Consider the following 72,089-nt stretch of genomic DNA (forward strand, 5'->3'; position numbering starts at 1 on the left):
AGCTGTGGTCGGAGAGTGATCGAAGCAAGCCCCAGACATAGCATAAAGACTGGTCGACAAGTCCTCGAGCGTGGTTGGGAACGTAAATGTGCTCGGTGGTCGGCACAGTTCTTGAGCACGGCGTAGGGACTGATTGATAAGTCCCCAAGTGTGGTTGGAAACGTAAACGTGCTCGGTGGTCGGCACAGTCTTCAAGCACAACGTAGAGACTAGTCGACAAGTCTCCGAGCGTGGTTGGGAACGTAAACATGCTCGGTGGTCAGAGCAGTCCCTGAGCACAGTGTAGGGAATGATCGACGAGTCCCCGAGCGTAGCTTGTTGACTGGACAAAACTCTTGAAAAATAAATATAGAATAAATATAGAGAATATGTAGTACTTGATGTATAAATAAACTCTAGATAAAAAATAGCACTGAGATAAGTTTTTAGATTTCTTATTTTATTAAAATTAGCACGAGTAGGTAATTCATTCTAGAGCCTGTACCAGCTCTGGTCTGGCCAACAATCTGGAGCATGAGGTGCAGAACCTAGGCACGCGTAGGATTATCAGCCTCGCTAGAGAGCTGCTACCGACCACTCGGAACGTAGAGGGCGAATCTCGTGCACGTGTAGTGAGGAGTCAGAGCCAGTGCCGGCTCTAGAAAACTCGTGTAGGAGAAAAAACTAGTCGGCTAGCCAAAAAGTTGTTTTGAAGGATAATAATGTTAAAAATATTATGCTAAAAATAAATAAAATATTAAAAGTGCACTTATCTTTGGACGAAAGTCTATTCGGTGGCGACAGAATTATCAGGCCTTCAAGCTTTCTGACGTGTTGTCATGAAGGTGGTCGCGGCTGTCGTAGCGCCGTTCTTTGCAGCGCTCATTATTGCGACATGACAGGTGGTTAGAGCAAGTAGACTAAGCAACTTGGTCAATAGCCCGAGCAGATCGGTGTCGCCGATTGTCGATGTTTTGACCCCGGGGGGTGACACCAACGAGTGAATTTGTGTGTGTTCCCTCTCCCATATGGTGATGCAAGAATGACACAGAGATTTATCCTGGTTCGGGCAAGAGAAGGCCCTACGTCCAGCGGGGGAGGAGATCTTCTATTATCTTGCACCTAAGTGCTTGTATAGGGGCGAATACAGGCGGATGTTGCTGAGGGTTGTAAGTCCTAGGCGATGGTGGTGTATGGATTGTTTTCTACGAGTCGTCTACCTTGTGTATCTCTTCCTCAGTGTCCCCTTTTATAGTTCCAAGGGGAAACCTAGGTTACAATGCGTAGGCAATAGAATAAGGTTCGATAGGGGCGTGGCGCGCTGACCTACTCGAGGCCTCAGTACCGGCGTGGCCTCGAGCCGTCTTGTTACTGGGTACTTTGGTGATGATTGCACGTACTTCTGAGTTTGGCTCCAGTACTTTGTCTTGGATGGGCTTAGGCGCGAGCGTGCCTATACGTCATAGCAGTGGTCAAATCCAGAGTGGTTACATTGCCTGTCTCTTCTAACGTGTTCGCTCGAGGCTCGGGCACCGCGAACGGCTTCATTGAGCTGTGCTTTGACTCTGGGTGCCTCGAGGGACGCCGCGACATGACATCTCGACTGCCATACTGTGTCGGGCGGTACTTTTGTTTGTTTTTGGGGGATAAAGCTGTGAAAAGTGGGGATTGGACGGATGCTTGTTCCCTATCACATTTTCCGTGACTGGCGGGTTAGGTGAGAGCATGGCAGGCGCATTAAATGCCCTGGCTCCCGTACCCGCGACAGGCGGCGGACAGCGCCTTTACGCTCGAGGCCTGTCGATTCGCCCGAGCCACTTCCGTATTTGACCGTCGTTGTTTAATCGAGCCTCTGTCGATTCGCACGACCTTATTTCCGTGTTCGAGGCTATGGTCGACATCAAGCTTTGGCGATTACGTGTGTGAGCGGGAGCGTCGAGTTAGAGCCTCGACTTACATGTGGGTCCTTTCGTTACGAACGTCGGTTGGGGTACCATTTACTGACACCCTCGACACCGATCTGCCTCCCTTTGTAGCAGGAAAGCGACAACGCGTTGTCAGCGTGGTCGGAGACGTCGCTGGAGTGGTCGGAGCCGTAGCCAGCGTGATCGAAGCCGTAGCCAATGTTGATGAAGAAGTGATCGATGCAGATTGGATCTGCGCCTCCTCCATGGTCGTGTTGGTGAAGTTATTGAGGCCGGTGGTTCAGATGATCTAGCCGACGGTGAACACGAGTCCGTCCGCCACAACCACAAAGTTGGGGATGATGACCATCTGGCTCGCCTTGGAAGCTGTATGCACACCCCTACCTGGCGCGCCACTATCGACGAAAGCTGGTCCGCAGTCTACCTAGGGGTATGCCCAAGGTAGTAGATTGTTGGTAGACAGGTGCGCAAGCTACGAACTAGATGGTGACGCAAGACACAGACAATGATTTTATCCAGGTTCGGCCGCCGTGAGGGCGTAATACCTACGTCCTACGTCTGATTGTATTGATATGAGATGTAGTGGGATCTCTGACTTGTCCTCTAGGGGACCCCTGCCCCTCCTTATATATCGCGAAGAGACAGAGTTACAAGTAAAGTATCCTATTTGGTACAATATCTTCTTGTAGCCTTGCGGTGCACGACGACCAGCATCGTGCGCCGCCGTCTTCATCTTGTGGACCGGGCCATCTCCGATCGTGCGGCCCATATCGAGCAATGAGGGTATAGGGGTTTATACCCCCATATTTAGTGAAACATATTACTGTCATATATTACTAATAGAAGAGCAGTTGTCACAAAATTTATCACAGTGCACTATGTCTCTTACTATAAGTGGTTAGTGACCCACCTTCTATGAGGATGGCTATTTGTCACCACGGTGACATAAAAGCATTTTCCACCATAATTTGTCTATCATTGAAGGGTCCTTCTCTTGTAGTGATGTTTCATGGCCAAGGTCCCAAAGGTATAATATGAATATATTGATAGTGGGAGTAAAAGTGAGCGTGATCCCTTCAAGAAGGAATTCATTGAGCTATTGCAAGAGACTCAGTCCCTCATGATCAGGAAGAGTATCTTTACATATTTTTTAAATCTATTTTAAATGTATTAAACATGCAAAGACACATATTAAATGGTAACTCATTCCGTTTTATCTCTACTGTATATGCAATTTTTATGATAAACTATCAAGACTACTCTACTATAAAAAGTTTAAAAATTTTATCCAATAGAAACATTCTACACAAAGTTATCAAGATAAAACAAATATTTAAATCAATAGAAAACATAAAGCATTAAACATGTGATTTTCCACCTCTACTTAGTAGATCTACTTACGAGGAGACCAAAAAATTTAGTTTACATTTTTAGGGTTTTTCTTATATGATTTATACAAGTTTTAGCTGATTAAAATGTTTATTCAAAAGGAGAAAGTATATTGCACAAACACTTTGCACAAAGGCCCTCGACATTTCCTCTATTTATCTTGTAGTCTCAGCACTGTTCAGTTGTCTCTGTGTTTTTACATCTAATGCCTTCATTTTGTTCTATTCTAAAGACTTACTTCTCCTTCTAATTCACGGCATAACTACACGCACAAGATGGCTAAATTCAGCCGGTGGACATCCTTTCACAACCTTTTATTAGTGCTTCCAATCTCTCTCGATCAATAAGCTCATCAATACATAATGTGGTCTACTATTCCCACAATCAAAACTTCCTTTCATTGTCATATCACCATCAAACTTTTCCTAACATGACATGATATGAGCTCACTAAGCTTAGGCGACCTATCAATAATTCTACTTCGTCATCATGTTTTCAAACTCCTTGTTTTCTTCGACTACTCCATAAAATAAAGGAACTAACCAATCTTTCTACAGAAAAACGTTGTCTTGAGGGTGGTAGTTGAATGCAGCTATACTACCATATACTTATGCTACCATACCTGCTACAAATACAAGTTCAACACAAACTAAGCACATAATTTAAATGCAACTAGCTGTACATGTATATACCATGGGCAGAGCCTATGCGATATGACCGCAAGAAAGACTAGGATGTATTTATTCTTTGTTCCATTCAGGCCCATACCTAGAATTTTGTGGCCCTGGAGCAAAATATAAAATAGAGCCTCTATATCTCGACAAATAAAATAGCTGAATTAGGTTTCATTATCTAATTTAAAAATTTTCAATAATAAGAATTATAATAAGTACTCACTGGTACAGGACAGGCTTTAGTCCCGGTCGAAAACCACTTGTATTCCCGGGTGGCGAGCCGGGACTAAGGGATCGGGACTAAAAGTCCCACCTTTAGTCCCGGCTCCCAGACCCGGGACTAAATGGGGACCTTTTGTCCCGGTTGGTAACACCAACTGGGACTACAGGGGGCACCAGGCAGTGACGTGGCGCCACCCCTGGCCACCCCTTTTAGTCCCGGTTGGTAAAGGTTTTTTTTGTTTTTCTTTTTTTTATTTTTCCTTTTCATTTCTTTATTGATTTTGGTTTTCAATTGTATATGTTCTCCAATTTAATCATATACGCCGCAATTATCCGTATACGTTGCACCTATACGAGAGCGTCATTATTATTGCAAACAAATAAAGTATGAAACTACATATATATTATCCGTATAATATATATATATATATATCTATATATATTATATAGCTATACACATACGTACATACACATTACATTTACAATAATAATATTATGTACAAGTAATAATCAAGTGTGCTGCCACCGGTTAATGATTACATAATGTTTGCCCGCCCACTCAAAGCTCATACAAGTGTTCGTCCTTGTTTGGAATGGGCTTGAAGCCCTGCGGGTATAAGTGGAACTCGCCGTCTTCCGGAATGACATGATCGTTGATAAATCCGGCGATCGTCTCCTGCACTCCAAGGAGTAATGTGTACTCGAACACTTTATCTTTCATATTCCACTCCTTCCATTTGCATTAGTTAGAAAAGATATTAATATACATAAAATCTATTTAGTTTCAACAAATAAATAAGATATGAATTTACTGTATACACATGCATGTTACTTACTTTTAGAACACTTTGAGCAGGTTTAAATAGGGTGCACCGCATAAATTCACAAACATAGTATCCACATAGATTCGTTCTAAACGGCTGAGTGGGCACCCAAGGGAGTAGAACAGGAGGAGGAAGTGACACATTCAGATCCGTACGATATTTATGTTGTATCCAAGCCCAAGCCCTGCCCAATAAGACGCTCGTTGATTAGGTATAGCTAGCATAATAAAGTAAAGGAGCACGCATCGATATTTAAAGTATGATATATACTTACCTCTGGATCATGTCTATTATGTCTTGATAGAGTGCCAGGTCTTTTTTCATTGAGTCCCACACATGTATTCTTTGTTCCGTGATCTTAATCTCAATGAGAATCCAATGATCTCTGCATTTGTTTAGAGTCAACTTATATATGTATATCTTAATGCCGGATTAACTAAGACATGATATAACACAACACTTACCCCATATTGTAAGAGAAGAGTATCTTCTCCGTATGCCTTTGGTTATAAAAGAACTTCCGGATGTTCTTCTCCATTTCCTTAGGCTTCAGATTCAATGGATCTTTAGTTTTAGTGTCCTTGTACACGACATATGGATCGATGAAACCAATTCGATTGTCTTTTTTCAATCTTTGTTCTCTCATCATGTGTCTGCACATCGTGAGCGTAGTTATTACGAATACATACATATGCTATAATGGGATTAATGATTGAAAGGAAGAATCACTTACAGACAGTAGCAGCTCATGAGAGATTTGTCGAGAGCATTCATATGGAGAAGTTGGTGTACTTCACTAAAATCTATCCATATGACGTCATCTCCACGGAAGTAGTGTCGGTCGCGGACTCGGACGGCAATCAATTCTTCTTGTATATGTTCTGAGCTGACTCTCAAGTAGTACTCGTGCAGCTTGTATATTTGCGTACCAAGTCCTCGTACCTTCTCAGGGTGGCACATACTCCTGCCGTAAATGTACCGACTCTGATATTCATCGACACCTCCGTGGATTGAAGTGCTTCTAGGGGCAGCCCAGTTTCTTCCATCCAATTCCCGAGCTCATCTAAGTCCACATTAGCAGGTATAGTCATTGCCAGCAAGTTGGCATTTGAACCGTACTCATTCGCAACAACTAGTGGCTGAACTGATTGTTGCGCTTGTTCGCCGAGCTGTGCAACTTTTTGCTGGACTTTTCTTTTGTCTGCCTTGATTTTCTTTAGGACAGTACGGTCGTAGTCTGATATTGTTGACCCTGGTTGTTTACTCGCAGCACGGTTTGCGTCTGTCATTTTCTGCACCACTTAACGTAGCTTTGAACGAGGATACATTAGGTATGGCGGCTCTTGCTCTGCTTTTGTGTTAGCTTTGCATTTTTCAAAGAATGCTTTGACTTCCGCTTTGCTTGCAGCAAGCACTTTCTCATCGGTCTTCTCATATGGAAGCTTGGTCGTCTTCGGGATTTTCGTGTTCAAAGCTTTCCTCTTTGCCGCAGGTGGTTGGAGTGATCTCTGTGTCTCGGCGGACGACCTCTTCCTCCTCGATGCAGCACCAGCCGGTACCGATGAGGCGGCGGCCGTTGTCATCGGCATTGGCAGAGGCAGTGGCGCAGGTGGAGCTTGTTGTTGTGGAGGAGATTCGACCGCAGGCGGCGTTGGATTCCTTCGTGGAGGAGATGCGACAACCGGTGGTGGGGATGCGGCCTTCTCTTGTATGTCGTCGTCGTCGTCGTGTCCCACGGCACTATGGTCATGCGGTGAATGGACAGACAGACTTCGGTGGATACAGTATATGTATACATGACTAAATGTAATTGGATACAGTATATAATTATAGAAAAAGCAGTAGCGTCCACAATAATCCGCACCTGCTAGGGTTCGGTTGTGGCGGCGGCACCCCAGGAATAATGATGTACCGTTTCCTCCAACATATGAATGTCTTCTCCGCTTCACCAAGTGTCTTCTCTCCATCACCGCCTTCAATATCGAGAGGCACATTTTCACGGCGTCTGACCACTCTATCCACCGAGACACAAGAATATCCGGCTGGTATTGGGACAGAGTGGATTGTTGGTGTCTTGGTGCGGTCGATAGGAGATACGACACCGGTAGCCACCTTTACTGGGCCATCGCCCTTCGGAATATGGAGCTCACAAGACGTCAACGGAGCGGTGACGTCATCCATCGGGAATCGCAGCCCTACGTCATCAACTTGCCTCGCAGGCGCCTCCGTAGAAGCACAACTGCTCTTTAGATGAGCTGAGCAAGGGCTGATGTTGGCGGCCGGTGGTTGTGATAAGCTTTGGAGGCGGGAAGTTACAGCTTCCTCCACGGCCTTTTGGATTTTCTCATCCATTGTGGCCTTCAGCGCTTGCTCCCGCTCAAGGGCCCGTTGAGCCACTTCTTGGGTCTTTATGAGTCCTTCCTCCAATCTGCGTATCCGTTCCCTGTCCTCTTCCTTCTTTCTTTGGCGGCTTCTATAAGTTTCCCTATCAGCAGGGAAGGCATGTTCCCACGACATGGTGCCATAGCCTCTCGTCCGTCCACCGTGCTCAGGGTTCCCCAGGGCGAATGTCAATTCATCTTTATCTCTATTCGGCTGCCATTCTCCACTTTCAGCGATGGAGCGGGCTTGATGGAATCTTTCCGCAACAGCTTGGATGCGTTTCCCATACACGACCTTTCCGGTCTCAAGGTCCAGTGAGCCTCCGTGAGCGAAAAACCAGTGCTTCGCGCGCTCAGGCCACTCGAGGGATTCGGGCACCAACCCCCTGTCGATTAACTCTTTTTCGGCCTTTTCCCACTTAGGAACTGCGGTTTGGTAGCCACCTGATCCCATCGTGTGGTGGTACGTCTTGCGTCGGGCATTTTCTTGGTTCTTTCTGACCCGTTCCTCAGCCTCTTCGGACATCTTGAACCGTACAAAGTCATCCCAAAACGGCCGTAGCTTCGCATAGTTCGGAGAGTTGAAATCTGGAGTCATGTTTTTCTTGATGTAGTCTTCATATAGACGCTTCTTATAACCCTGGAACATTGGTACCATCTTCTTCATAGACCAGTCTCGGACTCTTTCCTTCAACTGTTCATCGTTTGTCTCCAGTGTAAAATGTTGCAAGACATCACCCCAGAGTAGCTCCTTGTCACGTATAGAGACATAACTGTTTTCTGGGTGTTTCTTGTTCTCCTTCCATTCACGGACACTGATTGGGATCCTATCCCGGACAAGGTAACCTAAGTGGTTCACGAAGGCCCTTGAATGGGGTCCAAGTGGCTTGCCTGTTGCTTCCTCGAATTCTGAGATTACTAACCGGCCCTCCATAGGCTTCTTTGGGCCTCGTACTCTCCGGCTAGTCCCCGTGGTTGTCGTCGATCCAGAGGGCAATGTAGAAAGAAAAAACACAATTTAATACAAGATATTATTTCGAATTATATCTGTAAAAACAAAGGAGACTGCCATATTACAGACCTGCTGGTCAGCATTGTCTTGCTCATTCGGGTCGACCAAATACTGAGAGCAGTCATCGATTCCCTCAGGGTTTTCATCGCCTTCGCGATCATCGTGATAAACTTCTTCAGTAGGACCGCAGATCAGGTTCATCATTTCCTCTTCGTGTTCTCTCGGATCGGCCATTTCTACAGAAATATGTGACACATCACTACTAGCACTACTGTGTATACTTGACAAGAAACAATATATAAAACTAGGGTTTAGGGTTTAGGGTTTAGGGCTTAGGGCTTTGGGCTTAGGGCTTAGAACATCACTAAATACATCATAGAACACTATAGAACATCACTAAATACATCAAATGTATACGTGAAAAAAACTAAATACACCATAGAACATCACTAATTACATTAAAGAACATCGTATATATATTACGTGAAAATAAATAAGAAATTGGTACTATAATATACATGAAAATAATTAATTATATATGAATTTGAGTAGAGGCAATATTCTAGATTTATAAAAAATTGGTGACACATGACTACTAGCACTACTGTGTATACCTGATAAGGAAACAATATATAAAACTAGGGTTTACAACTTAGGTTTCAACTAAGGGTTTGGGGTTTACGGCTTAGCCACTAATTGTACCACTAATTATAGCACTAATAATTGTACCACTAATAAATCCATCTCGACATACCTGTAGTTTGAAGGCGGTGAGACGGCGGAGAGACGGCGGTCGGTGCGGAGACTCGACGGGGACTTCGGTGACGACGGCAGAGAGACGTCGATCTGAAAGAAGGAAGAAATAGGGAACAAATTTTTTGGAACTAAACAAGACCTAATTATTTTTTTGGAACTAAACTTATTGGAATAGTAGCATTTTGGAACTAAACAAGGCCTAATTATGGACTAACTGTGCAATTAGTTGTTATCTATAACTCTTATAAAGCTAAACCCCACTACATCATTCTCCACTAAGTAACCCACTAAATATTTTATCTCTTCATATAAGGTGTCCACATCATTACTCACTAAGTCCATGTCGATCATCCTATATTAATTACAAAAAATGACCATGACATCTATATCATGTGAAATACTTTAAATCTTTAATCTATTAACATACAAGTTATGTACATACAGTATTTGTTTCATCACCAATTAATTCCTCTATAATGTAACCAAATATTAGTTTTTGTTCTATTAGCTTAGAAATTTTTTACTAGATCTAATACAATAAAATATATGCAAGTCAAATTCATATGTATACATACATAATAGACTCAATATCATATAGTAATGATATATATAATGATTTATTTTTAAGAAATTCCCGCGGCAACGCGCGGGGAATTCACCTAGTTTTTATCTATATTTAATACTCCATGCATACGTCTAAAGATTCGATGTGACGGGGAATCTAAAAAATTTTACAAAATTTTTGAGAAACTAAGGCCTTGTTTAGTTCACCCCAAAATCCAAAAAAATTTCAAGATTCTTCGTTACATCGAATCTTACGATACATGTATGAAGCATTAAATATATACGAAAATAAAAACTAATTACACGGTTTGTTTGTAAATTGCGAGACAAAACTTTTGATCCTAGTTAGTTCATGATTAGACAATACTTTTCAAATTAAAACGAAAATGCTACGGTATTGAAATCCGAAATTTTTTCACAACTAAACAAGGCCTAAACAAGGCCCTAAACATGGCTCGGCTCGGGCCCCGGTGGGCGCGCGTGGCCGCGCGGCCGACGGCGTCCTGCCCGCGCCACTGAGGGCGCAGAGGGCGCGACCGCGCGTGGCTGCAGCGCAGGCCGGCCGGCAAGCGCTCTCTGCTCGATCGCGGGGCGGCGGGCGCACGCGAGAGAGAAATAGAGAGAGTGGCGGCGGGGGCGCGGCGTACGACGGAGGGGGCGAGGCGGGGGCGCGGCGTACGACGGAGGGGGCGCTCGGAGCGGCGGCGGCAACGACGGCGTCGTAGACGAAGAGAAGAACGGCGATTAGGGCTCGGGCGCGGTGGGGAAGAAGAAGAAAGGGCTCTGCCCTTTATAGGGCAGGGCACCTTTAGTCTCGGATCGTGCCACCGCCCGGGACTAAAGGGTCTTTAGCCCGGTTCCAGGCTGGAACGGGACTAAAGGTCTCGACCTTTAGTCCCGGCTCGGGGCTAAAGACCCTTTAGTCCCGGACGGTGGCACGACCCGGGACTAAAGGTTTTTTACCAAATTATGGCGCCAGTTCAGGCGCCATAATTTGGTTTTCCCTTTTTTATTTTCACTTTACATTGTTAAATGCATGATAAATTAAATAAATCCGATAAAATTTTTAAAAAATACACATTAATTTTATTCTGCTCTACTCTTGAGTATAAAAATTTTTAACACAATTGCTTTTTAAATATTTCATATTAATCAAAATAAATGTTATTCATAATGAATATTTTGTTAATGCAAAAATATAATGACCAATTAAATTTTAAAAAATTGTTGGATTTAGACAGATACTTTGTTTTTGGGTCATTTGGACGTTAAACTTTTGTTTCTTTAGTAATAATTATACAAATGGGCGACATTGATTGTATAAATTTGAAATTTAAATTTTCAAAAGTTGTAAGATGTATTTGGGAACCCTGGATGGCCTCAAATGGAAAACTCATGAATGCAAAGTTTGTTCCACTCATCAAGACCTACATTTTCTCTGGTGGTCACATTTTTATTTGAAAAAGTTTAGACCACTCAATTTTGAAATTTGAATGAATTCATAGCGAAACGCTAATTTTCAGAACCATGGATGGCCTCAAATGGAAAACTCATGAATACCAATATTGCTCCACTCATCAAGATCTACATTTCATATATAAACCATTTTTGCATTTGACAAAGTGTTGGCAAAGTGTAGTTCAAAATCCACACTTCCCACGTATAGTTTCATAAAGTTTGTGTGAGATTCAAGATTTGCTGAGTATTGTCTACATAAACTTTCCCAAATAGAAAAATGGTCTATATAAAAAGTTTAGATATTGATGAGCTCTAACAACTTGGTATTCAAAAGATTTCCATTCCAAGTCATTTTCTCCGTCGTTTGACCAAGTTTGACCAAAGCCCGTCTTCGAATTTGAAAACACATGCCTCGGACTCGATCAAATTTATCCGGATGAAAATATTATCCATATATGAAATGTAGGTCTTGATGAGACCTAACAACTTGGCATTCAAAAGTTTTCCATTTGAAGTACTCAGGTGGGTCATTTGACCAAGTTTGACCAAAGTCAAAATAGTGGGTTTCACAAACACACACTTTGACCGAGCCCTGGATGGCCTCAAATAGAAAACTCATGAATACAAAGTTTGTTCCACTCATCAAGACCTACATTTTCTCTAGTGGTCACATTTTCATTTGAAAAAGTTTAGACCACTCAATTTTGAAATTTGAATGAATTCATAGCGAAACGCTAATTTTCAGAAAATGTAGGTCTACATTTCAAGATCCACTCATCAAGATTGCTCCACTCATCAAGATCTACATTTCATATATACATTTCATGAATACCAATATTGACCAAGTTTGACCAAACTCATGAATACCAATAGTTCAAAATCCACATCAAGATGTTACAATTATATTACACAAGATTTCAAGTACAAATCACTACCATTATCAAGCTAGCACAGTGGTAAACTTTTTCTTAACATAATGCCCTTGGTTATGATCATTCCGTAACCATGGAGTGTCCTCTGCAGCGAGCATGATGCTTGGGTCTTTGGCCACACAAAAGGGTGGGATCCGTTCATCCTTTTCATAATCCTCTGACACGTCTGACTTGTCTTCAATTCCCACGATGTTTCTTTTCCCTGTAAGAACGATGTGTCGCTTTGGCTCATTGGTGTTTTTCTCGTCTTGTTTCCCTCTCTTAGGTTTTGTAGACATGTCTTTCACATAGAACACCTGATTCACCTTAGTACCGAGGACGAATGGATCGTTTGTATATCCAATATTGTTGAGGTCCACTGTTGTCATTCCGTACTCCTTATCGACTGATACCCCTCCTTTCATCTTCACCCATTGGCATCGGAATAAAGGGACTTTAAAATTATGTGCATAGTCTAGTTCCCAAATCTCCTCTATACGACCATAATATGTGTGCCTGTCCCCATTCGTGTCCGTGGCATCCACACGGACACCACTGTTTTGGTTGGTACTCTTTTTATCTTGTGATACGGTGTAAAATGTATTTCCATTTATCTCGTACCCTTTGTATGTGAGGACGTGCCACGCTGGTTGCCTAGCCAACAAATAAAGTTCATCTCCAATATCTTTATCACCCTGGCATTTTTTCGCAACCAGTCACCGAATGTTTCCATGTGATGATGCGTAACCCAAGTCTCATTCTTTCCAGGATTCTCGGATCGTACAAAATCCATGTGTTCCTCAATATAGGGTTCCACCACAATGGAGTTTCGAAGGACTGTGTAGTGCGCTTTATTGAATAAATCATCACCCTGGCTGATATATGTTTTCTTTCCTAGTGTACCCTTTCCACCGAGTCTCCCCTCATACCTTGATTCAGGAAGACCAATCGGGTCAAGATCAGGAATAAAGTCCACACAGAACTCAATGACCTCCTCTGTCCCGTGTCCCTTGATGATGCTTCCTTCTGGCCGACCCCGCTGGTGAACATATTTTTTCAGTACACCCATAAATCTCTCTAAGGGAAACGTGTTGTGTAGGAAGACAGGACCCAGAATATGAATCTCTTTGACCAGATGAACTAGGAGATGTGTCATGATATCAAAGAAAGATGGAGGAAACACCAACTCAAAGCTGACAAGACATTGAACCACATCGTTCTGTAGAGTAGCTAGATCAAGAGGATTGATTGCCTTCTGAGAAATTGCATTGAGGAATGCACACAACTTCACGGTGGCCAGACGTACATGTGGAGGTAGAATTCCTCTTAAGGCAACCGGAAGCAGTTGTGTCATAATCACGTGGCAGTCGTGCGATTTTAAGTTGACAAATTTTTTCTCTGGCACATTTATTATACGCTTTATGTTGGAGGAGAACCCAGATGGGACCTTGATGCTGCTTAGGCACTCAAACATGATTTCCTTCTCCTCATTGCTAAGAGTGTAGCTAGCAGGTCTTAAATACTGGCGTCCATCATCTGTCTGCTCTGGATGCAGGTTGTCTCGTTCTTTCATGCGCTTTAAGTCCTCTCGAGCCTCAAGGGTATCCTTAGGCTTTCCAAACACACCCATAAACCCTAGGAGATTGACACAAAGATTCTTGGTCAGGTGCATCACGTCGATGGAGTGGCGGACCTCAAGGTGTTTCCAATATGGTAGCTCCCAAAATATTGACTTTTTCTTCCACATTGGGGCACGCCCCGAAGCGTCTTTCGGAACAGGTTCGCTGCCTTCTCCCTTTCCAAACACTACTTTCAAATCTTTGACCATCTCGAATACCTCTGCCCCATCTCGGTTGCCTGGCTTGGACCGGTGTTCTGCCGTACCTTTAAAATGTTTGCCTTTCTTTCTCAACTGGTGGTTCTTAGCAAGAAATCGACGATGGCCAAGGTACACGACCTTTCAGCATTTTTTCAAATAGATAGCTTGAAGGTCACCAAAGCAATGGGTGCAAGCATTATACCCCTTGTTTGTCTGTCCTGAAAGATTGCTTAGAGCTGGCCAATCATTGATTGTCACAAACAACAATGCTCGTAGGTCGAATGCTTCCTGTTTGTACTCATCCCACATACGCACACCTGGTTTGCTCCATAGAAGCTGGAGTTCCTCAACCAATGGCCTCAGGTAAACATCGTTGTCGTTGCCAGGTTGCTTCGGACCTTGGATGAGCACCGGCATCATAATGAACTTCCGCTTCATGCATAACCACGGAGGAAGGTTGTAAATACATAGAGTAACGGGCCAAGTGCTATGACTAGAGCTCTGGTCTCCAAAAGGATTAAATCCATCCGTACTCAATGCGAACCTTAGGTTTCTTGCGTCCTCTGCAAATTCCGGGAATTCTCTATCAATTTCTCTCCACTGAGAACCATCTGCAGGGTGTCTCAACATGTTGTCCACCTTACGGTCTTCTTTGTGCCATCGCAACAACTTTGCATGCTCCTTATTTCTGAATAAACGTTTTAGGCGTGGAATTATTGGAGCATACCACATAACCTTGGCAGGGATTCTCTTTCTCGGACGTTCTTCATCCTCAACATCGCCAGGGTTATCTCGCAAGATCTTGTACCGTGACGCATGGCAAACAGGGCATTCATCTCATTTCTCGTGCTCGCCACGGTACAGGATGCAGTCATTAGGGCATGCATGTATCTTCTCGATTTGTAATCCCAAAGGGCAGACGATCTTTTTTGCTTCGTATGTAGTGGTGGGTAACTCATTAGGCTTCGGAAGCATCTTTTTTTGGATCTTCAGTAATTTTCCAAATGCCTTGTCAGAAATACCATTCTCTGCCTTCCAGTGTAACAACTCCAGTGTCGTTCCTAGCTTTTTCTGTCCCTCTTCGGCCGACAGGTAGAGTAGCTTCTTGTGATCCTCTAGCATTTGGTCAAATTTAGCCTTCTCCTTTTCACTTCGCAATCTCTCTGTACGTCGCGAATGACATCACCAAGAGCATCGTCATCATAAACGATACTGTTTCCTGCATCCCCATCTTCATCACCTTCGTCCTCTACTGCGAAGTCGCAGTATTGAGCAAAAACATCGTCAGGGTACGCTTTCTCTTCTTCACCTTCTTCCATCATAACCCCAGACTCTCCGTGTTTGGTCCAACAAATATAGTTTGGCATGAAACCATTCGTGAACAAGTGCAAGTGAATTTCTCTTGAGTTTGAAAATTTCTTCAAATTCTTACAAACGGCACATGGGCAGCACATAAAACCATCCCGCTTATTTTGCTCCGCCACTCTGCGGAATTCTCGCACGCCCTCAATGAACTCGTTGGAGCGGCGATCAGCATTGTACATCCAATGGCGTGCCATTATCTGCATTATCATGGAATTGTAATTTTTCTATTAAAAGCTATAATTTTATCAGTAAAGAAAATTAATTTCAATAATTTTTAAAGTGAAAAACAATTTATTTAACAATTACAACAAAAATTATATTATTAATATTTTAAAATAAGAACATGAACATATTAAAGTAGAAAATATCCTATAATATCTATAATAGAACTTAACATGATTCGTGTATATATAGTAGTAATGATTTGTGTATACTAGTTTTTAGCGGGCACACACTTAGCATCGTTCAAAAAATTCAAACATGAGAATACGATGATTGGAGAGATGGCAACATGAAATAATCAAAATAGACATATGTCCAATATGAAATTACATATGGCGGTGAGAAACATAGGAGGATGAAGCTAGCAACCTTTCAAACAAATCGACGACGACGTAGAAGCGTTGAAATGGATCGATCGTGGGAGATGAGAGCACTAACAAGCAAGAACATTAGAAGAACAAGCAAGAACAAAGCACCTCGAGCTCGGGCAGGGAGAGGAAGAAGGGAGGAGGGAGATTCAATTTATAGCGGGGAGGGTTTAGTCCCGGTTGGTGATACCAACCGAGAGTAAATACCTACCTTTAGCCCCGGTTAGTGCCAACGACCGGGACAAAAGCTTTAGTCCCGGTTAGTGTCACAAACCGGGGCTAAAGGTTTGTATTTACTCCCGGTTGGTAACCGGGACTAAAGGTCCCTCTCCGACAGCGCCTGACACCAGAGCCGTTGGGGAGGGACCGTTAGTCCCGGTTGGCTTTACCAACCGGGACTAAAGATTTCTTTTGTCCCGGGCGCCAAAAATGCCAGGACTAAAACTCATTTGGCACATCGACGAAAGGTCTGTTCTCTAGCAGTGACTTCAAAGTTCTATGTGTTGTCAGCTAAGATGATCGTGTTTGTTTGTGTATGTCTGTGTTTTTTTTATTGTCACGATATGCAACTTCGCCATAACATTTATATCGCCTCGTTCCATACTGCTAGCTAATAGTAATAGGAACGATGGAATCTCTGTATAAGTGATCTTACACGGATTCTTGCGAGCTGTGTCAAAAAAACAAAATAATCAACTAACACTTAGGCTAACTAAGCTTAAACTAACTAGATTTAATGACTAAATACTGATTAGGAGGCCCTTAATTTTTGAGGGCCTAGTGTGGTCGCGCCACTTGCGTTGCCCAATATACGGGCCTGGTTCCATTGATATGAAATTTAAAAACATTGCAAAAACTCTAGGCGAAGGAGTTCTACTAAAAAATCTACTAAACATGATCAAGAAATATAGAATCAAAGAGGGTATACCTTGCTCGCTCGAGTGTGAGAAGTTTACGAGGCACCTAAATATGGCTAACGGCGGTGAACATGATGAGAAAAGTGAGGAGAGGATCGACATGGTCTTGGGGTTGGGTGGGTTGGGTTGGATTCAATCTAGTTTTTAGCGACGGAGCCAACTCGTCCAGTGTTTGGTTGCATTTCTGATTTTGGGGACGGAGTCAAACCGTTCAGTGTTTGGTTGAAAGAATTGGAAACACGGCTTGGGGACGAGCAGGGTCCGCTGCACCTGCGGTTTGGGGTCCCTGCGCGGGACCCACTCAACCCGGTTGGAGCGGCTCCGTCCGCCAGATTTTGATGGACGAGTCCAACCCGCATCTGAGAGGAATATTTCACCCTGGAGCCAACTCAACCCTCTCATCCTCCAACCAAACAGCTATAGGAACGGGTTTGCTCTAACCCGGCTCGCCCCACTCTCCAACCAAACACACTGTAAAAGCCCCTCCACAATATATGGCTTGGTGAGCCCAAAACATGCCAATTTGGCCTTGTTTAGTTCCAAAATTTTTTAGAAAATCGACACTTTAGCACTTTCGTTTGTATTTGACAAATATTGTCCAATCATAGACTAACTAGACTCAAAAGATTCGTCTCGTCAATTCCGACCAAACTGTGCAATTAGTTTTTATTTTCGTCTATATTTAATACTCCATGCATACGTTTAAAGATTTGATGTGACGAGGAATCTGAAAAATTTTGCAAAATTTATTGGAAACTAAACAAGGCCTAATGGATATGACATGGTGGTGGTGATAGCTTTGCTGTATATTACCATGACCGAGTTGTTTTGTCACTGTAGCCGTATTCACGCAGAAGGGGCAGTAAAAAAAACTAGAAGGGTTTATTATTAAACTATTAATTAATTAATTGAAAAGGTTTTATAAAATTTAAAAAATCTTGAAATTTTGTTTTGAAAAGGTTAAAAAAAATATCATATTACAATTTCCACCCTGCATCTCTACCTCCATCGCCGATTCGGCGGCCGCCGAACTACAGCAGCGCAAGCGACTCGCACCGTCGCAGGTATAGAGCGCTCGCAGGTATACGGCAGCCGACCAACCAACCAACTCGCCGGCAGCCGCAAGCCCTCAGATCCTCCCGTCGCACGGAAAACAACCGTCCCTCTGCTGTCGCTGCTACTCACCCTCTCGGATCCCTTCCCACCCCACCTCCCGGATGCAGCCGGGGACGCCACCGCCGGCGCCTCTGCCACCGAATCCGTTGATCTAGTTGCTGCTATTGCTACCGCTTCTTGATTGGGTTGAGGAGGAGGTGGAAGAGGAGGGAATAGGAGATGATGTTCTGGAAGGACGGCGGCGGGACTGGGGGCGGCAACGGACGGGACCTCAGCGGTGGGCCGCCCTGCGGCCAGGTGCGTGTGCTCGTCGTTGGCGACTCAGGTCAGTCTGCCTCATGGGCTAGATAGTGAGTAGTTTCGGCTTAGTGGGATTTAACTTAGGTGCGGCTAGATTATAGGATCACGGGCCAACTAAGGATCGGCACTCTTATTCAGGGTATCACTTCATCCGATGTCTTGCTTACAATTTAATTCGTGAATTCTCATTTCCACACTAGACGGTCATGTTCCACGGACTATTCTTGTTTATTTACTTTGTGGGCAAAACCTGTAGCCAACTCATGGGAACACCCCGGTTATACTACCTCTATTTCTTTCGTGTATTATGATCTGAGAAAGTTTCTTGAGGTATACTTTCACCACTAATTTCCTATACAATACGTTACCAATTACTGCAAACCAATATCTTACTAAAAAGCATGTGCAATATGAATCTATTAATGTATCTTTTGCGCACTTAACAACATACAAAATTCTAATACACCCTACATTTTGAAATGGAGGAAGTCCTTGAAATACAATTTGCGTCATGCTGTGCTGTGGAAACATACAAAATTCTAATACACCCTACATTTTGAAATGGAGGAAGTACTTGAAATACAATTTGCGTCATGCTGTGCTGTGGAACAGAATAATGTTTGTGTTCAGAGATTATTAGCACGAGATGGCTTTACCAGAAGAACTTGATGAACCTTTGTCATGTAGTAGCTATGAAATGATTTGAGTACCACCAAAATATCTTTTTTAGAACAGCTTGGATCATCTATAGGCTATAAGGCCTCAGATCAGAACATATGAAATTTAGCTGCTACTGCTTTTAGAAAGCTACTAACCTTTCAATGAATTCGACAACCTGATTTCTCAGCAATGCGAGAGTGACATTCTAATGAATTTGAGAACTTGATTTTGTAATGAGTCATTTGAGTAGCTCTTTTTTTCCCCTATCAGTATGGAATGAAATTCTAACTTCACACCACTTGAATGGCAACCTTTTCTTGGACTTTTGTGCCGTTCTTTGTGTGTGCTTTTCAGCCTTGCAGTATCCTTTTAGGGCGCCTCCAACAGCCCTGACCAAATCGCCAGTTGATTTGAAATGGTGTGGAATTGAAAAAGAAGAAAAATTGTAGGTGCATGTATACGCACAGATGTGGGGTAGAGAAGCAGAGACCTTGATTTCTATAGGGAGCCGTGCGAGCATAGCTATTTGGAAGCACTAGCGAGTTCCTTCATGCTGTATAAAAAATCTTTTAGCTAGCGACTTCGACTGTTGTTGGGGACGCCCTTAGGAGTTACCCCTTCCATATACTTGCGTCTAAACTTTGTGAGGCCAAACAAAATTATTTGTCTAGGGGAATTGGAGTCCCATAGATGCTACTTGATTACTGTTTGGAAATACCGATTCTGGCATATATTATGGCTAGATTATAGTTTATAGCTTCATGAGCCAACCAAGAATCAGCACTCTAATTCAGGGGATTTCACTTATGTGTTCTTGCACTCAGTTCTAATAATGTCTGCTACCGTCCAATTTGATTCGTGTATTTTCTCTTCCTTAGCAAAGGGACATGTTCTGCAGATTATTCTGGTTTATTTTTCGAGCAAAGCTTGTAGATCACTCATTGAACTCTCTGGATGTTTGAGCCTCGTTCACCATTCAATTTAAAATGCAATACTTGTAATGTAAGCACTAAGCAGTGTCATGCTTTTCTATGGAACATGATAATGTTTGTCGCCGGAGATTGTAAAATGCGTGATAACTCTACTAGCAGAATTCACAGAACCTTTATCATGTAGCTATGAAATGATATGAGAACTCCCATGATCTCATTTGCTACACAGCTTGCATCATGTGTGGTCTATTAAGTGTAATATATAATATTGGTGTGGTCTATTAAGTGTAATATATAATATTGGCTTGTGTTGAATGTTGCTAATTTAAAAGCTATTAAGATTCCAATGAATTCAAGAAACCAATTTCACAGCGGCCCATTTGATGTCCCATCTTTTTCCTTCCTTTCCTTCGATATGGAACTATAATTTAATCTCACAGAATTTCGATGGCAGCTGTTTCTTAGACTGTTATGCCTTTTTTTTTGTCATCTGTTTGAACCTTATAAAAACTAGATGCTTTAATCATTTAATGTGGCACCCCTTTATGTGAAGCCAAACATAAATTTTTTCCTGCACCTCCCACGAAAATGGTAAATTCTTGATAATGGATTGGGTTTTTTATTCTCCTGTTGACAAATTTCTACACCAAAGTAAGTTAAATTGTCTGGCGAATTGAAGAACCATATATACTACTCCCTCCGTTGCAAATTATAAGTCATTCCAAGAATCTTGGAGAGTCAAAGCATTTTCAAGTTTGACCAAAAATATAGAGAGAAATATAAAGATTTATGTCATAAAATTGGTACACTATGAAAATATAACTAATAAAGAATCTAATGATACTTGGTACCAAAAATGTTATTATTTTGCTATATAAATTTGGTCAAACTTGAAAAACTTTGACTCTCCAAGATTCTTGAAATGACTTATAATTTGGGAGGGAGGGAGTACTTGATTACTGTTTGGAACAAATTACAAATTCTGGCACTATCCTTGTCCTTGACATAATTTCTACACCAAAGTTAAATTGTCTGGGGGAATTGAAGAACTATATATATACAACTTGATTACTGTTTGGAATAAATTATAAATTCTGGCACTATCCTTGTCCTTGACATATATATGAAGATATGATAGCAGTGATTCTCTGCTATCAACAGAACACATCCCACAATGGATGGTTGCGCACCATTTTTTTTTTCTCGAACACGCAGGAGAGCTGCGTATTATTATTGTAATATGGTTGCGCACCATATTACAATTTGCTATATAAGCACATTGCTGGAATGCCATTGAATCACACCTCAAATATATCCTGTGTGCCCTATTAGACCTTGAATTAACTGTTGTGATTATATATTGTTATGAACTACCAAGTTTTCTATGATTCTGGGTATTGGTTGAAATGACAAAGTATTAGACAATACCTGAGTGCCTACTGAATATGTTGTAGACTATACCAGTTCTTTTTAGTTGTGTGGGGAGTATGGCAGATTATCATCGTCCTACATTTTTGACAGGTGTTGGTAAATCTTCATTGGTGCATCTCTTATTGAAAGGTTCTGCAGTGGCTCGACCAGCCCAAACAATTGGGTGTGCAGTTGGTGTTAAAGTAAGTAACCCTGGGCCTAATTTCCTTTGTTTTAATTTTAAAAATATATTCTCACACAAGCATTAATTACCATTCTGCAGCATATTACTTACAGTAGTCCAGGGAGTTCATCTAATAGCATCAAGGGCGATGCTGAAAGGAACTTTTTTGTTGAGCTTTGGGATGTTTCTGGACATGAGCGCTACAAAGACTGTCGTTCACTTTTTTATTCACAAATTAATGGTAGGTATTTTCTGCATCATTTGTCCTGCCAATATAGTAATCCAATGCTGCATCTTTGCAGAAGTCATTTTTTTTTTCTGTGCAGCTAGTTGAACTGTGTAATATTTTCTCACACAAGCATTAATTACCCTTGGAATTATATTTCATCTTCTCAGGTAGCCAACCATACTTGTATGAATAGTATGAATATAGGGAAAGAAAAAAACCATACATTTCTTGCGTTTCTTATATGAACTTTGTTACATTTTGTTAAATCAGCGTGAAACTAGCTGGCATGGTATGTCCACAATCTGAAACCTTAGTGCCAATTTTGCAAGTTCGGTTTGATTTGTGGTTGCATGCTGAAGCCTGAATTGATGTGAATAATCTATAGTTCTCGGCCCTTGGCCCAGAGACATTGTAGGTATGGGGCAGAATGCGGTGATCTATTTATCTGTATGAAATTTTTATGTGTTGCATATTCTTAATATATTGCTACCAAATAATAATAGATAATGCGTTTTAAAGTTTTCTTTTTCAGCAAGAAGATGGTTAAAGATTCTTAACCTTTTCCGAAATTATTTATCAGGTGTCATATTTGTTTATGACCTTTCCCAGAGGAAAACAAAGACAAATTTGAACAAGTGGGCAGTGGAAGTTGCTGAATCTGGGACCTTTTCAGCTCCTCTTGGGTCTGGTGGTCCTGGTGGCCTTCCAGTTCCTTACCTAGTTATTGCCAACAAAGTGGATATTGCTCCAAGAGATGGTAGAAGAGTGAGCAGTGGGAATCTTGTTGATGTTGCTCGCCAATGGGTTGAAAAGCAAGGCCTGCTTCCATCCAGTGAAGAACTTCCACTTGCAGATAGCTTTCCTGGCAATTCTGGTCTGCTCACGGTAAAGCTTCTCTATACCATTATTTGCTGTCCGATGTCTAACTTTAACTGACTTTAGTGTGGCGATCCATAGCTTGTCTGGCTTGTGAAGAAACAATAATTCATGTTTTCTTATTGATTATGTGTGTGCTGTGCTATTTAAATTTTGAAATGACAGGTTTGACCTTTGAATACAGGCTGCCAAAGAGGGAAGATATGATAAAGAAGCTCTAATCAAGTTCTTCCGCATGGTTTGTGCAAAAGAATCCTTGTCATTCGATTAGTGATTAACACTATAATTTTACTAATGGTATTGCTGTACATCATTCAGTTGATAAGGAGGAGGTATTTTTCGAATGAGCTTCCTGCCCCTAGCCCATGGTCACTCACTCCCAGAGAAGATACCATTCTTCCTGTAGAATCTGTGAATGATGATGACATGTTCCAAAGAAAAAGGTGACAATCTATTACTGACAAATGCATGAGGGTTTGATGGAATAAACATTCTCTTTGTGATTTTTTTTTGTCTGGTACTCTTGATGAGAACTGGATATATGCCTGAGACATGATCAATAATTTGGTTACTTTAGCAACATCTTGTTGACACGCTTGTTTCCTAACTTGTAGCTACGGTGGCCAGAGCTACAAATACAATGGGGTGGCCCCACTGCCTGCACAGCGGAACCTAACTCCACCCCCGACACTCTATCCACAGCAGCCAATGTCCTCTTCATCAGAAAACTACAGATACCACAGATTTTCCTCCTCGTCAATACCTGATTCAAGTGGTGGTAGAACAAGCCGAGCAAACCTCAATATATGATGAGATATGTGAGTCTTATCCATTATCACCTGGAATGTGGGGGAAAAAACATGACACCTGGGTTTTTTGAATCCCAGGTTTTTGATCTTTTTGAGTTGTGCACCTGTCTTTGATTTGATATGTGCATGTTGACAGGGCGTTTGAACATTATGTTTGTGGGATCACTAGTGATAAATTCTTTGATTCTTCCCTGTATATCTCCTGATTTTGTGTATGAATTCAGTATAGTTATTTAGGAAGACACATTACATGGTGTACACTGATACTCTGTGCAATGGCAAATCTGAATTGATCGTTTTCCCAAGTCCTTTTCTTTATAATGATTTTACCAAGTCCCTTGAAGTCACTTGGAAGAAATCAAGTCTTGTAGCGTTCTGGGGTGCTGCAACTACATATGTATCAGCATGCAGTCTGATGGGTTTTCATTCTATTTGGTTCCATATGGACAGATTATGATTGCCAAGCACATGTGTTGTTGGCTTGAGAAATGTGTTTGGTACAGGCGAGCATTAGTGGCAGGGCATTTTCGACAAATTTGATTTATAGTTTGAAAAATGAGCACATGGTGTCCGTATTTGTCGTTAGATGCTACTTCCTCTGTTTTAAATTGTAACACCTTTTAAATTTATAGATATAATTGCTTTTATTATGTATTTAGACATAATATATATCTAAATCCATAGCTTATTTACACAGCCAAATGTCTCCTATGTGCTGTTAGAGAAAAAAACTCTTGTCATATGGCACTGTCAATCTAAACGTCGGTTTAGCTTGTTTAGAGATTGTTTACGCCACATTAGGGTACGCCTTTTTCATTTAAACAACCATTTATCGTGTTTAAATGGTTGTTTTGCCCGTTTAAGAGGTTGTTTACAAGTGACCGATTGTTTAACGTTTATGATAGTGATAGTACTGAGTCATGCATAGCTACTTTTTTTTTAATAATATATACACAACATTATAAGAGGCTGCCTTTTGGATTACTTTACTTACTCCATTCAAAATTATAAAAGGTTCTAACCTTTTTAGATACATAGTTTTTTTTATATATTTATATATACACTGTATCGAGTAGTAAAAGCAATGCATTTAAAAAAGCCAAAACAGGACCGAGAGAGTGTAAGCTACTTTTGTTGACCACACTGGCCCGAGTATTACAAATGCTATATAGGAGTATTGTAAATGTGGGGACCACATTTAAATATATAGCATCTGATGATGTTGCTATCAAACGGTGATGAGCGTCAGCTTTATTTATCTAACCGTCTGCGCTTCATGCTAGGTGATGCAGTATGATGCTGAGAAGAGACCACCGGCTCATCATCACAATATGTAGCAAGATGAACAAACCTTTTGTAAGGGGGTATCCGTGATTCCCACACAACCACCTGAAATTCCTTCTTGGGCAGAACAGCTGAGCCCACAATCAGATCTCCCAACAACACCTTTGGTAATCGCCCTTTGGAGGCATCAATTTCTCTTTGAGGGGGCATCAGGCGAAGTATAGGCGATGATGACAACGGTACAAGGCTGGTTATATATATTGGGTGCTCTTTGTCCATTAGATTCTTGGGATGCACACCGAAAATTGACATGTTGTTCTCCACTACTTTCCTGTACTTCTGTAATATGCAGAGCCAGGCGCCAACATTCTGATTCTTCCGTAGCAAATGAGCATACAGGTTCGCCGTGACGAGTGATCCTCTCAAGGCCTCTGCTAGATATTGTGCTACTGATGCTAACTGAGGGTGGTGCTCTTCTGGGTTTGTGCTTCCAAACGCAAGAACCTTGAAGAGGTAGCTGTACTCCTGGTGCGACAAGTTGTTAAGACAGATTGGCTGTACAGTTCCGAGCCTTGATAGCATCCTAACCCTACTGACAATTACGATCTTGCTTCCTCTCCCCATTTGTTTTGCTGCTGATGAGTAAAACTTGAGCCACACCTCATCATCCACATCCGATGCAAAGTGAACCACCAGCAAAGACTTCCCTGCTGGTGCTGGTATAACAGGAGCAGCATCATGCTCCATTGTCCAAATGTTTTCTCCATTCAGGTGCAGGACTGAAGAGAACTGTGACCTGATTTTCTCATTGTTGCACACATGTGCAATCAGAGTTTTCTTACCGACTCTGACACCGCCAATCACCGGGAGCACTGTTGGAGTGAAAAAGGGAGGAGGATTATCTTGCAGTAAGATATTGATAATCTGCTGCTTCTCTACGTGACGACCAAACATGAAGTTGTCTATGTACAGATACGAGTCATAGGGGCCGCGGAACATGCGTTCGCATCCATGGAGAAGAAATACAAACTCTTTCATGTTTGAAAGAAGAGATTCCAAATTATCCAGTGCAGGCTGAAGCTCATGATCCACACAAGTAAAAAGTCGTTTAATATAAGTGGTGACGGACAACTCACTGAAGCTGCTGCTGACCTCGTTTACAGTCGTGTACCTGTTGGTGTCCAGGACAAGGTAGCCTTGGTACATGACCTCCACAAGCTTCTTGAGCTGAAGCAGCATCTTTGAGTTGGTGATGTATCGCGCCTCGGCCTCCTCCACAATCATATGAGCTCTAACAACTAGATCTTGCAGCATTCTCACCTTCTTCTCCAACTGCTCTTCACTTTTGTACTTGTTGAATAAGAAGGACATGAACCGGTTAACAAGTTCACCTACAACTGCGGATACAACCAGCTCCATCTCAATTTTCTTTCTTCGCTAGCTAGCTGTTCCTCTCTCTCTCTCTCTCTCTCTCTCTCTCTCTCTCTCTCTCTCTCTCTCGCAGAGATCTCTGAAAGTTTGAGTGTATCTATCCTTCGAATTGGGTCTTTTTGTGTGGACGAGAGGAAAGCTGAGTTTGGTCAATGAATGCTATCGCTACGCGTTGGAACATCAATTGCAACCTATAACCATGTACGTTTGTTTGGTCTCTTGAGTGGCCAGCGCATAGGGGGGCCAAGTCAAGATAAAATGTGCTCCCTGTTCGGCTTGCTAAAAAAAAGGCTGATGCTGATAAAAAATGTTATTACATAGATGAAAAGTAGTGCTGATAAGTTCAAGCGAACTGATTAGAATCGGTGCAAACATATAAAGTACTAACTTGGATAGAATACTACGAAAAATATTAATAACATATGATATAGTAGCATAGCATGATAGTATATGCTTACACATTATCGATATAAATATTACTCTCATGGTCCTTCATGAAGGCATCGCTTTTGTAGCAGGCCATCTCCCGCTAGTCTCGTTGGAGTTGCTGCTTCTTGTATTGCGCCTTTGTTGTGCTTCAAGCTCGTCTTCCCAACTGTCTGTCCAACGTGTCTGCTGTTGTCATCGATTGGTTCTTTGTTGTGGATACTTCACTATTGTCGCTCCTCTTTCACGAATCGTTGCTACTCAGGCAGATACTTTGCCATTGGTGTTGCCTCCGGTGCCTCCTCATGCAAGCAGTTAAGGGCATGATGGCCCCTCTATTGCGGATACTTTACCATGTTTTCTATGAGGATACTTCGCCACCATAGTCTTATCGCTTCTTGGTGGATGCTTTGCCACCGTGGCTTTATCACATTTGCTAGTAGCCTTGCATTCATGTATTTTTTTTCTAGGTCCCGTTAGTTAGGTTTGTGGTGGAGGGTCTCTCCTTACCGTCTTTCTTTATGTTATGTTGTCGTTTATTCCTAACCACTTTCTCTATGGTTCTGTAACCGACACTATAGGTTCTCCCATAGCTGTGTTGTGTAAGCCGTTCTTTTGGCATTCCTTAATGAAATACGCGTGAAGTCGTGTTCTTAAAATATTGAGCACAGAGGTCACCGCTTGACTGCAATTTGACCACACACAACTTTGAACCAACCACTACTCATAAAATGCAGAGAAAACCTGACAAACCTTACTTGAAGAAAAATGGGGGATGTAAACACAGGAAGAACAAAATTTGATGGCGACCGCTGTGTCGTCAATGAGAAAAGATGTGGTGATGGAAAACTACTTTGAATATTGTACACAACATTACAAGTACTTGTGTCTTGACATGTTAACTTATATAGAGAGCTAAGTTTTGTTGACTAGACTACCATGGTTGGCAGATGCTATATTACAAATTATTGCAATTAGCAATTGTTTTTATCCTTGCCACTACTACACAAATGATTTTAGGTGATGGTGTCCAAATATTTACGGAAGTCGGAACATAATTCAATTGTCTCCTAAAATATTGCCCTATTAATGAAGGCAGTTACTTTTATTTACAGAGGCTATCACGCTTGTCTGCCTCGTAAAATTAATTTATGGAGGCGGTCAAAATCCAACTGCCTCCTAAAATTGATTTTTGAAAGATGGCGCCTTAAGACAACCACCTCCAAAAGTGACATATTTGGAGATGGTAGTCCGTCTTCTAAAATCTATTTTTGGAGGTGGGCACACTATAAGGTCCACCTGAAAAAAGACCGAGGCCCAGCAGGCAAGGCCTGGTAGCCGTATTCCTGTCGCTCTCACAGCATCGGCTCCCTCTCACTAGAGGACCGAACCGAGAGGCGACTGCCGTCGTCCCTCACACCCATGCCCCTCCTTCTCCTCCTCCTCCCTCCTTCTTGCCTCCTTCCCTCTCTCCTGGTGCTACCTCCCTCCCTCCTCTCTCCTGGCGCTCATTCCATTCATCTCTCCCTAACGCTCCTCCGTGGTGGCATGGGCTATGGGGCTGTGTGGCGCAGGACGAAGGGCCGCATGGTGAGGCGTGGTTCGGTGTCTGTAGTGGCGCCATGAGGCTATGTGGTGACTGTGGTGGCAAGCGGTGCAGTGGCCGTGGTGCCGAGTGAGCAGCGGGCTGGATACGTCGACACTGAAGGTAAACATCCCCCTCTCTCTCTCTCACCATCTTCCTCACTCTTCCCTCTCTTCTCCTCTTCATCTTCCTCAGTCTTCCCTCTCTCCTTTTGCAGATCCGGTGGAGGAGAGGCAGTTCTAGCGGCGGGACTGTGGAGCGGGGGTAGATCTGGGCGGCGCCACAGTGGGAGAATGCAGGGCGACCAGCGTGGGCGTGGATCTGGCTCTTGGGTTGGGATTGGGCTCATCGGTGGGCTCAACAACCGCCTCTATTGTTCTTGTATTAATGAAGACCTTTGATTGGAGGCGGTTGCAACGCCTGTCTCCATTAAACTCTGTGTGGTAGTGCAGTCATCCCTTGCCACTGCTTTCAGAACATGGGTATTTGGGAAGTACTTGGCTTGAATCTTAGCACACCGACTCTGGATCTTGGATTAACCTCCAATGCCGTTTAGCTAACATGGCCATGTTGAAAGAGTGAAGGTCCCTAAACCCCAAACTGGGCAGACACAATTTTCTCCCAATTTACCCATTGCATGGTATTTTCTTTGTCTTGGTTATTCCACCAATATTTAGCTATAATAGAGCTTATTTGGTTGCAAAACTCCCCTTTTAGTTGTCTGGCAGAGGAGACAGGAGAGAAAAAGTGGAAGAAAAGTTTTTTTTCACTAACGTGTGGGTCCCACGTATAAAAGCGATGTGGTCTGCTGGAGCATATAGATGTCTTATACTCTAAAATTCAGTTTTCTCAAGAATTTTTAGGGAAAGGAGAAAGTGGATCTGATGGAGATGCGCTTAGAAAATTATTTTTTTAAGCTCCAGTGTGGAAACGCCTATGGCCAAACCTTCTGGGCTCCAGTAAGCCAAACAGGTGCGTCGCAAGGCTAGCCAACTGGGACTAACTTTGTTTGTTTGCAGGAGTCTAGGCTGGCAAAAATTTGAACGATACGTGAGGCAATCGCCAAGTCATCGGGGTGGCACTACTGCAGACAGCGCCTTTGCCGAGCGCCTGGGACGCTCGGCAAAGAGCGATTTGCGCTCGGCAAAGCCTTTGCCGAACGTGGTGCTCGGCAAAGAGGTCCCGGCAAAGAAACGCTCGGCAAAGGCTTCTTTGCCGTGCGTCTTTTATCGGGCGCTCGGCAAAGCCTTTGCCTAGCGCCAAAAAGGCCTTTGGCAAAGAAAAGCGACGGGCATGACCGTTATGTACCGTGACACCTTCTTTGTCGAGCGTCTTCACTCTGCGCTCGGCAAAGAGCAAAATTTTTTTTTTTTGAAAATTCCTTTGCCTAGCGCCTACAAGACAATGCTCGGCAAAGAGGAAACGAATTTTTTTTAAAAAAAATTCTTTGCCGAGCGCCTCCAACAACGCACTCGGCAAAGAGGAAAAATATTGTTTTTTGAAAAAAGTCTTTGCCTACCGCCTCCAACCTGACGCTCGGCAAAGCTGGGTAGGTTGTTGTTTTCCCGCGCCAAATATTCCAGCTTTGCCTAGCGCGGCGCTCGGCAAAGACTCTTTGCCTAGCGCTGCGCTAGGCAAAGCTGGAACCTTTTTTTTTCTTTCTTTCACTGCAAACACAACAAATCATATGTATATATATATATATATCATATTGATATCACCATGAACACAAGTAGCACCATTTATATCACAATTCCATCAATTTTGTCACCACCGGCAAAGGATTTATCACAATAGCACATATATCTCATAATAGCATCACTTATTCGGCGATAAAGTCCATACAACAACTTGATTCTAATGAAGTTCAACACAACAAGTCCAAGTCCATGACATGAAGTTCCACACAACAAGTCCAAGTCCATGACACGAAGAGAAGGAATACATGACAACTTCTTCGACGACGTTACTCATTGAGGCGGCGGTGGAGGTGCGTACTCGGGCCACCCATTTGATGGCGGCGACGGTCTCCCATGCTCGTTCGCCACTTGGTTCGAACCCGCCGACTGAGGCTACACACAAGAGCAGCGATTGCATGAGACAAAGTTAAATAGCTAAATAACATGCATGTGTGATATATATTACTCACCGGAGTAGTGTGGAGAGCAACGAAGGGAGGAACGACGGGAGGAGGCTGAGGTGGACCCATCAAGTTGGGTGGCAAAGTAACACCCAAAGAACTCTGCAGAAACGCCAGCACATCTGACATCCTCTGGTCACTTGCCAGCCGTGCCGCCCACTCTGAAGCCACAACCGCCTCTAGCTCGTCAGCCCTCTTGTTCGAAGTTTCCACCTGGGCCTATACATTGTTGCAAAGGTAATGTTAGTGAAGCGAGAAGAAAATCCTTAATGCATGATGAGTAAACAAAAACTAACCGGTAGTGCCTCGACGCGGGCCTGTGCATAGGTCGGCCGCTCGCGTATCAGCGGGAGTCCGGAGCCGCTCGTGGTCTGTGCTCGGATTTGGGAGAGAGTGGGAGTAGTGGTGCTGTCGATCACGCTGTTCGCCATCCAGTAGCGCCCATGTTGCTTTCCCTTTCCAAGACACATGACGAGGCGTGCATCGATGTTGTCAGTCGTTGGATCATAATCCAACCCATGCATCGCCCTCGCCGCCTCGTGGTACTCGGTGACTTTCTTGTAGGCGCTCTCACTTGTGTACGCCTCGGGCGGGTCCTCCGGGTTGAAGGAGACGTCGGACGTCGCCTTGCCCTTGTGTGACATGGTATATGTCGCGAAGTAGGAGCATTGCTGGCCACCGTGCGCCGCCGACTGCGAGAACGAAAAGAAGTTTGTTAGTAGTCTTTGTTAGCATGGAAACAGTTACAAACATGATGACGTACCCAAGCTCAGGCGAAGCTGCCGACGTTGCGGTTGCCTTGATGGTGAGGCACACCTGGCATGGCCAAACAGTGAGCCCGAAAAGTCGCGTGCTGCTGCTGCCACTCCTCGCTCAACCAACGGTCCACGATTTGCCCCCACGCCTCAGGGGACTTTTCGCACCACCAAGGAATGACCTACATGTCATGAAGTAATCGACATGTTAGGCAGTCAAGTTCATAGCACTTAATGTTGAAAGGAACTTAATTTAAAGTTGCTCAGTTACCTGCATGAACTGCTCTTTGGTCAGAGAGAGAGGCTCCGCTCTCGAATTTGTTTCTTGTTGATGCTCTCGCCAAACTGCTTCCCATAGTAGTCTCTGATGGCCTGGACTCTCGCCTCGTGGTACATGTCCGTGACGCGCTTCCTGCAAGCTTTCCTAGCCACGGCGTCCGCATTGCCCTCGTAGCTCTCGTCGAGCTTGAAGTATGTCTGCATATGAAGACACAATGTATGCATTAGTTATTTCAAGTAGGATCCAATCAATGCGTTGCATTGAGGCATGTAGTGCGAGGAAAGCTTACCCAGAACTCCTGAAGGATGAGCGCTACCATGTTGCCTGCGGTGGCATGGTGGGCGGACTCGTAGTGGGCCCACGTGTAGGCAGGCTCGTCCTTCCCGGCATGCGTTACAATGCTAGGGAAGTAGTGCCTGACCAGGGCACCTAGGACCCCATTCACATGGCGTGAATCCCCTTCCGACACAACCCTCCAGGTCCTGCACAAGTGATAAAGTAGACATATTAGTATATATTTAGATTTTGAACAAAGGATACAAAGTAATAGTGATAACATGTAGAGGTGTCTTACGCTTGCCCCTCTGGGACAATCGAAACGCGTCGCCTCGGTTTGTCAGGGAGAGACGTGGGACCTCAGAAGTAGACACTGCCCGTAGTAGTGGAAGATGATGTCTTAGCAGAGCCCTCAGCCCCGCCACCGCCGAGGTCCCCGTCGTCATCCCCCTCGTCCTCCTCGTCCTGCTGCACCACAACCTGCTGCTCCTCGTCCTCGTCCTGCACCACTTGCTGCTCCTCATCCTCCTCCTGCTGCGGCTGCTCCTCGTCCTCCTCCTCCTGAGGCTTAGGCTGGACCACGTGAGTCATCCTCCTCGTCGGCCTCCTCGCCGTCCTCCTCGCCATCTTGCGGCGTCTCGTCCCCACTGCAGTGGGCTCTGACGTCGTCTGCACCCCCTCTACTACCAGAGCCCTGGTAGAAGTGGCTCAGGCTCCTCTGACGGCCTCCTGGCATTGTTGCTCAATCACCTACAATTAAGAAGGAATATACGTAATTAGAAATAGATATAAAATAAACAAAACTAAATTACAAAATCTGAAAGTATTACATGTATGTTACAAATATTCTTCATGATCGGGATTAGCTAGACCGTAAGTCTCATCATCACTATCAACCAGGTCAAAATAATCAACAACATCTGGCGGAGGAATGTTGTCTTCATCATTATTGCCTAGACGCAACCACTCAAGCATGTGTAAGTCATTTGGATCTCGCACCTGATCTTCGTCATCATCATCAATGACCATTACATTGTGTACATCCATTCCTATCTCACAAGTTAAGTCTATCTCGAACCTCCCTTGTAGCCCATCTTCTTGGTAAAACTCTCCATCATACGTGGTTGGGTTGAAGTGGTAGTCTTCATCATTTGGGAGAGGTGCTCCGCCGTGTGGCGACACCTTGTGCACAACACACCAACCACTGAGATCCAGTCTAGCCTTGCAAGCATACGGCGTATAATAAACTTGTGTGGCCTGTTGTGCCACAATATACACATCATCTCTTGGATAGACAGAATCATGTCGAATTTCAACAAGACCAAGATTCGGGGTCTTCCTTGTTACTTCCGGATCAAACCAATGGCATTTGAATATGACAGGACGAGCTTTGGTGCTACCAGGGAATGTGATTTCGTATATTTCTTCAACTCTTCCATAGTAGTCCTTGCCATCAGTGCCAGGCGTAAAAAACCCGCTATTTGTGGTCTTTCGATTTGGCCGCACACGCTCGTAGCTTGTTGTGTGAAACCGAAATCCATTCACATCGTAAGCGGACAATGACTTGACTCGGCGGTCACACCCATTGGCAACACATCTCAGGTCAGCACCGATAGAAGGATCGGTTCGGGCCTTGGTTGAGAACCAACAAATGAAATCGGGCCTCCCTTGTCCCGCACCATTGGCGAGGAGGGTGTCTTGTTCTGACGGGGTAGGCTCCCTTGGGCGAAGCCAGTATTGACGAATGAATTCTCTGTGACGAGTAACAAGGGGGTTAGATGTAGAAAAGGTGCGGGATTATTGAAACTAGTCTGTTGAGAACTTACACAATGTATGGGTCCACCTCTTCTAGGTTTGTCAATACATACAACATGATTTTACGCCACTCCACATTTGACAAGGGCTTAGTGGTCGACCCACCGGCTCTTCCAAGTTGCCCTTGGAAAAGGCTGAGGGTCCACTCATTTTCATCAGCATTATAGCATGGAAGTGGATTATGCACACTTGGAAGGGTGTCGTCGTAATATGATGTTGTGAAGTTTGACGTCTCCTCTAAAGTGAATGCACTTGCAATTGAAGCCTCGATTTTACCCTTGTTTTTGCACTTTTTTCGAAGAGTCTTTAGGCACCTCTCGATCGGATAGCACCAACGGGCCTGCACGGCCCCCCCCATTCGTGCCTCATACGGGAGGTGTAATATCAGATGTTGCATGGGATTGAAGAAGCCTGGTGGAAAGATTTTCTCCAACTTGCAAAGTAGGACAGGTGCCACTTTTTCCAAGTCTGCAATCATGGATCGAGATAACTCCTTGGCACAGAGTTGGCGGAAGAAGTAGCTCAACTCTGCCAGCACTGTCCATATGGGCTCAGGGACGAAGCCTCGAACCATCGTCGGGAGAAGACGCTCAATCCAAATGTGGTAGTCATGACTCTTCATCCCGTTCACTCGGAGAGTACTTAAGTTCACTCCCCTCCTTAGATTTGCTGCATACCCATTGGGGAACATCAACGTCTTCATCCATTCGAGTACTTCCCTCCTTTGTCTAGGGGGCCAGGACAAAATCTGCCTTAGGCCTTTTCCATGTCCTACCACCACTAGGAGCTTGTATCTCTTGATGTGGTCTATGGCACAACTCTGCAAGGTCCAATCGAGCCTTAGGGTTGTCCTTTGACTTTTCAGTGTTCATGAGCGTTGCCCAGAGTGCCTCCGCGACATTCTTTTTCGTGTGCATGACATCAATGTAATGTGGCATGAGGAGGTCATCAAAATAAGGGAGTCTTGTCAAGCCAGACTTATGAGTCCACATATGTTCCTCGCTATATCCCACGAACCCATCACCTTGTTCATTCTCCACGAGAGCATCAGTCTGAGCATGGACCTCGGCAGGAGTCATCATCTCTGGTGGAGGTTCAGTGACTTCGACACCTTTCGTAAAGCCTATGGTGTCTCGCCTGAATACGTTGTCGAGGGGCAAAAATTGACGATGTTTGTCGAACGACGAATACTTGCCACCCTTCTTGAGCCAGATGAACCTCAGATGAGCCTTGCATAATGGACATGGGGAACTTCCCATGGACACACCAACCAGAGAATATCCCATACGCTAGGAAGTCATGCATGGAGTACTGGTACCAAACATGCATTTTGAAGACAGTCTTTGTTGCTCGATCATATGTCCACACCCCATCCTCCCAAGCACAGACCAGTTCATCAATCAGAGGCTCCATGAAGACACCCATCTTCTTCCCCGGGTGTCCAGGAATAATGAATGACAAGAATACGTTCTGACGTTGAAAGGAGACACCGGGGGGGAGGTTGAGTGGGATGTCGAACACAGGCCAACACGTGTACGGGGCAGCCATCATACCATAAGGATTGAAACCATCTGTTGCCAATGCCATGCGTACATTACGTGCCTCTAACGCTTTCTCATGATGGATGCGATCAAAGTGTTGCCATGCTTCACCATCGGACGGATGCACCATTTTGTCGGGATTGTATCGTTTCCCTAATTTGTGCCATGTCATTTGCTTAGCAGGCTCCTCGCTCATGTATAGCCGTTGGATCCTCGGCAAGAAAGGGAGGTACCGTAGGATTTTCATCGAGACGGTAAGCTGCTCCTTCTGGCCGCCACCAGAGTCTACCTCCAGGTACCGAGAGGCTTTACACTTCGAACAATACTTCTCCTGCTCAAGATCTTTCCTGAACAAGACACACCCGTTCGGACAACAATGTATCTGCTCGTTCAGCATCTTGAGTCCATCAAGGAGTTTCTGGCACTCGTACAGGCTCTTTGGTAGCACGTGGCCCTTCGGAAGCATGCTAGCAATCAAGGCCAGCATGCCATTGAAGTGTTGCCGACTCATGTTGATCTCGGCCTTAAACGCCATCACGCGTCCAACGGCATCGAGCTGACAAACCATCGTGCGATCATGAAGGGGTTTCTGTGCCGTAGCCATCATGTCATAGAATGCCTTTGCGGATGCCTCTGCCTCCTCCGCACGCCCATCGGGGATTTGTGCTTGTGCAAAGTCATCTAACATGTCTACAACCCCACCACCATCATCGACATGCTCGAGGCGAGGCCGCACAACCTCCTCTCTCAACTGATGCGCTTCACCATGGTGTACCCACCGGGTATAGCCCAACACAAAGCCATTCAACTGAAGATGTTTAGCCATGGTCTCCTGGTTCTTCCATTTCCTATTTGCACACTTGCTACAGGGACACTTCGCCAATCGCGCTCTATTCACACCACTGCCAAATGCACGGTCCAAGAAAGCCTCTGTCTTCTGCCCCCATTCAATGCTGAAATCATGCTTGCTTGTGTATCCCGCATACATCCACTCACGGTCATCCATCGTCTAACATGCATATCAAAGATGAACATAAACATCAAGTGCATCTACTTCGTGTTCCTACCATCTAATAGGTAAGGATAGGTCCTAATCCCACCTGTGGATGCGTAGACGAGGTTAGTTTCCATGGGCTACTCCGAGCCGAGACAGAATTTCGGCAGCACCTCCCCGCTGTTCTCCAGATACACGTCCCGTCAGGGAGAGTGTGTATCCGAAGAACAACACGGAGGTGAGGCCGAAACCCTATCTCGGATCAGAGCAGACTATGGAAACTAACCTCGTCTACGCATCCACGGGCTGTCCAAAAAAGTGGACAATCCGAAACAGATACGGTTATACATATGCAAAGCTCGCATACTTCCAACCGTATCCGTTTCGGACGGGAGACGCCTAACTGGGCAACGCGACCTAAGACCATATGTGACGCAAAGAGGGGTCATACCGTAGGTGCCGGTGAAGATAGGCTACCGGGCCAGTGCCGAGTTGTGCTCCTCCGGCTATCCTCCAACGGGAGCCGTCCTGAAAAAAACAATTAGTGAGAACAAAAAATTTCGGCAGCACCTCCCTTGTACGGGGAGGTTACCAAACCTGCAAAAAAAGACGACACAATGGCCGACAACCACAAATACATCACCAACACGATGGCCGACAATCACATACATCACCGGCGCGGGGCGGTGCGCAGCGGACGAGGCGGGCGCGTGCTGCGGTCGACAGTCGGGGCCGAGGTAGGGGCGAGAGCGGCCGGGGCTGGCGCGGGCGCGGTCGGGCAGCAGCGGCAGAGGAGGGCCGGCGCGGGCGCGGCTGAGGCAGGGTCGGGGCGGCGCGTGCGCGGCCGAGGCGGGGCCGGAGCCGGCACGGGCGTGCGCGGCCGGGACGGGGCCGGAGCCGGCGCAGGCGGGCGCGGCCAAGATGGGGCGACGCGGGCGCGGCGGGGTCGGGGCCGGCCGGGCGCGGCCGGGACGGGGCGGCGCCGGCGCGGCCAAGGCGGGGTCGGGGCCGGCCGGGCGCGGCCGAGGCGGGGCGGCGCGGGCGCGGGCGCTGCCGGGACGGGGCCGGCGCGGGGCGGCGCGGCCGGCGCGCGGTCCGCGGCAAGCTCGGCGTGCGGCGGCGCAGGGCGTGGGCGCGTGTGTGGGCAGGACTTGTGTGAGTTTTTTTTTTGCGGTGGCTCTTGTGTGTGTAAATTAGGGCTGGTGGCTCCTTTGCCGAGCGCCCCTGATCTGGCGCTCGGCAAAGGTGGCCTTTGCCAAGCGCCAGATCGGCAACGCTAAGCAAAGGCTTTTTCGACTTTTTAAAAAAATGATTTTTTTTTTCTGTTTGTTTTTTTTGTTGGAATGAAGTTGGCCATTACACAATTTTGCCGAGGGCTGTGGGGGTATAAACCCCTATACCCTTACGGCTGGACTTGGGCCAGGAGGCTTGGCCCATTACGAGACGAGTTCAAAGCTTGATCCGACAACCTGGAGTTCCGCGCAAGGAAACAAGATGTGGAGATCAAGCAGGATTCTAGTCGGTTAGAATAGGAATTGATATCGAATTATCAATGGCAACTGTAACCGACTAGGATTAGTTTCTAGATCTGTAACCCTGCCCTCCAGACTATATAAGGAGGGGCAAGGGACCCCCCTAGGACAGATTATCTCTCGACACAATCCAATACAACCAGACGCAGGACGTAGGTATTACGCCAACTCGGCGGCCGAACCTGGATAAAAAGCTTGTCCGTGTCTTGCGTCACCATCGAGTTCGTAGTTTGCGCACCGTCTACCGATAAACTACTACCGTGGGTATACCCCAAGGTAGACTGCCGACCAGCTTTCGTCGACAGTGGCGCGCCAGGTAGGGGGTGTGCGTGCAACTTTTCCGGCGAACAAGATGGTCACGATCCCAGCTTCCGCGACCGTGCCCGAAGGCCTCACGTTCACCGTCGGCCAGATCACGTGGACGACGTGCAGCGGCGGCTTCGCGACCACGGTTCCGAAAGAGATCCAGATCCAATCTGAGATCACGCCGTCTCCGACCACACGCATGACGGCACCAAGCGCCCGACCACCGTTCCCACTCTACAAGGGAAAGGAGATCGACTGCTCGGACCTCCTCCAAGCGCTCGATCGCGCTGACTCCAAGCTACTCGAAGTCTCCCAACTAATAGATGGAGTCCTGCGCCGGCCCGACCAAGCTGCTCGAGCGGATTTTTCGAAATCCCGCCGGCCAACTCGTGTCGCTACACACGAACGGCTGGGAACGTCCCTGACGATAACCTCAACCCCCTCAGGACGGTCCGTCGAGCTCAAGAAGGAAGACTATCCTTGCGGCCTGAACAACTCGGCCTCTGTTTACTCACAGCATGTCCAACCCGTTTTCAGCAAGGCGGGTTGGTCGCCGACAAGGAACAATCGTCACCATGTCAACATGGTGACAATCCGAGAGCTACGGGACGGCCAGGTTTCCAGCACCAACTCAAGCACCGGCTCCGTCCCCACCGAGGTCATAAACACCGAAGACGAGGGCTACGACCTGGATTTTCCTTCACACCCTCCGGGTTTCGACCGATTTCCGATATTCCCCCCCCCGGCGAGGGGATATTGTGTTTAATGTCAGCGCCGACGAACCGGCCGTTGACGGAGAAACAGATGACCAGAGGCAACTCCGCGAACAGCGTAACGCCGATCGCGCCCGACGACGTGCGGACGAGCAACAACAAATGCCACCAAATAATCTCAACGATGCCTTTGACATGGTCGGGGACCAGCCAGTCTACAAAACGCCAAGCGCCAACGTGGCTGTCGCCATGGCTAACCTGGATCGGCTTCCTGACACCCCCGAATGCCAGGGAGTCCGGACCAGCATCCGAGCACACCTGATCGCCGCAATGGGACAGACAGCCACTCTGCTCAAGAGAGTCCAGGACGTCTCTTATACGGAAGCCGCCTCCGACCAGACTAATCGTAGCCAGGTCTCACCCAGCAGGCGTCACCGCAGCCGCTCCCCCGACAACCGTCGAGGGGACTCGCGGCGCGACGATGGTGGTCGGGACACCGATGGCCGCCGCAAGCAGAACCGCGTACGCGGCCAAGAAGAAGATCAACACAGGGATCTCCGCCACAACATCCCTTCCAAAGATGCCCGGGACCGCATCAACAGGCGCGCCGCAGAGAGAGCAGTCCACGAAAACCTGCGCCGCATCGAGTACGATGCAACCCACGGTCCTCCGGGCCTAAGACAGTTCTCCTCACACCTCCGCCAGGTCGTGTGGCCCCGCAATTTCAAGCTCGAAAAACTTAAAAAATACGACGGCAAGGAAAATCCAGAGAACTGGATCACCCTCTATGAAATCGCCGTCCGATCAGCGGCAGGAGATGAGCACGTCATGGCTAACTACTTCCCCGTAGTCCTCGACCAGGCTGGTCATCAGTGGCTTCTCGGCTTGCCCGAGGACTCCTTCGACTCTTGGGAAGAGCTACGCCAGGCTTTCATCGACAACTTCATCGCCACATGCGAGCAGCCCGGAAACAAGTATGACCTTGAAAGGATAAGGGACAGGAAGAATGAACCTCTGCGCGATTACATCCGACGATTCTCGGATATGCGCCTCAAAATCCCGAAGATTTCTCATGACGAGGCCATCTCAGCCTTCATCAAGGGCTTGCGTTTCCACGAAGCGCTGAGGAACAAGCTGTTGCGTAAGCGCCCATCAACGGTAGCAGAGCTCCTCGCCACGGCCAAAAATTACGCCGATGCCGATGACGCAGAAAAACTAATCCGAGACGATGCGAGAGGCCCCGACCAGCCTCCCCGGCGAGATGACGGTCGTGGTCGCTACGACAACAGAAATCACCGCCGCTCCGACAACCGCGATCACCGAGAGGGTTGGGATCGGCGGCGCGACAGCCGCGACGACTTCAGAGGAAAGCGCCCTCGCGACTACGACCACGAAGTAAATACGGTCAAACGTCCCAATGGGCGACGGGACTACCAAGAAGACTACAACAAAACGTTGAAGGGACCATGCCAGCTACACCCAAAGTCCAATCATACCATGGAAGAGTGCCGCGTCCTCAAAAGTATCTATACACGGCGGGCCGCCCAAGAGGACTCCGCCAAGAAAAATAACAAGCGCGACGGGCACGACCACGAAGATGAGGATGAGGACCAAGATAGGGACCCCCGACACCAATACGTCAGCCCCACTGATGTGGTCCACTCCATTTTCGGGGGCAAGGTCTCCACTGAGTCCAAGCGAGAAAGAAAACTGTTAAAGAGAGCCTGCCTCAACATAGACAGCACGGACGGGCTGATCGCAGATCCGAAATTTCCCACGTGGTCCCACAGGGAGATCTCGTTCAGCAGGAAGGACTAGTGGGCCGCTATCCCAGAGCCGGGTCGTTTCCCACTGATTCTTGATCCCTGCATCAACAGCATCAGATTCGAGCGCGTGCTCGTGGACGGGGGAAGCTCCATCGACATCCTCTTCCGCAACAGCCTGCCCGCCCTCAAGATATCACCGACGCAACTAAAACCTTACGACGCCCAATTCTGGGGGGTTTTGCCAGGTCAAAGTTCAGTGCCCCTCGGACAGATAACATTGCCTGTCCAATTCGGCACACCCGACCACTTCCGGACGGAGTTCATCAACTTCGTAGTCGCGGATTTCGACGGGACCTATCACGCCATACTGGGCCGCCCATCGCTGACAAAGTTCATGGCAGTCCCGCACTACTCATACCTGGTCCTTAAGATGCCCACGGAGAAGGGCGTCCTAACCGTCAGAGGCAACGTCTACACTGCGTACACCTGCGAAGAAGAAAGCTTCAAGATCACCGAGGCAATCGACCTCTCAATCCGCATGGCGGAAACAGCAAACCAAGCCGCACAGCTACCTCCCGACCAGCTCCGATTACCCGAACAGGCGACAGCCAGGAAGAACTCAAAATCCAAGGAGTACAAAGAAGTGCAGCTGGTCGAAGGCAACCCCGAGAAGACAGCCCTCATCGGGGCCAACCTGGGTCCAAAATAGGAAGACGCGCTCGTCAGGTTTCTAAGGGACAACGTGAGCGTTTTCGCATGGAAACCCGCAGACATGCTCGGTGTCCCACGAAACCTGATCGAGCACTCCTTAAATGTCTCGAAGACCGCAAGAGCAATCAAGCAAAAACTGCGACGGTTCGCTCGTGACAAAAAGGAGGCTATTAGGGCAGAAATAACACGGCTTCTAGCAGCCGGATTCATAAAAGAAGTGTATCACCCCGATTGGCTCGCCAATCCGGTTCTTGTACGCAAAAAGAATAATGAATGGAGAATGTGCGTTGATTACACTGATCTTAACAAACACTGTCCTAAAGATCCTTTTGGTCTCCCTCACATCGACGAGGTGGTCGACTCAACGGCCGGATGCGAACTCCTCTCCTTTCTAGACTGCTACTCTGGTTTTCACCAGATCTCGCTAAAGGAAGAAGATCAGATCAAAACATCCTTCATCACACCCTTCGGCGCATACTGCTACACGACCATGTCTTTCGGACTCAAAAACGCCGGGGCCACTTATCAAAGGGCCATCCAGCAATGCCTCCACGACGAGATTCGCGATGACCTCGTCGAGGCCTATGTGGACGACGTGGTCGTAAAAACAAGGGACGCGAGCACCCTAATCGACAACTTAGACCGAACCTTCAAGGCACTCAATAGGTACAAGTGGAAGCTCAACCCCAAGAAATGCATTTTCGGCGTTCCTTCCGGTCTACTGCTCGGCAACGTCGTCAGTCGCGACGGCATACGACCAAACCCTTCAAAAGTCAAAGCCGTACTCGACATGCGACCACCGAAGAACGTCAAGGACATTCAGAAGCTAACCGGATGCATGGCCGCCCTCAGTCGTTTCATCTCAAGGCTGGGAGAAAAAGGCCTCCCTTTCTTCAAACTATTGAAAGCGTCAGAAAAATTTTCTTGGACAGAGGAAGTCGACGCTGCGTTCACTCAGCTTAAGACCTTCCTCACTTCACCACCTGTCCTCACAGCGCCTCAACCCAATGAAGACCTACTTCTTTACATTACTGCGACCGACAGGGTTGTTTCCACGGCAATAGTGGTCGAGCGAGATGAACCAGGTCACGCCTACAAGGTCCAGAGACCCGTTTACTTCATAAGTGAAGTCCTAAACGAGTCCAAGGCCAGGTACCCACAAATACAGAAGCTCATATACGCCATTCTGATAACATCAAGAAAGCTGAAGCACTACTTCGACGGCCATCGGGTCCTGGTGACAACCAGTTTCCCTCTCGGGGACATCCTGCGCAATAAAGACGCCAATGGCAGAATCGTGAAATGGGCGATGGAATTGTGCCCATTTTCGCTGGAGTTCCAGAGCCGAACTACGGTCAAGTCTCAGGCCCTGGTCGATTTCATTGCTGAATGGACGGATCTCAATGAGCCTCCCGTTCCCGATGCCTCAGACCACTGGTCAATGTTCTTTGATGGGTCCTTGAACATCAACGGTGCCGGCGCTGGGGTACTGTTCGTATCACCCAACAAGGACAAACTGCGTTACGTCCTTCGGATCCTTTTTCCGGCGTCAAACAACGTCGCCGAATACGAAGCATGCTTGCATGGCATAAGACTAGCCGTTGAACTGGGGGTCAAGCGCCTCTATGTCTATGGCGACTCCGCTTTGGTCATCAACCAGCTCAACAAGGAGTGGGACGCAACCCACGAGAAGATGGATCTCTACTGCAAAGAAATTCGCAAATGGGAAACCAACTTCTATGGCATAGAATACATCCACGTGGTCCGGGATAAGAACCAAGCAGCAGATGCGTTGTCAAAGTTAGGCTCATCTCGGGCCCAAATCCCGCGGGGTATTTTCGTCCAGGACATCCATGAGCCAAGCGTAGGCTCCTCCCTGGTCGACAAGCAACCCACCGAGGCAATGCTCATAGACGACGCCACTCCGACAACCGGTGGGCGTGACTGGCGTACCCCGTTCATCAAATACATATCAGACGGGACAGGCTTTCAGGACAAAACAGAGAACGAGCGCCTCATCCGACGATCAAAGAACTACATCCTGGTCGACGGAAAACTCATGCGGAAAAACGCAAGCTCCGAAGTTGCTCAAGTGCATACCCCAAGATGATGGTATCAAGCTCTTAGAGGACATACATGCCGGATCCTGCGGCAATCACGCCGCATCTAGAACGTTGGTCGGAAAGGCTTTCCGGGCAGGTTTTTATTGGCCAACCGCGGTCGGCGACGCAGAAAAACTGGTTCGACATTGCGAAGGATGTCAGTTTTTCGCTAAGAGGACCCACGTACCTGCCCATGAAATTCAAACCATCCCGTCGTCTTGGCCCTTTGCTTGCTGGGGGCTTGACATGATCGGACCATTTAAACCAGCCCCAGGCAATTTCAAGTTTGTCTTCGTGTTAATCGACAAGTTCTCCAAGTGGATTGAATACATGCCCATAGTCAAGGCAACCTCCGAGAAGGCTGTGGAGTTCCTCAATCAAATCATACACAGATTCGGCATCCCGAACAGCATAATCACCGACCTGGGCACTCAGTTTACTGGCACCACCTTTTGGGACTTCTGCGATGACAGAGGCATAGTCATAAAATACGTGTCAGTGGCACATCCACGTGCCAACGGTCAAGTTGAACGTGCTAACGGAATGATCGTTGACGCCCTAAAGAAAAGGTTGTACACCGAAAACGACAGAGCACCCGGTCGATGGATGAAAGAATTGCCGGCAGTGGTCTGGGGCCTCCGAACTCAGACCAGTCGAAACACAGGGGTGTCTCCCTACTTCATGGTGTACGGTGCGGAGGCGGTCCTGCCGTCCGACATACACTTCGGATCTCCTAGAATCGAACACTTCGACCAGGCGACCGCCGACAACGCCAGAGAACTCGAAATCAATTGCATGGAGGAAAAGCGTTTAGATTCTTGTCTCCGAACAGCAAAATATCTCGCGGCAGTCAGGCGATACTACAACAGGAACGTCAAAGACCGTTCCTTTGTGGTCGGCGATCTGGTACTTCGATGGAAAACAAGCCAGGAGGGAATGCACAAGCTATCCACTCCCTGGGAAGGACCTTTCGTGGTGACCGAGGTCACACGACCCACGTCCTACAGATTGGCATACCCAGACGGAACACGAGTGCCTAACTCTTGGCACATCGACAAACTGCGACGTTTCTATCCATAAAGTTTTGATAACTTCCCTTTGTAAGTATCTTATAATTTTTTATAATGAAATTCTCTATTTTTTTTGCCTATATCTTGTCGCACACAGCACTCGGCAAAACTCCTGCAATGGATGCTCCTAGCGACTACCGAGACGAATACGGTGACACGTCACTCAGATATTCTTACAGCGCTCAAAACAACAGTCATGACAAAAAACAAACTTTATTACAAACTTTACACACAAAGTTTACAATAAATACCCTGACGGGCAGACACTAGTCTATTCCTACAGACTACTTTATTGGCCTAGCTGCTCGGGCTGATCACCCGCCTGGCCCTGCTGCCCGGACGAAGGGGTCGGGGCCACCGGCGCCTGGCTGGTCGAGACCGCAGGCGTCGACCGCCCATCTCCCGCAACGGACGCGCCCGACAACTCCCTGGCCGACCTATCTGAACTCGGCTGGTCTGGAGGAGTGGCCGTTCCGCACAGATTGATGTCGCCGATCACCGTCGACGACAAGTCCAGCAGACTACCCCGAAGTTCGTCCGCTTCCTGAGGGCTGACTTCCTTCGGGTACCCCTTCTCCAGCCTGCTCAAGTCGACCAGGGGGTAGTGGGCGCGCACCATGCTGAGGACGTGCGCGCCGGCAAACTCCCCAGCGTCCTTCACAAACTGCTGAAGCCAGTCCCACGCCCGTTGCGCCTTCTCGACCGGGGTCAACTGCGGCGCGCGGGGCTGGCTCTCCGGGAGCTCGGGACTGATCAGGTCTAGGACCGGGGACACTCCTTTCCAGATCCTGCAACAGTTGACCTTCCAGGAGTCCCGGTCCTTGATCAGATCATCCAGGTGCTTCTTGGCGTTCACCTTGAGCACTGCAAACGAAACAAGGCGTTATTTTCGGCATACTAAACAAACAAAGGGGCGACAAGCAGCAGCTGACAAGGCGGCACCCATTACCAGATAATTCCGGGTCCTTGCGGCCCAATTCCTCTCCTGCTCGCCGCCCGGACTCCAGCGCACCGGCGAGCTGTTGGCTGAGCTGCTCTTTCTCTTGTCGGAGGCGCGCCACCTCCTCCTCCAAGTCTGTGTGAACCATAAACTGGTCAGTAAAGCAAACTACACAAGTACGCAAAGCTGCTCGGAGCGTGTGACTAACCTTCTCGCTGCCGGTACTGGTCGGCCAAGCGACGAGTGAGGTCGAGACGACGCTCCTCCTGGGCACTCATCTCGGCCACCTTCTCCCCGACCTCCGAACGCAGCCGGTCTACCTCCGCGGAAAGGGCCTTGTTCTCGGCCATGACGCCTTCTATCTGGTCAAAGCACCGTTTCCGGTACTTTGCCGTTTTCATTGCGCCCTACAAAGCGAGTATATAACGACCATGCAAAACACGGCATAGAATGTACAGCAGTACAAAAAGTCGCTTACCTTGACTTCGTCGACGAGGCGTTTGGCCGCGCGCTCCACCCTGGCGGCCTCTTCGGTCTCGGCGAGCTCCTCATGCCCGATAAAGTGATCCCCGCGTTGGCGCCACACATACACGTGTTGGCGGCCATCACGGGGACGACCCTCAATCTCTTCCACCTCATCATCGGAGGCCGCCCGGGTTTCCTCCTCCTGTGCTGCGTCACCCCCGGTGGTGGTCCCAGGTATTACTGGTCCTCGGACCAGACCTGGGGAGCCCGCAGCCGAAGAGGCTCCTGCTCGGGGCGGCGTGGGGACTTCACTCCCCCCGGCAGGAGGAGCGGTCGGAGATCTTCCCTCCTCTGAGGAGCCAGTTGGGGGAGCCTCTCCAGCCCTGGTCGGGCTGCCTGTCGTAGTTGGTGCCGCGGACGGGAGTCCCTCGGTGCTCCCAGGCGCGACTGCAGCTGTTGGCTGCTCTGTGGTCTGGGGGGCCGTATCCTCAGCAGCATGGACTGGCTCGCCCGTCCCCTGGCTGGCAGCCTGGCCGGGGTCGACATCCGACGCCGCACTACAGGAACAAAAGTGTAATTTCAAAAAAAAAAATCAAAGAGGAGTCCAAAATACGTAAGTCGAACACTTACAGGTCTGATCGACGGTGGGTGGCGGTGAACCTCCTCCTCGCCCGGCCGGTCGGCACCTGCGCCCCCGTCTCGACAACTTGCGGTGCAGGGGCGTCGCTGGCCACTCGATCAGTAGCGGCCGGCGCATTATCTGGGCGACCCCGGGGCCGTCGGACCAACGACGGCGCAGCCTCCTCCTCCTCGTCGTCGTCGTCAACGATCCGCACGAGCCGACGATGCTTCGGTGCTTGGCTGCTCTCCGCCGGTAGATCTGCCGGCAGCTCCGGTGTCGGCAAAGGATCTGCCGGCAATGGCCTCTTCCCCGCTACCCTCTCCTCGGAGGTCGGGACGGGGCGGGCTTGGTCCTCTTCACTGCTGGTGTAATGAGTACACCGAGCAGCGTCCTCCTCTGGCGGGTCTTCTCCCGCAGGATTTTCCATCCCCGGTGCCAGTGATACATACACTGTGCACCGGTCGACATCGCCGATCTGCAAAAGCAACAGAGATGAGTCAGCTGCCGACGATATACGAATGCTAAAACAAAATAATCTGCTACATACCTTTGGTGCTGGTCGTCCTAACTTGAAGGCTTGCACCCGATCACTGCCACGGATGAAGCCTCCGTCCGCGAAGTTAAACAGCTCGTTCAACAGCTGTTGTACCTCCGCTTTCTCCAAGATCTCTGGCCGCATCCTGGTCGGGTCCACGCTTCCGGCATACTCGTACGCCGAGTGCACCCTCTTCTGGCAGGGCATCACCCGACGACAAATGAAGTTGCCGACCACGCCAAGCCCGTCCAGGCGCGACCAGTCGATCAGCTTCATGAGATCCGCCACTGGACCGTCGAACTCCGGGCGGTCGGTCCAGCTCATCCTCTTCTCAGGAATGTATCCCACGTCGCAGAATGTGGAGCTGCCCGGTTCCTCCCTGATGTAGAACCACTTCCTGTACCATTCGGTCAAGGAAGTGTTCCATGGACAGTGCAGGTAGCGATTCTTCATTCCATCACGAAGGTTGAAGTATACTCCACCTGCAACCTTGGAGCCTCCAACTGCTCCCTTCTTCCTCAAGCAGAAAAGATACCGAAAAAGATCGAAGTGCGGCTCTATGCCAACATAGGCTTCGCACAGGTGGATAAAAGTGGAAATGAGGAGAATTGAGTTCGGGTGCAGATTGCAAATCCCGATCTCATAGTACAAAAGAAGACCTTGAAGAAAAGGATGAACAGGAACACCAAAGCCCCTCTTAATGAAATCTTCAAATACGACGATCTCACCGGCGCGAGGGTCGGGGTAGCTCTCCCCCTCCGGTGCCCTCCAGCCGCCGAGCTCCGGGCCGTGCAGAAGCCCCATATCGACGAGGTCACCAAGAGATTTCGTGGTGCTGCGAGACTTCTTCCACTCCTTGGCCATCAGTTCGGCCCTCTTCCTGGAGTCGCTCTTCGCCATTAGAGGTGCGAATGTGGGATTGAGTTAGGAAGATGCAGGCGATTGGGGGAGATGAGAGCGGAAGGTTTGAAGGCAATGGCAGGGTAAGCAGTACAGGCGGAACTATCAGGCTCTTATAACCCGCAACTCCACCTCTCCCACTTCCCGAATTCTCGGGAAGTGGGCGGGCCATGCGGCGGATGCGGCGTTTCGGTTTACAATGATTATAGACAATTAATGCGGCGGATTTTTCGTACCAATTGATGGTTTCCTTTTCTCAAACCATGCAAAGGCGGCTGCACAGTTGCCAGGCGCAACTTTTCATGCATCCGACTGACACCCCGTCAGGAGGCCTCGTCACATCAACTTTAACTAGGAAGATCTTTTCAAAAAACAAGAAGACAGATACGCCAGAGAGTCAACAATCCGGGGACTGCACCGACCATCGGGCATTCGACGCTCGGGGACTGGTCGCCCAGTCTATCAGCTCGGAACTTCAAGGACTGCGCCGACCACCGAGCACTCAACGCTCGGGGACTGGTCGTCCAGTCTATCAGCTGGAACTTCAAGGACTGCGCCGACCACCGAGCACTCGACGCTCGGGGACTGGTCGTCCAGTCTATCAGCTGGAACTTCAAGGACTGCGCCGACCACCGAGCACTCGACGCTCGGGGACTGGTCGTCCAGTCTATCAGCTGGAAACTTCAAGGATTGCGCCGACCACCGAGCACTCGACGCTCGGGGACTGGTCATCCAGTCTATCAGCTGGAAGCTTTAAAGGACTGCACCGACCACCGAGCACTCGACGTCCGGGGACTGGTCGCCCAGTCTATCAGCTAGACGCTTTAAAGAACTGCACCGACCACCGAGCACTCGATGCTCGGGGACTGGTCGTACAGTACAGCGACACGGAATTCTAAAAAGCACTTGGTGCTTGGTGACTGGTCGATTAATCTATTCAATTGCAGTCAGACTGGTAAATTCAACTTTTTAGACCTTGCTACAAGGCTCATACTTCGCCTTCCAGCAAGCTCGGGGACTACATCGGTACGATGCATCTGGCGATGCATCTCAGTTACAGAATTTCTTTGAGGACTTTTGTTTTGACCCTGGCACCACGTGCCTGCGTCACCTACTACCAGGCTCGGGGACTAAGTGGGCACACTTCACCTTGCGGTGAATTTGCTTGCTTTTTTGATGTTTATACCTTTCAAAAAAGTAAAGTGGGCACACTTCACCAGGAAAGAAATCTTTTTTAATTTAGAGCACCATGCATTCTTCGAACAACCTGCTTCTTCGATGTCAATGTTGATCAACTGTCTTTTGAGTTGGTCAAAATCCTGTTGCAACTGTTCGGGCAACTTTCCTGAAGACGTCAAGCCTCACTGATCGAAGAAGCTCAAGACGGCGTGTTACACCATAATACATGGTGCTCGGGGACTAGCTGTGGGGGTATAAACCCCTATACCCTTACGGCTGGACTTGGGCCAGGAGGCTTGGCCCATTACGAGACGAGTTCAAAGCTTGATCCGACAACCTGGAGTTCCGCGCAAGGAAACAAGATGTGGAGATCAAGCAGGATTCTAGTCGGTTAGAATAGGAATTGATATCGAATTATCCATGGCAATTGTAACCGACTAGGATTAGTTTCTAGATCTGTAACCCTGCCCTCCAGACTATATAAGGAGGGGCAAGGGACCCCCCTAGGACAGATTATCTCTCGACACAATCCAATACAACCAGACGCAGGACGTAGGTATTACGCCAACTCGGCGGCCGAACCTGGATAAAAAGCTTGTCCGTGTCTTGCGTCACCATCGAGTTCGTAGTTTGCGCACCGTCTACCGATAAACTACTACCGTGGGTATACCCCAAGGTAGACTGCCGACCAGCTTTCGTCGACAAGGGCCCTCTAACAACGCTTGGCAAAGAGGTTAACTTTGCCTAGCGCAACCCTCGGCAAAGCGTCTTTGCCTAGCGCTGACTTTTAGCGCTCGGCAAAGATTTTTTTTTTGATATTTGCTTTCAAACTTTTTTGTTTTGTATTACACATTATTTAATAGTATATGTTAAGGTTTTGTTAGTTTTTAAAATCTTTTTATTATATATCCTTAGTTAATTTGGTTTTTAAAATATACTATTAAATAATGTGTAATATAAAACAAAAAAGTTTGAAAGCAAATATCAAAAAAAAATCTTTGCCGAGCGCCAAAAGTCAGCGCTAGGCAAAGAGATGCCTTTGCCGAGCGCTAAAATTCAGCGCTAGGCAAAGAGATGCCTTTGCCGAGCGCCAAACGTCAGCGCTTGGCAAAGAGATGCCTTTGCCAAGCGCCTAACGGAGGGCGCTCGGCAAAGGGTGACGGCAGGTACCCCATGTTACATGTGTTATCTCTTTGCCGAGTGCAAGCCTTTGCCGAGCGCTTGGCGATTGAGAAAGATGTTCTTTGCCAAGAGCGGGCCTTTGCCGAGCGTCTGGTGCTTGGCAAAGACGTTCTTTGCCGAGCGTCTCCGTTTGCCGAGGGCACTACCCTCGGCAAAGAAATCTTTGCCGAGTGCTGTCGTTGCCGAGGGCCCTGCGTCAGGCAAAGGTGGCCTTTGCCGAGCGCCCGATTAATAGCGCTCGGCAAATAACCAGGCGCTAGGCAAAGGCGCTGTCTGCCGACCGACCCGGTCCATATAACATAGCTTGGACCCTGCTCGTGCTAGCAAAGAGCCCCTGATTCTGCTGCATGCCGCGGTGAAGAGAATCTAAAAACACTCCGGAGCCTTTAGGTGAGATTCTTGGTTATTTTTATAAAATTTCGATTTTAAGCTGAAGGAAACACGTCCATACACTGCATGCATGCTATATAGGTTTTCAAAACAAACTGTGCCTTCAGTGTGATCGAACCACGGGTTGTATATTTAACATCAGCAGCAAATATTTCGCGCTTGAGAATTGAGATATGATTCACTGACAACCGCACATTCCCTTGCAGTCACTGGGGCAGTTATAAGCATAGCAGAAAGCGCAGGGACTAATCAGCTTGGGGTCAGTCGGAAGTCCTGCCGCCGGCGACGATGGTGTAGGCGCCGCCACCGACAGGTTCTGCTGATAGTGAGCACTCTCCTTTGCCACAGCCATCGCAAGCAGCTGTCCGGCAACCAAGCATGCCAGCAGCAGGCAGCAAGTTGTAGCTGCCATCGTGTTCCTCTTCAGCAGCACGCTGCTTTGGGAAGGCATAGCAGTATATTACGTTTGATTTTTCAAATGAAACCAGTATATGGATGCCAAGAAAGAACGTAAATAGTTAAGAGAGTCAGCGCAAAAGAAATAAAGGAAGAAAAAAGAGATAACAGTTGTCAGTGCAAAAGAAACTTATGTGTACAATTAAGTAAACGAGGAAAAAGAACAGGGGGCGCACCGGCCCTGTGCTGCAGCTAGTAGCAGTAGCAACGAGGGTGTCTAATGCACTTGGTAGAAATCACGTGCAGTTCACACTTCACAGCTTCTAATTACTGCTAGTGCCTAGATGCTTGCTGCTGGTTTGCAAGTGTGGACTGCAGCAGGGGCCAGGGGGCCCTATTTATAATTAATGGGAGATCAACCCAAACGAGTGGCGCCAATGGCTGCCGGAGAGGATAGCAACCAAGATAGTGAGGTGGTATCTAAGGGTCTGTTTGAGACAACTCTAGGTGCTCGAGATCTGCTAAAATCAATTCCACATCTGATTATTTTTACCCCAAAACCACTCCTCCCTAGGATCTAAGTCACAGAAAATTAGGATTTAGGACGAGATCTATGGATTCATCGCTACTGGAGACAGGCTCTTTGCCGAGGGCTTCAGGCCTTCGGCAAAGGCTTTGCCGAGAGCCACCCTCGGCAAAGAGCCTTCGGGAAAAATCCCGTCGGCAAAGAGGTCTTTGCCGAGGGTCTTTTATCAGGCACTTGGCAAAGAATTTGCCGAGGGCTAACGCCGGTCCTCGACAAAGAAAAGTAGCCGTTAGGCGCCGGCTGCCCTTGACGACTTCCTTGTCGAGGGCCCAACGGCCAGCCCTCGGCAAAGAATTTTTAATTTTTTTTGAGAATTTCTTTGCCGAGGGTTCAACGGCCAACCCTCGGCAAAGTTTTTTTAAATTTGTTTTTGGGAATTTCTTTGCCGAGGGCTGTCAGGATGGCCCTCGGCAAATATTGTTTTTCTTTTTTTTGGAAATTTCTTTGCCGAGGGCCGTGGGCAAGGCTCTTAGCAAAGCCTATTTTTTATTTTTTTTGGAATTTCTTTGCCGAGGGCTATGGCTCAGGCCCTCGGCAAAGCCTGTTTTTTATTTTTTTTGAATTTCTTTGCCGAGAGCTATGGTCAAAGCCCTCGGCAAAGACCAGGGAAATTTTGAAATATTTTTTCTGTTTCTTTATTTCCATCCAGACAAAAGATATATATATATATATATATATATATATATATATATAAATACTGAATGATACTGAATTTTGCTCAGTATTTTATATATATATATATATATATATATATCACAACCATCACCCACAAGTCCAACCGAAGTTTCAAACCATAGCAACCCACGACGCATACGCAATGGAGGGCCGTGAGAACTCACCAACCTCTCCAACCATCGTGCCTCTACGTCGAGGGTGGTGTGCCGAAGGCTCCATGATCCGGTGACATACGAGGCGGGTTACTAGAACCCGCCGTCGACTGAGGCTGCACAAACAGTTAGATGCTTATGTGAGATTGTAGTAATTATTCTACGACTATAGTTACAAGCAACAAGTTAACTTTGACACTTACAGGAGAACTAAACAATGGCGACAGCGGCGCAGGAGCTGACATCGTCACGTCCACACCGGTCTTCTGCCCTAGAGCTTCTAGGACCCTCATCATCTCTTGCAGCCTATGGTCTTGGGCCTCCCACGCGAGACGCTTAGCCTCTAGCCGAGCAGTGAGGGTCGTGATCTGCTCCGTCTTCTAGGCGTTGTTGGCCTGCAATATTGCACTCCAATGTTTCAGTAATGCAAATGTAGTTCAGTTGCAAGAATATTAATTTACCATGAGTGAAACAAGAATTACATGGAGCGTAGCTAACATGCTCACTGTCGGAGTCGGCCGTGAGCGGATGGGCTGGCTGGAGGATGTGCTCTGCGCTCTGAGCTGACTGAGAGTAGGGGTGTTGTTGGGGTCGACGGTGGCGTTCGTGATCCACGTCCGGCCGTGCTTCCTGCCGCCACCGAGCCTCATGATGACCCTCTTTTTAAACCTTACTGGTTATGCAAGAACTAAAAGGGCTCACAATAACCATTCAAAAACAACATTGCATCAACAAAGATCCAAAAAAGTTATCACAAGCAAGATATAATAGTGAAATAAAGGTGTTTAGCTTACAATCAACCATCACACATAAGTAGTTCTTGTTCACCACACATAGTTCACCACACAGAAAGGTTTAAAAAGACCATCATAACTAACTTATTACATCAAAGATACGCCTAACACTCCCCCTTTGGCAGCAAGTGCCAAAAAGGGTAGGCCGCGAGAAGGAGCTAGATAGACTACTCGTCATCATCATCAAGGTCGTCGTTGTCGTAGTCGATGAGGGTACGCAGCGGCCCCTTGCCATGAGGATCAGTGGAGGTAGACTGCTCATGAGGAGGTGCAGCCAAAGGAGAGGCCCTAGTAACATCATCCGTGGGACCAAAGATGTCCTGATAAGCAAAGCCGGCCTCAGTGTCTTCCATGGAGAAGCCAGCAGGGATCCCACCACCATAGGATGGATCAAAAGCAGAGGGGGTGGAGGATCCTACTGCTCCTCATCCTCATCAATAGAAGTCTGGTGCATGTTATCATATTCATCTTAGGGATCCTAAAACTCATGAAGATGAGAGGATGGAGGAAGAGCTGCCTTCTCCTCAAGACGACGAAGACACTGATCAGTCTTCTTCTAACAATAGCAAAAGTAAGAGAAGAACCGCTACAGCGTATGATGGGTAAGGCTGCAGCGTCCACGACCGCTGTCCTATTGAGGGACAACTTCCTCTTGAGCATCATCAGCACTAGCAGCCGTAGGAGCATCACCAGCGGGAGGAGCACCACCAGCAGGACTGAGAGGTGGAGCATGAGGAGCACCCAAGTGCTTGGCACGAACTGGAGCATGAACACAAGGGTGCGAAAACTGCATTCCAGTAACTTGCTCAATAATGTGCATCAGATAAGGAGCATAGGGCAAGTACTTGTGAGGATCAACGGATGCATCCACAATCTTGTTCCACATGAAGTCCGAGACACCAAAGTGGCCACCATTAGCACCAAAGCGAGCCAAGATCTTGGGAGCATCAAGACGGAGGTGAATAGAATCTCAATACTTGGGGTCAATGGTGTAATGAATCAAGTTGTTCAGCACATAGAAGAACGACTTTAGCTGAGTGGTCTTGAAATCCGGATGAGCTCCTAGCTTGTACATTTCAGCAGCATCAAGGTCAGCCTCAGAAATCCCCTCAGCAAATATGTGAGACAGCCGGGGTGCATCACGATCCTCATGATCAAAACCAAGCAAGCTAGAGAAGGTAATGAAGTCAAGGCGATAGTGAACACCTTGAGTCATCCAATGTAGCACCCTAGAAGCTTGATCCACCCACAAAGTTGCCCAAAACTGAAAAATGATTTCTTCATTCCAATTCTTCTCAAGAGTCATAAGAGGAAGGATGCGCCATTCTTCAAGCTTGTGAATCAAAGCAGTGACCTCAGGGTGATTGAATTCTTGCAGAGACTTGAGGACCACATACTTGTGCTGAAAAAGCAGACCATTCTTGGTGACTTTGCTGGCCTTGTAGAGAACAGACTCAGAGAAATCATTGTGAAACTGTGACAAAAGACGCTCCTCAACTCCCTCAAACTTGACAAACTTGTATGGGTTCTCGCTGCACTGATTCCTTAAGTCCACAAGGCGCTTCTTGTAGTTAATGCCAAGCCGGGGTTGGGTGCCAGAAGGAATAGAGGGCCTCCTGACATGGGTATTGAACTGAGGATGCCATGAGAGGGTCCGACGAGCACCAACCTCACTAAGATGAAGGGGTGATCGACGAAGGACATTGGGGTCCATGGCACGTCCTTCCTCTTGCACAGGATCAGGCACAGCTTGACTGCGAACTCGCTCACGATGAGAGAGAGGCAGACTCGGGACAGTGTGGGTGTGAAGAGGAGCAGGAATCCCCTCATCACTGGCAGAAGCACCAGCTGCACCCTGACCACGGGAAGGAGTCCCACGGCCACGCACTGCCCGTTCCGCGGACCGACTGCCGGGAGCATCACTGGATCTAGGGCGAGCCCCACGGGGAGGGTTCTTGCGCTTTCCGGATTCCATGTTGCAACACCACAAAGAGGGGCAACACAAGGATTACAAGAGCACAATAGAATGCAGCAGATGGATCGATCAAGGCGATGGGAGGAACTGCCTTGCTCATAGGGGCCGGTACCACCGGCGGCACCGATGAGCAAGAGAATCGCCTCCAATCGACCGAATCGACCACGGGAAAGGCGCATAAGGCATTCTAGAACCAAGAATACACTAAGGGAAGGGAAGGAGTGTGAGGAAACGACCTAAAAGAAGGTACATTGGTAGATCAAGTGATTTCAATGTGTACCTTGCATCACGGAGAAGATGGGCCGAATCCAAGCAATCCCAAAGGACTTGGAGTCCACAGAGACTCCCCACGTGTCCTCCACGGCCAGGGCTAAGACCCCCTTGAAGATTGAGTGAAGAGGCCGGAGGAAATGGTGGATTGGGGCAAGAGAGCCGCCGCCGCCGCCGCGAGAAGAGGAAAGAAGAAGGGAGCGGGCGGGTGGGGAAGAGGTAAGGTAGAAAAAGTAACTGCGTGCGGCTTAAGTACCGCAGTAAAAAGAACTGCCGGTACTACCGGCCAAGGAGCCAGTACCACCGGCGAGCTAGAGAGATGGAAGCTGTGTTTTGCGGGATTTTTGCCTACCAGTGCTACCGGGCTTCGGCCGGTACCATCGGGAAAAGCCACCGATACCACCGGTGGTGCAAGAGTCAGCGCAAAGAGACCAAGAGTGGAGAATTAGTGTGGTAGACTTAGAACCAAATCAAACATGGCTAGATTTCAGCAAATCATTACAAAACAATGGCCATGCTTGAGATGTGAAAATAGATTTTTGAAAGAACACTCAACTTTTCATAAGAGTTTTGACCTTTCTAATCAATCAAGAATGTGCAAGACATCAAGCCACGTTATGAGAATCAACGATATTTAGTTCATGCTTCAAAGCACAAAATCTTGACTCATCAAGAGGTTTAGTGAAGATATCGGCTAACTGAAATTCAGTTCTCACATGTTGTACAGCGATATCTCCTTTGGATTGGTGGTCTCTCAGGAAGTGATGGCGGATGTCTATGTGCTTTGTTCTAGAGTGCTTTACAGGGTTATCAGCTAGTTGATTGCCCCCTCATTGTCACACAAGACAGGAATCTTGCTTTGCTCACAACCAAAGTCTCTCAAGGTTTGCTTCATCCAAAGCAGTTGGGCACAGCAGGCGCCGGCCGCCACATACTCGGCTTCAGCGGTGGTAAGGGCAATGGAATTTTGTTTCTTAGAACTCCAGGACACCAAAGACCTAAATTGGCAAGTCCTGAATGTACTCTTTCGCTCTACCCTGCAACCGGCATAGTCTAAATCGGAATAGCCAAGTAGAGTGAAAGTGGAGCCCTTTGGGTACCACAAGCCAAGATTAGGTGTGAACACAAGATACCGAAAAATTCTCTTTACAGCCATTAGATGGCATTCTTTTGGATTAGCTTGAAATCTTGCACACATGCACACACTAAGCATAATATCAAGCAAAGATCCAATCATGGAGCGATATACCTTTTGATCAATGGCCTTGCCGTCTCCATCAAGGTCAAGGTGTCCGATTGTTGGCATTGGTGTCTTTATGGGTTTAGCCTTGTCCATGTCAAACTTCTTTAGCATGTCTGTGGTGTACTTGGTTTGACTTATGAACGTGTCGTCCTTGAGTTGCTTGATTTGAAATCCAAGGAAGTAAGTCAACTCCCCCATCATGGACATCTCGAACCTTTTGGTCATGATCCTACTAAATTCCTCACTGAAGTCTACATTAGTACTACCAAATATAATGTCATCGACATATATTTGGCATATAAAAATATCATTATTGACTTTGCGAGTAAATAAAGTGGGATCGGCTTTTCCAATCTCAAAGCCTTGTTTGAGTAGGAAATCCTTGAGACAATCATACCAAGCTCTAGGGGCTTGTTTGAGCCCATAGAGTGCCTTGTCAAGCTTGTAGACATGATCGGGATGATGTGGATCTTCAAAACTCGGTGGTTGCTCCACATACACGGTTTCGGAGAGGGGGCCATTGAGGAATGCACTTTTTATGTCCATTTGAAACAACTTGAAATCATGGTGAGCAGCAAAGGCAAGTAATATGTGAATAGATTCAAGCCTAGCTACAGGTGCATAGGTCTCCCCAAAATCCAAACCCTCGATTTGAGTGAAGCCTTTGGCAACCAACCGAGCCTTGTTTCTAGTGACGACACCATACTCATCTTCTTTGTTGCGGAAGACCCATTTGGTTCCTATCACATTTTGCTTGGGTCTTTCCACCAAGGACCAGACTTCATTCCTAGTGAAGTTGTTCAACTCCTCTTGCATAGCCATCTCCCAATCTGGATCCTTCAAGGCATCTTCCACCCTATTTGGCAACATAGAGGAGATGAAAGAGTGATGTTCACAAAAACTAACTAAACGAGAGCGTGTTGTTACCCCTTGTTGTATGTCTCCCAAAATGCTATCAACGGGATGAACCCGTTGAATGGAGTGATGAACTCTTAGGTGAGGCACTGTTGTTCTTGTTTGAATAGGACCATCATCTTCATCTTCATGGTCTTGGTTGATTGGAGAGTCTAGATCTTGAACGTTTTGATCTCCATCTTGGTTTGGTTCTAGTGCTTGAGGTGGATCTTGTCCAACTTGTTCTCTTGAGTCATGACCTCTTCTTGATGTGGAAGCATCATCATGGGCATTGGTTGACCCATGATGCAAGTTTGGGTCACGAGAAATTTGCATGTGTGCATCTTCTTCTTCTTCTTCAACGGGTTTCACTTCACCGGTAGCATGCTTTTTAATCACTTGGCGAGATGGCTCTTCTTTACCTAAAATTTCAGCATTGACTTGCTCCTTTTGAGAGTCGTCGCTTTCATCAAACATCACATCCACCGCTATTTTCATTTGACCGGTGGTCTCATTGAAAACACGATAGCCATGTTGATTAGTAGCATAACCAAGTAAGAACCCTTCATCAACCTTTGGTGCGAACTTAGAGCTTTTGGATCTTTTTTTAAGTATGAAACACTTGCATCCAAAAACTCTAAAGTAATCCACCTTAGGCTTTTTACCGGTTAGGAGCTCGTAGGCGGTTTTCTTCCTCAACTTGTGGAGGTATAAGCGGTTGATTGCGTGACATGTCATGTTAACGACTTCCGCCCAATAGTCCTTTTCAGAGATCTTGTATTCGTCCAACATTGCTCTTGCGGCCTCAATAAGTGTTCAGTTCTTCCTTTCCACAACACTGTTTTGTTGTGGAGTATATGCAACTGAGAACTCATGCTTGATGCCTTCTTCATCAAGGTATGCTTCAATGTTGGTGTTTCTAAATTCGGTCCTATTGTCACTTCTTACTTTCTTGATCTTCACTTCAAACTCATTTTGAGCCCTTCTTGCAAACTTTTTGAAGATCCCTTGGGTTTCACTTTTGTCCTTCAAAAAGAATACCCAAGTGAAGCGAGAAAAATCATCAACAATTACAAAACCATATTTGTTACCTCCAATGTTTATGTAAGCATTGGGTCTGAATAAATCCATGTGTAGTAGCTCAAGTGGTCTTGATGTAGTCACAATGTTGTTCACGGGATGCTTGGCTCCAACTTTCTTTCCCGCTTGACATGCACTGCAAATTCTATCTTTCTCAAAAGAAATATCCGTTAGTCCAAGGATGTGTTCACCTCTTTGAAGATCGGCCAAGTTCCTCATCCCAACATGGGCTAGACGGCGATGCCACAACTAGCCCGTGCTAGATTTTGCCACTAAACAAGTCTCAAACCCCACTCTACTAGCTGAGAAATCAACTAGATAGAGCTTGCCCTTTAGTTGACCCGTAAAAGCAATAGAGGAATCCGACCTTCTAGAGACTTCCACACCCTCATCCGTAAAGAGACAATTGTAACCCTTCTCACATAGTTGTGAGATGGATAACAAATTGTATCCCAACGAATTCACAAGCAAAACATTCAAAATAGAATTATCATTTGAAATTGTAATTTTACCTAAACCAAGAAAATCTCCTTTACTATTGTCACCAAAGACAATCCTTTCACTTGTGATTTGACTTGGTTGAAAGGAGGTGAACATGTTCTTCTCTCCGGTCATGTGATTGTTGCATCCACTATCAAGCACCCAACTTGGCCCACCGGAGGAATAAACCTACAAGAGAAGATTAAGCCTTTGTTTTAGGTCCCAAGTTGGAACCTAGGGGGTTAGACACATAAGATTTGGGCACCCAAACACTCCTCAAGATTTGTCTCTTCTTGAGGGCGCCCACATACTTCACAATAATCTTGCCATCCCTATCCCAACAATACATGTAGTCACAAATGTGATTGCATGAGATAGGTGCTTGTTGCTTGGACACTTCCACTTGCTTCTTCTTGATGCTCTTGTTGTTTGCAAGTGGGATTGTAGGGGTGGCAACATCACTACAACACAACACTAATATAGCGTCACACATGTGTCATTATAGGTTCAGTAATATCGTTGAACCATTGGTCGGTATAGCTGGCCCACAGATCAAGTGTCGGTAAATGTATCTTTTACGTTGAACTATCTGTCCGTATAGATATTTGACTATACAATCAAACTGTTGGTCGGGATAGATAAGCATAGAGGACAAACCTTCAGTCGGTATAGGGCGCTGCCTCTTGTGCGCTCTAAAAAGAAAAAAGGCCAACTTGTGGGAAACAAATATGGGCCTTCACACCAGCAGCCCAACTCAATGCCAACTCCCTCAACCCTAAACACACCAGCGGCGCCAATCGATCCATCCACCGATCGGGATGTGGGAAGGCGGCGGCATCCACGACAGCCTCCATGAGGCGCTCCTGCTGCAGGCCACCGGATCAGGAGCGGCCGACTATGGGCACGGCGGCGGTGGCGGCCCGGCTTCGCTCCTGCCGCCGTGGCTCAGCCCGGCCGCCATGCCAGGCGGGTTCTCCTCCTACGTCATGGCTCCACACCACGCGCATCATCTGCAGCCAGGGCCCTTGGGCGGTGCCGCCGAGAGCTCTTTTGGCTTCGGCGACGGCGGCGGGTACAGCGAAGGCGAGGTGGGGCAATTCGGGGTGTTCGGCCCAGATACGCCGCTACCTCTTCTTCCGCTGCACGGTCTGGCTCTGGCTGCCGGAGGCAGTAGAGGTGGGACGACGGCGGCGCTGATGCTGCACGGGCCGAGGATGGTGTCCGGCCTTCTGGGGACCCTGCAGGCGGAGCTGGGGCGGATGACGGCCAAGGAGATCATGGACGCCAAGGCGCTGGCGGCCTTGCGCAGCCACAGCGAGGCCAAGCGCCGCCACCGCCAGCGCATCAACAGCCACCTCTCCAGGCTCCGCAGCCTGCTCCCCAACACGACCAAGGTGATCATGAGGTTACCCATGCCATGCATCGATCACTCACTACCTACCTCCTGCATCTGCATATGTGTACACATCCCCCACATGCTAACTGCGCGTGTAGATCCATGATCCATGGCTACTATAAACCCTAGAACGAACCTGCACCAGTAGCTTGGTGGCCTTGCAGAGATGCGGAATCGTGAGATCAATCCGGCTTGGGTTGATCATCAGTTGATCACCCCACTGTTCAATTCAGATTCAGCAGACGACAAGAAAATCGCCCTTGATTACAGAAGTAGTTAAGCACACAGCTAACAGCTCAGGGTAACACAGGATGTAGCTGAGCTACCTACCTAGACTTACCGATAGCTTAGCCAGTTTCTGTCGACACCCGCTAGTGACACAGGCTGGCGTGCCGACTCTACAAACCCTCAGCAGCCATAGCATAATTACATGCTTGAAATCTCCAAGTCCCCATTTCTTAATCTTTAATTTCCTAGCTCCCTACTGGCTAATGCCATATTTACAATGATCAGAGATGTTTCTTAGTCTTCCATTTACAACAGCTCAATTCAGTTTCAGCTTTGCATTGTTTGTCAGATTCATAGGAGAAGGTCAACAGTTTAAGATTTATAGTAGAACCTGTCTTTGCATATCGATTGCTGAATTTACAACAGCTGCTTTGTAATATTTTACACTGTAATGGATATTTATCTGCCTGCTCCAAACTCTAAAAATAGACATATTTTGCTTTTGTTTTCTGTCATTGTCTATTTTACACTGTAATGTATATTTATCTTGTCTGAGCTCTCAGAGCTTGCATAGCCCTTTGTCATATGTACTTTTATTGAAGTAAATTACCCATGATGCATAATACTCATAACATGGTTTGCGCTTTTCAGGTTCTGTTCTCGGATATAAATGCTGACGAGGTAAACTAACTGATTTCTGCATAAGTACAAATACTTTTACCCTTGTGTTGAGTCCTACAATTTCTGACTCAACTTATATGACAAAATATTTTTTGGCCGTGACAGAGCCCTATTTAGTTTATGTTTGGATCAAAGTACAAATATTCTTGATACAGAAACCGATTGTTAGAATATGTCCTCTGATCATCCATCCTTTACTGAAAATTGGCACATCACATATGCAGATAGTGTTCATGCAATCTGAAATTTAGAGACAGGTCATGTTCTATGCAGATAGTGTCCATATCTAGATACAGATAGCGTTCATGCAATCTCATATTCCATTGTATGAATGTTTTATATCACTTAGTGGAATTTTAGAGACTTAGAGTTGTTCATTGTCTTTAGAGAATCAAGTTAATTATAGGTAATAGGCATTTATTTAGCATTTTGACAGGCATTTTGCTGGTAACATTGTGATATGTACAGCTCATGCCTTTATTATTGGTTAATGTTGCAGATTTCCCCCTAGATACTGATTGGATGGTGCTCTTGTCAAGGTTTTGCAGCTAATACTCACTAACACCCACTCGTATTCTCTTGTCAACTTGTCGCTAATTGGATTTTCCTATTGCATTTCAGCCATCCTGCAAGGCTTAGGCAGCATACTTGGTGGTGTCGACAAGTTAAAACTGCTCATCGAAGCTATGTTCTGTTTTGGACCCAATGAGCTTTAGGTGTTAGTGAGCTAAGCTTTTGGTTACAAATGGTGAATGTATGTCTTTTGGTCACATGAGGTAGAGATATGGATGTCGATGGCTTGCTTATGCTCTGCGAGCTTCTAAAGTATTTTGTACTTGTATGATGTTGAATTTGACCAGCCATATATTAGGCTAACTCATATATCAATGAATCAATATCAATGTTTATACTCATATTAATTAGTCTCCTTGTATGTATGATTAATGTATATATTGTATTAAATTTTTGTGCGTTGATAACAGATAATTTGGGATTCATTATGTACTGCTAATTAGCAGCATATACATTGTCTCTATGTGAATGCTTCATGTTGGACTATTAGTTGCTAAAAGTATTTATAACCTCAAACTGTGTGTCTCTATATATAGCCCCTAAGGCGTCAGACAGTTGGTCGTTATAAACATGTTGGTCGGTATAGGCTATAGCGATGCCACTTTCAGCGACTCCAAGTAAGTGTCGGTATAGATCTATACCGACCGATGGAGCGTCGCTATATTGACCTATACCGACCCACAGTGGGTCGCTATTTTGGGGCTGTGGTGTAGTGCATTGTTCACCTTGTCAATAAGGTCAACAAGAGGCACACTCTTGTTGAACTTCACACAAGCCACCCCATTTATCATGTTTCTCCCGTTGGCCTTACCATTGTACCTAGGGATGAAAACACTACGGATATTTTCCGACCGTATTCGAGACCGAATTCGTTTAGAGAGAGGTTCAGATCTGTCCGTATCTGAGTCCGAATGTTTAACATCCGATACCGTATCCGTATCCGAATACTTAAACTATATATTTATGATGTCGATATCTAATCATATCTTATCCGACATGATTGATATTATCCGTATTCGAATCCGAATCCGACCAGAAATATGAAAACAAATATGATATCGGTGATATCCGTCCATATCCGATCCGTTTTCATCCCTAATTGTACCAATTATATCCGAGGCCATCCTTGATTATGGGGTGCCTTGATGCCTTGAACACATTTGCCAGTTGCTTGTCCTTGCACTTGCAACCAATCTTGACAATAGTGTTCAGTCTTTGTCCTTCTTTGCTAACTCATCAAGGTTAGTGACACATGCATTTATATAAACATTTATGCATCTTTCACAGCTTTTGCTTGTAGAAGCCTTTGAATCCTTGGAAGCGGTAGATGTGCTAGACCAAAGCTTTTCATAGTTTAGTTCAAGCTCATGATATTTAGTTGTCAAGCTTGTGAGGCTTTCTTGAGCCAAACTATGATCATTCTTTAGGCTAGCCAAAGATCCATTGAGTGAGGAATGCTCCTTAGTCAATCGCTCATTGGAGTCTTTGACTAGAGACAATTCTACACCCAATTTCTCAACCCTCTCCTTTTCCTTAGAGAGACATACTTCGAGCCCTTGATTCTTCTCTCTTTCCTCTAGGAGCAATTCCCCTTGCGACTCGATGCATGACTAAAGCTTATCATTAGCGTATATTAGCTTTAGAATTTTAGTTGAAGCAGCTTTACCAAATTTCTTAATGAGTTTAGTAGCATAGTTTTCATCATCTTCATCATCACCATCACAATCACTAGTGGTGTGAGGAGAGGAGTCAGTTTGTACCTTGTCTCCTTTTGCCATAAGGCATGTAGGAGAGTTATCATCGTCATCGGAGAGATTGGCGAAGAGCCTAGGCGATGAGTAGGTGTCGAAGATGAGTGAGGTGGATGAGGCATAGTTGGTGAAGATCTTCTTTGAGGAAGATCTTTCTTGTATGGCGATGGCAGCCATACTCTTCTTCTCATTGTCATCATCATCATCACTGTCACTGTCCGATTGCCATTCTTGCCCGAGGTGAGCTTCCCCTTTCTTCTTGTCCTTGTACTTCTTGTCACTTTGTTTGTTGTACCTTGACTTCTTACCTTTGTTGGGACAATCAGCTGCAAGATGGCCGGTGTCACCACACTCATAGCAAAACCTCTTCCTATATGGCTTGTTTCCTCCATATCTCCTCATCTTATCTTTCTTCATTCTTAGATTGTTCTTGTAATTTCCCACTAGCATGGCTTGTTCTTCATCAAGATCATCATCATCTTTGTGCTTATGCTCACAACATCCTTTGTTGCAATGACTTGACTCACTTCCATGTGAAGCCGTCAGTGCTATGTTCTTTCTTTGATTTAGGGCTTCTTTGGCTTCATCATCCAAGACTTCATGATGCATCAACTTTGCTAGCATTTCTTGAGGAGTCATAATATGATAGTTGTCTTTCTCCATGATGACGGATGCAAGCATGTTGTTCCTTTGTCTATATACACTACAAATCTTTCTTGCTGTGGAGTTATCATCCCATGTTTTTGCTCCAAGTGCTCCAATTTGATTGATCAATGACATGAATCTATCAAACATGGCTTTTGTTGTTTCTCCCTCAAGTATGCAAAAGTTCTCAATCTTACTTTGTAAGAGCTCAATGTTTCCTACTCTTACACTTTTGTCTCCCTCAAATGACACTTTCAAGGTGTCCTAGATTTGCTTAGCATTCACCATACCATTTACTTTGTTGTTGTCCTCCACAGTAAGACATTGCAAGATCAAAGTGGCAGCTGTTGCATTAAGATAAAAGTCTCTCTCATCTTCGGGAGTCCACTCATTTGGATCTTGCGGTGGATTCACACCAATGTCCACTACTTCCCAGCATCTTGCGGCAATGAGGTGTAACTTCATGCTATGAGCCCAATCAGTGTACCTTATACCATAAAATGGAGGTGGCATTCCAGGGTTGATCATCGGCAATGTTGGATTCTTACTTGAACCACTATAGTCAAACTCAATTATGTTGTAGGTCTTTGACACCTTGCTAGCATCTTTATTTCCACCTTCACTATTTGACTCGTGATTCCTTTTCCCTAGGAGCTCTTTCATCTTGTCTAGCTCTTCTTGCATCTTCTTCATTTGCTCTTGCTGCTGGAGCTACAAGGACGCTGTGATCTGTGCTGTGATTTGCTCAATGATTTGTTGTTGAGTGGTTGAATCTATCTTGGCCAAAGTTGCTCCTCACGCGGTGAAGCGTTTGTACGAGGAACCTTGCTCTGATACCAATTGAAAGGATCTAATTGGCCTAGAGGGGGGGTGAATAGGCGTATCTAAAAAACCTGAAACTAAAAAACTCAAGTTGCGGAAGTTAAATGCCTGTCAGTACCACCAACAGTTTGGGCCTGTACTACTGGTGTAAGACCGCCAATACTACCGACGCAAACTGCTGGTACTACCGACTCTCTAAGACAGCTATGGAATCAGAGTATAATGAGCTTAGATTTCAGATCTGAGTGTTACCCCACTTTCCTAGATGTAGGAGAGGATGTTGTTGAAGTTTCCTTAGCTTGGTTCTTCTCCACAACGTAGATCGACCCTTGTTTACCTGTTGAAGAGTGGGAAGAGAAAGAACACAAAGAACACAAGACCAAGGGTAGTCAAAGCTACCGTCACAGCAAGACAAGGTATTTTTGCCGAGGTTCGGCAATCTCCACTGAGGAGTTCCTACGTCCCTATTGTTGAGGTGACCACGAAGGTCTCACCACTTAGGTCTCCTCCTCAAGCAACCACAAAGGTTAGTTTGATATTTCCACTAAGAATCAAGGGGTAATACAAACACTTCGGGGTGCCCTCACGAGTAAATCAACACGGGCAACCATGAAGAACGCCTAGCCGGCTGGGGTTCCAAGAACCCAAGAGTAACAAATGCAAAGCAAACCGGCAAGATGAGGAACCGAGTGCTCAAAACACAGATCGAAGCTCCCCACTCTCTAATCTCACTTCTCTAGCTCGAATCTCTCAAGGAGTGAAGTATAAGAGCAAAGAGGGAGAGAGAGTGGGTGAGACAAAGCTTGGAGACTGTTTTCTCAGATGTGGAATAGCTAGAATGAGCAAGCCAACGGTTAGAAAAAAGGAGAGAGCTATTTATACAAGAGTACAAAACACATGCCGGTACTACCGGTGCAACCACCGGTACCACCGGTATCCTCAGATCTAAACGAGAGAAGGCTGTGAAAGATGCGAGAAAAAGGCTTACCTGTACTACCGGTGGAAGGCCGGTACCACTGGCAGTTCAAATTCCTGCATTCAGCAGTTCTGTGAAAATTTGACCTGCCGGTACTTCCGGTATTTCACCGGTACCACCGGTGGTAGCCGGTACTACCGGTAAAAGCCCGGTACTACCAGTAGTTCATTTTCTCGCAAAACTCAGGAGAGAGGCTGGCCTTGCCGGTACCACCGGCCCTAATGGTCGGTACTACCAGCTCACCCTGGCAGAGAAGAATTTTCCTAGTTGTTCGTGTGTGCAAGTGTGTCTCTCAAGCGCAAAAGCTAAGTTGATCTGAGCACCCTTATCCTCATCTTACCAACTCAATTCGCATCCCTCTTGATAGTGCGACGTTTCCTATAACTAAAACAAGAAATAAAACTAGGTAGCCTCTTGAGTTGAAACGTCGCTTAAACAATGAAAATTTGGTGGTGCTGTGATTCACTAAATGTGTTTGTTTGATTCCACCAATGAACTAACACCTGTAGATTACACTTGATAGACATGTTAGTTCCTAATTTGCTTGTCATCAATTATCAAAACCCACATCAGGGGCGAATGCACTTACAGAAACTTTTTAATTTCGCAGTAGCATTTAATTATTTATTTATCTATAGGAAATCTTGGAAAATTCATAACTTCTTCGTTTTAGCTCTGATTTTCGTGATCTTTACGTTTGTGTGATCGTAACGTTGCGTAGAATATTTTTATAAACTTTTATCTTTGTTTTACCACTATTGTTGTAATGTTCTAATTATAGCTTATTTGCTTTGTGTATGATTGTCTCTATTGGAATGCGTGTTGTTGATTGATGATCGAGTTTAGTCGGTGAGCTTTACGATGGTGATCAAGGCCAATCGTTTGATGACCAGCAGGAACAACAGGAGAGCTTTGATCAAGGCAATTGTAACTTGGGACCATCCTTGTTACCTACACACTTCTAATACATATATCATATGCATGTGTCCTCCTTGACAACCTTAGTAAAATCATAGATGATTGTTATCCTGGATTCCTTGATACCTATTGCGATATGCATTTGGGTAGTTTTTGCTAGAGTTTGATTATAATCCATGATCTTATAACAGGAATATTTGGATATACAATAAACAATAAAATAAGCTTTCTAGCAACTTGAACATAAAGGGTGGAAAGAACTCTGGTTTTTGCTAGATTGATCTTGACCCTCCATAAGAACTTATCCCTTGGCAAAAGCTGGCACAACTTGTACAACCATGAGGGCTATATGGCTCTGGCTTTAGTCAAGTATGAGTAACTTTTCTAGCTCGTTAGCGGTTACCCATGTGGCGCAATTGGGGAATAGCAGACCGTGGATTCCTGCGGGTGGATCACACGGACTGACTAATGAAACCAAGCGGCCCTAACTTGTTAGACGAATCTTTGAAAGACTTCATAGTGATCCCTGCCGACCTTCCTTGGTAGTGGGTTAAGAGGCTGATCACCTCGGGCGAAAGGGTAAATCATGACTCATGGGTAAAGATGTACAACCTCTGCAGAGTGTTTAAAACTGGTATACTAGCCGTGCCCACGGATACGGGCGGCCCGGAAAACTGACGGAATAGATGGACATTGACGAACATGATTAATGATGATAAATGATGGTTTATTATGTTGTTTATATGTGTTATTCTTAAATTCTTGTATATTTGTTATCCAATGATTAAATATGCTATCTACATATAAAAGCTAAACGCAGTCAAACCAGTATCAGCTAATTGAGCCCCATGAAACCCTGGTTATACTTGTTGAGTACGATATATGCTCACTCTTGCTATTTTCCCCACACCCTTCAGAAAAAGTTTTGGGCTTGTGATCAACCAGTCAGTTTGGATCCTGTAGAGTGAAGTTAATACCCGAAGTTTGTTGTTACTTCCGTTGTTTGCTGCTTAAAGTATCTCTAATTAATTATGTACGTTATATAATTTATGCATTGTCTTTTGGTATCACCCCTTATTTGTAGCTATATGTGAGATTTGACTACTGAGACTCACATATGGTGCATATCTGGTTTTATCTTTAAAATCGGGTATTACAAATAAATATTAAAATACTTAGGAACAACTGTATAATAAAAAAACTGAATAACTTACGGTTTAGAATGGAGAGTATATTATAATAACGGAATTGCTTTGTTTTGCAGAGCAAGTATACACATCAATACATCATGTCGACAAATCGCTCTGGATGTGGGGCCCGCCAGCAAACAGGACGTAATATAGGTTTGAACAAATTAAGGTCTTTTTTGGATGCACGTATATTTACTTCAATTCATATGTATGGTTAAAATGAAATTTAGTTTAATTCTATTCTAATCCACTTCAATATATGTAAGGTGAGATAATACATTTGCATCCAAACAAGAACTTAGGTGCCAGGATGAGAACTCAAAAAACATGGGCTAACGCGACGATGCTAGGTTTTATCTAGGTCTGTATCACCTGTTTCTCTATCAGGTTTAGCTTGGGTGACACCACCAAATACTCCTGGCCTCGATGCTACCATCATGTGGTCCCTATCAGCTGGCAGATCGGAGTGAATCCAAGCCGCCCAAATTGTATTTTAAGGTATGTTTACAAATCCACACCTTTGAATATGTAGTAGTCATTAAAAAACATATTGTTCATAATAGTGTTTGGTAAATTCTTCATAGAACCACAAATATCAATAGATTGTTTTCGTTGCATACCTGTAGATTTATTTGTGTTCAAAATACTTGTAAAAGCTTACAAATTTCAAAGATTTTAATTTAAGAATATATTCTAGAAAATAGTGCGGCAAAGCCAAGCATAATAGTCCAATGCATCAAAGCCATGCATAATATAATGCGGCAAGTATTTTTTTTTACTTTTTTTAGGAAAGTATTTTCTTTTACTCAAGACAGGAACGTTGGTCGTCGCCTTCTGAACTGGGCTCTCTTTTTGGAATTATACATCTGGGAATATATGTGCTGATGTGCCGACAGTCTACCGGTCCTCAAGAAAGGATTCCACAAGATAGCCACGGATTCTATATATTTTTCTACAACCAAGTCGGTTTCATCGTGGATAATCATGATTTCATTTGATGATGAGGTCCTCCTTGCATATTTTTTGAATAAATCCTGCTGAAAACATAGATTCACCAAAACATGTGAAATTTATTAATTTAAACCCTAAACTTATGTTGGTGATCATTTTTATGCATTTATACATGTTATATATCACAACAGAAAACACTAGATTTGCCTAGAGCTTTGAGGTTTGCCGAGAGCTCTATATCGGGCTCTCGGCAAACACGAAATTCATCCGCAGTCACTCTCGGCGAAGAATTACTCTCGGCAAACAGGTCTTTGCCGAGAGCGTAACTCTCGCCATAGTGGGCTCTTTGCCGAGAGCCTAGCTGGAGCTCTCGGCAAAGAGCCTGGCGGGGTTAACACCGTTTCCTTTGCCGAGAGCCCCGTTAGGCTCTCGGCAAACTTGGGTCTTTGCCGAGAGCTAGGGTTCAGCTCTCGGCAAATAGGTGTCTTTGCCGAGAGCTAGGGCAAGGCCTCTCGGCAAAGTTCCTTTTTTTGTTTTTATCTACCAAACTTTTTCTCTGACCTTCTTACGCCTATTGTGACAACATGTCAAAGTATGGATTAATTTGAAGATATTTTGCTATATTTCTTGCTTTTTTTTAAGTGAGGTTCTTGAAAAATATAGGTTAGAACTTCAAGTGCATGAAATCACGTGTTTCTATGCACGAAAAGTCAATATTCATAGTACTTACGATAATTCAAGGCCGTGTGCACGAAAACACCCTAGCTCTTGCACGTTTCATTCGCGAACCTTGACTTTTGAGACGATGCAGAATATGTTTTAAATTGTAGAAAATCCAAACGAGTTCAAAAAATCGCGAAACTTTATGAGGTGTCATCACATCACATGGTGTAGAAACCCGAACAGACTAATTTCAATAATCCCTTAGTATTCTCCTTCTAACCTCGATTCTCGTTATAGGGAATTTCTTCATCACTATTAGCATCAAGCAAGGGACCCTACCCCTCAAGAATTAGATACCCTTCTCTCAAACGGTGTGGGGCCAGGGAGCCCTGATTTCATTGGTTGGTTCAAAACCAAGGTACTCTTGAAAATACCTCTTTTTATTCTAAGTACCTCGTATGTTCAACTAATAGAGCGATCTATCCTGCTTGAACTTGTAGTCCCGCACCGATGCGTCTATGAGTGATGAGCTCAGACAGGTTGCTGGCGGCCTAGTCTTTAAGGCTAAGTCATATACCAGTTATGATGTCAATGGGTATCGATTTCACACATCAACATATGAGCGGAGTCGGCCCAATCGAAGAACCACAAATAGTGGAGTTTTGACGTCTGGCACTGATGGCCTAGACTATTATGGAAGAGTTGAAGAAATGTTTGAAATTTCATTCTATGGTCGCACAAATCTTCGTGCTGTCATGTTCAAATACCATTGGTTTGATCCTACTACAGTAACGAGAAAGACCCCTCATCTCGGCCTTGTCGAAATTTGACAGGATTCTACCTATTTAGGAGAAGATGTGTATATTGTGGCGTCACAGGCCACACAGGTTTATTATCTCTCCTATGCTTGTCAAACCAATGATGATCTTAAGGGTTGGTACATTGTGCACAAGGTATCGCCACACGGCCGACTACCTATACCAAACGATGAAGATTACAACTTCAACCCAAACACATATGAAGGAGAGTTCTTTCAAGAAGAGGAGCTAGAAGGGAGGTCGGCGATAGACTTAACTGAAGCAATATGAATGGATGTGGTTGTGGTTGATGATGATGATGTGGGTGATGAGGTGTGAAATGCAAAGGACTTACAAATGCTTGATCGATTACGTGAAGGCGACAACGGCGACACTTCTCCTTCGGATAATGATGATTACTTCGATAATGTTGATAGTGATAATGAGAATTATGATGGTACATGTAATACTTTCTAATTTTGTTGTACATGCGAATACTTTATAATTTTGTAATACATGTCATACTTTATTTATTATGAATGTATATCTAATTGCTTCTTTATTCCTTTGAACTGCAGGTCACTGAACGAAGATGGTGGGCGGCCGTCAGAGGAGCGTGGCGTCGCTCTTCCGAAGGACGCGTCCTGTAGTTGAAGAGGAGGTTCCAGAGCTGTCTCAGAGGAGGCGTGGACGCAGGAGCCGCCAGTCGACGCCTCCTCCTTCTGTGACGCCTCCAGTAGAGGAGGAGGAGGAGGAGGAGGAGGACGATGTGGAGGACGATGAGGCAGGTGCCGAGAGGGTCCAGGATGAGGAGGAGGAGGAGGCAGGGGCCGAGGGCAGGACTGGAGGTAGCACTTCCTCGACTACATCGAGTGTCTACTTGCGAGGACCCGTGTCCCTCCCTCAGCCACCACACCCAGCCCTACGCGCTGTGATTCATCCCGAGGGGACTAAGTAAGTTACTTACATACTATTACTACTTCATATGGTATGTTGATCATGGAGATATAAACTTAAATGTTTTCTTAATGACTTTTGCAGGAACTAGACTATTGTGTCAGGGGCGCATGGTGGCACTCGCCATGTCAACAGCATCCTAGGTCTCTTGTGCAGGGAACACTTCCTCGGATTTGTCACGTTCGCGGGGAAGGAGGAGCCGGCCTACACGTTTGCTCACTACGCGGCCGCCACCGACACACAAGAAGGCAATGTGGCCAATAGGGTTATCAAGGAGTTCTGGGTAAGTCTTCCTCGCACTACAAGTCTCAATACACTACATCTTTGGTCTATCATTGCAATAATGCCATGTCTATATGCAGCGCCACTTCAAATTCGAGGATGGAATTGACCAGGCCTATGCCGAGACCGTGGTTACCGCATCTACAAGGACGCGCATTAGTGAGATGCACTACGACGTGCGCGTCCAGACCGTCATCAACTACTATGCGACGAGGCTTGGACAGAGGAAGACCAAGGCGGAGGCAAGGGAAATAGATTTGACCCGTGAGCAGTACATGGATGAAGAGGTAGATTCTCATATTGATTCCTTAACCTTTTATCAGTGCATTGTTTCATATTCTTATATGTAACATACTTGATGTGAAGATGAGGGCCTGATGGTGCACCAACTGTCCTGACGCCTGGGAGGCGATGGTGGACAAGTGGCTAGACCCCGTGTTTCGTAAGGCGCACAGGGCGGCCCACGAAAGGC

The 72,089-nt window shown here is 46.2% G+C and overlaps 2 protein-coding genes across 2 annotated transcripts; one reads left to right on the forward strand and one right to left on the reverse strand.

The window, feature by feature from the left end:
- Positions 17,788–23,607, forward strand: LOC8083593 (small GTPase LIP1). The gene is made up of 7 exons (XM_002464732.2): positions 17,788–18,227; positions 21,316–21,407; positions 21,488–21,629; positions 22,198–22,502; positions 22,678–22,731; positions 22,812–22,936; positions 23,108–23,607. Exons 1-7 carry the CDS (start codon positions 18,122–18,124, stop codon positions 23,301–23,303), a joined length of 1,020 nt encoding a protein of 339 aa, XP_002464777.1. The 5' UTR covers positions 17,788–18,121; the 3' UTR covers positions 23,304–23,607.
- LOC8083594 lies at positions 24,284–26,222 on the reverse strand. The gene is made up of 2 exons (XM_021450909.1): positions 25,723–26,222; positions 24,284–25,458 (listed from the first exon to the last, which is right to left on the reverse strand). Exons 1-2 carry the CDS (start codon positions 26,003–26,005, stop codon positions 24,554–24,556), a joined length of 1,188 nt encoding a protein of 395 aa, XP_021306584.1. The 5' UTR covers positions 26,006–26,222; the 3' UTR covers positions 24,284–24,553.

The sequence above is a fragment of the Sorghum bicolor genome, chromosome 1 (genome assembly GCF_000003195.3).
Source record: "Sorghum bicolor cultivar BTx623 chromosome 1, Sorghum_bicolor_NCBIv3, whole genome shotgun sequence".
Lineage (NCBI taxonomy): Eukaryota > Viridiplantae > Streptophyta > Magnoliopsida > Poales > Poaceae > Sorghum > Sorghum bicolor.

Bases quoted from the DNA above. Each gene is read 5' to 3' on its own strand.
- LOC8083593 (XM_002464732.2), top strand. From the start codon at position 18,122: ATGATGTTCTGGAAGGACGGCGGCGGGACTGGGGGCGGCAACGGACGG. The intron at 18,228-21,315 runs GTCAGTCTGCCT...CATTTTTGACAG, and splicing joins GCTCGTCGTTGGCGACTCAG to GTGTTGGTAAATCTTCATTG. The intron at 22,732-22,811 runs GTTTGTGCAAAA...TACATCATTCAG, and splicing joins TAATCAAGTTCTTCCGCATG to TTGATAAGGAGGAGGTATTT.
- LOC8083594 (XM_021450909.1), bottom strand. From the start codon at position 26,005: ATGGAGCTGGTTGTATCCGCAGTTGTAGGTGAACTTGTTAACCGGTTC. The intron at 25,459-25,722 runs GTGAGTTGTCCG...TCACTCCAACAG, and splicing joins CGAGGTCAGCAGCAGCTTCA to TGCTCCCGGTGATTGGCGGT.